Source organism: Leuciscus leuciscus, assembly GCF_965113295.1.
Source record: "Leuciscus leuciscus genome assembly, chromosome: 4".
Taxonomy (NCBI): domain Eukaryota; kingdom Metazoa; phylum Chordata; class Actinopteri; order Cypriniformes; family Leuciscidae; genus Leuciscus; species Leuciscus leuciscus.
The window spans coordinates 38,561,324-38,622,242 of NC_138728.1; the positions used below are offsets into that span (position 1 = coordinate 38,561,324).

The 60,919-nt window shown below is 39.7% G+C and overlaps 2 protein-coding genes across 10 annotated transcripts; both read right to left on the minus strand.

The window, feature by feature from the left end:
* Nucleotides 1–315: 315 nt before the first annotated feature.
* On the minus strand, nt 316–2,391 carry LOC309497389 (uncharacterized protein). The gene is made up of 2 exons (XM_082167654.1): nt 1,208–2,391; nt 316–590 (listed from the first exon to the last, which is right to left on the minus strand). Exons 1-2 carry the CDS (start codon nt 2,268–2,270, stop codon nt 547–549), a joined length of 1,107 nt encoding a protein of 368 aa, XP_082023780.1. The 5' UTR covers nt 2,271–2,391; the 3' UTR covers nt 316–546.
* A 12,815-nt stretch (nt 2,392–15,206) lies between these two features.
* LOC309497451 (uncharacterized protein) lies at nt 15,207–33,649 on the minus strand. 9 transcript variants are annotated; one of them, XM_082167750.1, is made up of 11 exons: nt 33,547–33,642; nt 32,733–32,848; nt 27,082–27,147; nt 26,890–26,970; nt 25,571–25,624; nt 24,749–24,814; nt 24,557–24,637; nt 22,861–22,914; nt 21,453–21,551; nt 17,876–17,919; nt 15,207–15,272 (listed from the first exon to the last, which is right to left on the minus strand). In XM_082167750.1, the coding sequence occupies exons 2-9, from the start codon at nt 32,766–32,768 to the stop codon at nt 21,537–21,539; spliced, it is 453 nt and encodes a 150-aa protein (XP_082023876.1). In that variant the 5' UTR covers nt 32,769–32,848; nt 33,547–33,642; the 3' UTR covers nt 15,207–15,272; nt 17,876–17,919; nt 21,453–21,536. The 9 variants fall into 9 exon arrangements, with proteins under 9 accessions (XP_082023876.1, XP_082023874.1, XP_082023875.1 ...); XM_082167748.1 differs by having other exon boundaries at nt 15,228–15,272; nt 17,841–17,919; nt 33,547–33,641; XM_082167749.1 differs by lacking the exon at nt 15,207–15,272 and adding an exon at nt 16,123–17,108.
* Nucleotides 33,650–60,919: the final 27,270 nt, after the last annotated feature.

Consider the following 60,919-nt stretch of genomic DNA (forward strand, 5'->3'; position numbering starts at 1 on the left):
AATGATGATTCTAGCTGGATGGTGAAGTCGTGCTGTAGAGACGGATTGGCAGGGAGGACGAGAAGCTCAGTCTTTGCCAGGTTGAGCTGCAGGTGATGTTCCTTCATCCATGTGGAGATGTCCGCCAGACAGCTTGAGACCCGTGCAGCTACTGTGGGATCATCTGGTTGAAATGAGAGGAAGAGCTGCGTGTCATCAGCATAGCAGTGGTAGGAAAAACCGTGTGCCTGTATGATGTGTCCCAGTGATGTGGTGTAGATGGAGAAGAGGAGGGGACCAAGAACTGAACCCTGGGGAACCCCTTTGGTCAGCTGATGTGCCCTGGATACCTCGCCTCTCCATGCGACCTTGAAGGACCTACCTGTGAGATAGGACTCAAACCAGTGGAGTGAAGTTCCTGTGATGCCCAGTGATGAGAGGGTGGACAGAAGGATCTGATGATTCACAGTGTCGAGGGCAGCAGACAGATCCAGGAGAATGAGGACTGAAGATTTGGAAGCAGCTTTTGCGATCCGTAGGGCTTCTGTGACTGACAGTAATGCAGTCTCAGTTGAATGCCCTTTCTTGAAGCCGGATTGGTTGACATCCAGCTGGTTGTTTTGAGACAAGAAGGATGTTACTTGGTTGAAAACAGCTCTTTCAAGTGTCTTCGCAATGAATGGTAGGAGAGAGATAGGTCTGTAATTCTCTACAAATGATGTGTTTAGTGTTGGTTTTTTGAGCAGTGGGGTAACCCGAGCCTGCTTGAATGTTGTAGGGAAAGTGCCAGTATGGAGGGAAGAGTTGATGATGTGTGTGAGTGATGGTAGAATTGTGAGAGAGATGGCTTGTAGAAGGTGTGAGGGGATGGGGTCAAGTGGGCAGGTGGTAGGGTGACTGGAGAGGAGAAGTGTAGATACTTCTTCCTCGGTTAGCAAAGAAAAGGAGGACAGAGGGATATTGGCTGTGGAGGGGGTCGGTCTGGGTTCCTGTGTGTGTGGAGCTGAGAACTGACCGTTGATAGCTGTTGTTTTGTTGGTGAAGAAGTTCGCAAAATCGTCAGCAGTTAAGGAGGGTGCGGGTGGTGGTGGAGGTGGACAGAGGAGAGTGTTGAATGTCTTGAAGAGGAATCGTGTGTTGGAGGAGCTGTTGATCTTGTTGTGGAAGTATGAAGATTTTGCTGCATGAACATCAACAGAAAAGGAAGAGAGGAGAGATTGATACATACTCAGGTCAGATGCGTCTTTTGATTTGTGCCATTTCCTCTCCGCTGCCCTGAGATCGGTCCGGTGTTCCCAAAGAACCTCAGATAACCAGGGATTAGAGGGAGTAGCGCGTGCTGGCCTGGAGGAGAGAGGGCAGATAATGTCTAGAGAAGAGGTTAGAGTGGAGCATAAGGTGTCCGTTGCGGTATTCACATCCAGAGATGCGAATTGTGAGGGTGGGGGAAGAGAGGATGACACGGCAGAGGAAAGATGGGAGGGGGAAAGTGAGCGCAGGTTTCGTCTGAAAGTGACTGGTGGTGGGGGTGGTGGTGCAGGGGTAGAGAGTAGTAGACTGAAAGTAATGAGGAAATGATCTGAGACATGGAGAGGTGTCACCAGGATGTTTTCTGTGGTGCAGTTGCGTGTGTAAACCAGGTCCAGTTGGTTGCCTGATTTGTGAGTACCTGTGGTGATGAGTCGTTTGAGATCGAAAGAGGCTAGGAGAGAGGTGAAGTCTGTTGCATGTGGCTTTTCGAGATGAATGTTGAAGTCACCGAAGACTAGAAGTGGGGTGCCGTCCTCAGGGAAAGTGGACAGCAGCACATCCAGCTCATCTACAAAGTTACCCAGCTGACCTGGGGGGCGATAAATGACTACAATATGGATTTTAATGGGAGTTGTAAGTGTAATAGCATGATATTCAAATGAGTTGTTGTTGCATAGTGAAGAGAGCGCGGAGTATTTGCAATTGTTAGAAACGAGAAGCCCTGTACCCCCACCTCTCCCAGACTGGCGAGGGGAGTGGGAGAAGGAGAAATTGCTAGAGAGAGCAGCAGGGGTTGCTGAGTCTTCTGGACGAATCCAGGTCTCAGTCAGCCCCAAGATACTAAGAGTAGAATAAGATGCAAAGGCTGGAATGAAGTCAGCTTTATTGACTGCTGACTGACAATTCCATAGACCCACCGAAAGAGAGAGAGGAGTATGTGCGGATGTGAAGATGGGACGCAGATTGGCAGTATTGCGCTGCCTATTGTGCGTGATGAAAGGACGTTGCCGAGAGATAACAGGAATGTATTGAAAGCACATGTTGATTAAGGTGAACAATAAGGTAAGTAGAGGGAAGAGAAAGGGAAGAGGAGATACTTAAGTGCCTTTCTGGTGTCCTTGCTCGGTGGAGTCGCGCAGGTAGAGTTGCTGGTCTTTTCCCGAGTCGGTCTTCACACGAGGAGGCTGTACACGAGTGCTGAATGCTTCCGCTGACGCTTCCGCGACAGCGCGCAAATTACACAGATATACCGATAATGCTTTCACCGCTTGAGTGAGTACAGCTGTTTCGGTCGGGCAATTAAACGTACAGTATGGGATTTTTTCTCCACTAGGGGTCGCTAACCTATTTACAATAACAAAGGCGTAGATTGATGACGCAACATTTGCTATGAATTATGGATTTTGTCGTCAACGTCAAGCCGACCGATCTAATAATGTATATGGATTACTGAATACATCGATGCTTTTATCATGACTGTGATATGAAGCAGTTCGGGATTGCTAAGAGACAGCTATCAGCTCCAAATGCGATGCGAGTCCCGCGGATATAAAAGGAATATGGACATTTCATTCTACCGAACTACACGCAGAATTACTACTCACAGGTCAGTTTATTAGACAAATTAAACTTGTGAGGTAACGCAGCGCTGTTTCACTTGGTCTAACATTACACTATCACTCTAAACTGCATTTGAATGTGTTGAAATGTATGTGTTAACGTTAGTTTGTCTGTATGAGACTAGCAGTAAGCTAGATCAACATTAGAATAACATACAGATCATATTCTAACATTTTATCATTGTTGAACTATATAACCTTGATTAGTTTTATGTAAATGTACTCACCTGTTTAATAAAGTACATGTAGAAGCGGTCGAAGTCTCGGACGTGGAGCTCTCGTTTATATAACGTTACTGTCTATGGGAGCTCTCGACATCTCGAAAACACCGCGCTGATATTGATTCTCGGTTTAGTTCTCCTTTTTTATTCAAAGTCTGCTTGCCATGGTCCATAATGTTTGAACGAAACAACAACAGCGTGCAAATAGACATTGCGAACTACACAGTTGTCCGCGTCAGTTTGGTTACTATCAGAGGGCTCTGGTTCATAGCTCTGGTTGCCATGGCAGCACGAGCGGAAACCAGAGACAACACGGATATGACGGCATTGACGGCGACAAAACGGAAATAAAGACACGGTCCGTGTCTTCGAATTAAAATATTAATTTCTCTGGATTTAGAAGTTAATTGGAACTGTCGGGATAATGTAAATACACAACTTTAAAAAATATATAACATAGATATAGTGATTTTTTATATTTTTAAATAAAAAAAAATACATATTGTGCCTTTAAGTGAATAACGCGAAAATGTGCCAATTCCAAACTGCTAGGAGCAAAGGCTTAAGTGCAAATGTAACAATAATTTTAATTTTCACTCGCGGCTGTTGTTAATTGTGCCAACGCGTCTAACTAAAATACAGAATTATGTGAAGTTAAAAATACAAAATAACAAGACAATCGAAGATAGGCTTACCTTGACTAAAATACAACACTGAAATAACAGGAGAACAGAGTATTCTGGCAAAAACACTTGCGCGTTCTTGCTGTGCCTCTAGTATGCTTGTCGCTGGTCCTCATTAATGACATACAATAGTCATACAAGTCCTCATTAACCAAATAATGTCCTCATAAACCATGAGTAAACACACACAAGTGTTGTAAAACAATAGTTACTCCTGAGTCACATACAATAGTCATATGAGTCCACATTAACCAAATAATGTCCTCATAAACCATGAGTAAACACACACAAGTGTTTTAACACAATAGTTACTGCTGAGTCACGTTATTGCTCCTTTCTCTTTGTTTCTGTCTTATAGTTTGTCCATGTCGCTCCAGCCATGACAGGAAGTAAAGTCACGTCTCCTGAAGAGGTTCGTTAATACTTTTGTCAATGAAGTTTCACACACGCTATAACATGATCTAAAGTAAAATTTTCTTATTGCTACTAAATGTGATATAGCAGTACACTATTGTTAAAAACACTTGTGTGTGTTAATCGTACCATTTGTACACCATGAGTAAACACACACAAGTGTTGTAAACCAATAGTTACTGCTGAGTCACATACAATAGTCATATGAGTCCTCATTAACCAAATAATGTCCTCATAAACCATGACTAAACACACACAAGTGTAAAACAATAGTTACTGCTGAGTCACATACAATAGTCATATGAGTCCTCATTAACCAAATAATGTCCTCATAAACCATGAGTAAACACACACAAGTGTAAAACAATAGTTACTGCTGAGTCACACACAATAGTCATACGAGTCCTCATTAACCAAATAATGTCCTCATAAACCATGAGTAAACACACAAGTGTAAAAGAATAGTTACTGCTGAGTCACATACAATAGTCATATGAGTCCTCATTAACCAAATAATGTCTTCATAAACCATGAGTAAACACACACACACGTGTAAAACAATAGTTACTGTTGAGTCACATACAATAGTCATATGAGTCCTCATTAACCAAATAATGTCCTCATAAACCATGAGTAAACACACACAAGTATTGTAAAACAGTAGTTACTGCTGAGTCACATACAATAGTCATATGAGTCCTCATTAACCAAATAATGTCCTCATAAACCATGAGTAAACACACACAAGTATTGTAAAACAGTAGTTACTGCTGAGTCACATACAATAGTCATATGAGTCCTCATTAACCAAATCATGTCCTCATAATTGCCCTCAGTGCCTGAAATCATGTAAATGATATACTGCTTGGGAGCTAGAGAAATGAGTGTCAAAAAAGAGAATTCTGGTTCATCTCAGTTGTTCCCAAAGACAATTTGTTGCACGTTTATTTACCAGTGTGAAAATTAGCTTATGCCTAATATCCATATCCACTCTGTCTTTCATGGAATAATTTTTTTTATTATTTTTTATTATATATATTTTTTTCACTCCAGGAAATCATGGTTAGATCCCAGCAGGAAGCTAGAAGGCCAGGCAGTGACAATGATGGTAAGAAAATTCCTTCTTTTTTCGATTTGCCCATGTATATTAAACCTTTTGAAAAAGTGTTCTCAATGCCGCTGACACACAGAGAGCAGACTGTGTAGAATTGAATTGAATTGTGCAGCTCTATGACGAGGCATATCTTGCTCTCGGCTTCAGTCACACAGGACACGACAGTTGTCTCATCGCGTCACACCAGTTAGAGGCTGTCTACACTGGACGAAACCAAGTGACCATTGCAAAAATGTGTCAGGACGTCATAAATATCTAATAGACATAGATTTGTCACGTCGCACAGCTTATCTGTTGACGGAATCACTGATTATAAAGGGTTTTACTGTATTTTGGTGTTGCATCTGGTGTACACAGTGTCGTGTTAATGTTGTTGTTGAAGAGGAAGGCCTACATGTGTCCTATGCCTTAAAGGGATAGTTCGGCCAAAAATGATATTAAACCCATGATTTACTCACCCTCATGCCGTTCGAGATGCATATGTCAATAATTTTTCAGACAAACACATTTTCAGTTATTTTAGAAAATGTCTTAGATCTTTCAGTGATTATAATGAGAAGTTATGGGGTCCACCTCTGTATTCCTCCTTCAAGTCCCAAAAATATGCACGCATCCTTCACAAAAGTAATCCATCGGGCTGCAGGGGGATAAACGAAGGCCTTCCGAGGGTAATCCGTGCGGTTTTGTCGGAAAAATATACATATTTAAAACTTTCTAAAGGAAAAAGCTGGCTTCCGGTAGCGGGAGATGCGCGATCAAGGGAGATGCATCCTGGAGTATGACGTAGGACGTGACTTGCGTAAAGTGACTTGCGCTTTGCTTTTGATACTTTTGTTTCAGATCGTTAAACGTCATCAATGTACCATAGCCCTTTGCCACATAACAAATTGATGTCAACACAATATCGATTTTTAAACCCGAAGCTGAAAATAGCGCAAAAAAGCTGAAAATGAACCAGTTTTCCCAAACAATTAAAATGAATGGATGCTAACTTTGTCTACTGTGATGTGCAAAGTAGTCTGGGGTTTCATGACCCTTTAATTCAGTTCAGTAGCTAAGTTTCCATCCAATTGTTAATCAAATTAATTATTTAATTATGAGGTGCCTCAAGATTACCATCCCTACAATCTTCATAGGTCTATATTGTAAAAAGACCTTTAAAGGGATAGTTTACCCAAAAATGAACATTTTGTCATTAATTACTCACCCTCATGTTCCAGACCCAAAAGACCTTAAATCATCTTTGGAACAAAAATTAAGATATTTATGATGAAATCCAAAAGCTCCCTGACCCCTCCTTAGACAGGGTCTATTAGTAGAGTCAGTACTACCACTATTAAGACACAGAAACATAATAAAGACATTGTTAAAATGGTTCATGTAAAATCAGTGGTTCAACTGTAATTTTATGATGTTATGAGAATACATTTTGTCCACAAAAAAAACGAATGACTTAATAATGACTTCAACAACTCTTCTGCCGTGAGTTACCATCAGAGGTGGACAAAGTACACAACGTCCTTACTTGAGTAAAAGTACAGATCCCACTAGTCAAATATTACTCCGTTACAAGTAAAAGTTGTACCGATTTTTACTTGAGTAAAAGTACAGAAGTACTTGTTTTTAAAAGTGCTTAAGTATCAAAAGTAAAAAGTAAATGTCAATGCATTGTTATATTATTGTTGTATGTAGTGTTGTCACGGTACCAAAATTTCAGTATTCGGTACCAATACCAGTGAAAATCCACGGTTCTCGGTACCAATTTCGGTACCAAAGCTTAATTTAGATTAAATTTACATAATTATATTAAAGTGTATATCACAAAGATGGAAACTGTAGTATTAAAAACACTTTACAATAAGATTCCATTTGTTAGATAACATTAGATAAAATGACCTAACAAAAAAAACAATAGTTATACTGTCGCAATTATTCTCCTTTAGGGGTTAATTTAAAAATACATTTTTAAAATCAAAAGTTAACATTATTTGTGTTAACATTATTTAATGCACAATGAATGAAGTGAACAAACATGACCAATCAAGTGTTTTGTATTAAATAACATTCACAAACATTAATTAATGTTGTAAAAATATATTGTTCACTCAATGTGTTATGTTAGATAACGCATTAAGTGATGTTAATGAATGGTATCTTATTGTAGCATTACCAAACTATACAGGAGATAAAATATGTTTTATTTGACTTGACTATACTTTTATTTAATCCAAAACTGTATTAATATTTAACTTTAAAAGGGCTTTTTAAACCTGCTAAGAGTTATCCAGCCAAGAATAAGACTAGAACTGCTTTTCTGACGGACTGATATTAATGACGGCTTTTTATTTCTCATCTCCATAAATATATCTAGTAGTAAAGCTAATGCAAGGGCTAGAAATCAATTAATAGGCCTATGTCACACTTCCTCGTCGTCATGGAGAGCGCAGTTCGCACAAGCGTTTGTACTCCCGTGGCGTCTGTCGTTGCTATACATCCATGAACGCACATGGAAAAGCGAGCGCTAATAATAAGTTAGTGTTTGCCAAATCAATGACAAAATTAGCATTTAGAAGACCAAACACAATGTTGAAAATGAAAATCAGGTTGATGTCAGAATCCAACGTCACATTGACGTTATTCTCCAACGTTGGACAGAAGTTGTATTTTGGTTGAAAATGAGAATTGGGTTGACGTCAGAACTGCATTTTTGGTCAAAAATGAGTTATTATCATTTTCATGACATTCAAGGCATCCTTTGTTATGTGACAAAACATCTTATCTCAAATGTGTGTCGTTTTGGAGAAAGATTGTTGTAGGATCTGTAGTTATTGCAGTTACTGCCTTTTTCCTTGGTATGGTGCTACGTTTATGGTAAGTAATACAATGCATAGAGATTAAAGAAAGAACAAAAACTTAAAGTATTGTTAAGCCATTCAGCCATTCATCTTACAACTGTAGTATTGCCCAGTGGTTTATTGCATGTATGCATACTATTTCTATGTAGACAAAGCATTATAAAACAATAATTTGCCTATCTTTTACAGAGCCTTTGGTAAGGAGGAAACCGTGCCCAAAGGACACATCTGAAGGACTAAACACTGACAGAAAAGTCTCTGAAAACAATGGTATGGTCAATTTGGGTTTTAATTTTAATTGAATTCATGTAATGCATATAGATTAAAGAAAGAACAAAAATATAACACTTATTTCCTAGTTCTCAACACTGTTTAATAGGTTTAATTTCACATTTGAAGTAGCAATATGGGCATACAATCCCATTTAAATTTGTGTTGGCTTACCTGTTCTTAAATACAAACACAGTCATGCTCAATTTGAGAAAACATTACTTAAAGGATTAGTTGCCTGATAATTTTTCTCACCCCGATGTCATCCAAGATATCCATGTCTTTCTTTCTTTAGTGAAAAAGAAATCAAATTATTTTTTTAAGGAAAACATTTCAGTATTTTTCTACACAGAATGGACTTTAATGGCAACCAACTATCCCAATGTTCAAAGAAGGTTCAAATGTCCATCTCAATGCAGCTTCAGAGTCTCTACACAATCCCATTCGAGAAATAAGGGTCTTATCTAGCGAAACGATTGGGCATTTTCTAAGAAAAGAAAAAAAACTATATACTTTAAGCACAATTGTTCGTGTTGCGCTGGTCTGCAACGCACCAGAAATTAAAACAAAGATGTCGGATGATTTTGAAGTGGGAGGAGAAAATGATATGGAATTTTTCGCCATTCCCTGCTTTTTTGAACCGGAGTACACAGATAAATAACTTGGATGATGTGACAGGTGACGTTTCCAAGGTGATGATGTGATTTCCAGCATTGCAGACCAGCGCAACACAAATAATTGTGCTTAAAAATTATATATATGTTCTTTTTTTTATGACAGATCGTTTCGCTAGATAGGACCCTTATTTCTCGACTGGGATTGTGTTGAGACTCTGGAGCTGCATTGAGATGGACATTTGAACCTTCTTTGAACATTGGGATAGTTGGTTGCCATTAAAGTCCATTCTGTGTACAAAAATACTGAAATGTTTTCCTCAAACTTAATTTATTTTCCACTGAAGAAAGAAAGACATGGATATCTTGGATGACATTGGGGTAAGTAAATTATCAGGAAATTTTCATTTTGAGGTGAACTAATCCTTTAAACATATATTTATATCAGTTAAGCCAGGGAACAAGTTCTGTTTAAAAGGCACATGACTTAAAAATGGTTGTTAGTAATGCTAAGAATGTATCATCTTGTTTGTTTTTAGTCTTAAGCAGAAGAAAAAAGCGAACACCCAAAAGACCATGGACCAATGCTGAAGTGAATGCAGTAATAAGACACTTCAGATCTCACATCAGTAAAGGTCACTTGGCGTCAATGAGGGAATGTTAGGTCTGCAAAAGGTGCGAGCATCCAGTGCTACAAAACAGGACAGTTCAAAACATCAGAGACTTTGTTAGAAACCGAGGGCTTACCTTTAAGCGGATGGAGTTTAATTAATGACAAAATTGACACTGAGTGACAATGAGTCACAATCTTCTGAAAGCAATGTTGTTGTTTTTAGAAGTAACGTTTTGTAATTCCTGTCACTAAGTGAAAATGTTCTGAATGTAAAGTTATTGTTTTTAGAAGTAATAGTTTTTTTAATTCCTGTCACTGAGTGACAATGTTCTGAATATAATAGTGCTGTCAAAATCAAAATAAGTTGGATGTGACAAAGGGCTGTGGAGAAGGGGAAAGGATGGTGGATGCAGGCAGATGGGAATGTGGAGGCACAGATGGATGTTTCCAGATGTTGCTGACCCAGAGCGCAACCAGGACGATAGCCCACAGCGGACTGAATGGAGGGAACAGCCATGATGGTGATTTAAGGGGCATCATCCTTGTGACGATCGGCGAACAGGCAGACGCTGGAAGAAACTCTCGTGCAGACGTAAAGCCGAGGAAGCAATGAAGTGCCGATGACCGACCGACCGACGGAGCCCCAGTGACGACCCCCAAGAAGGAAGCTGGGATCCTGAGGGCTGAAGACGAGCCATTTTGACTGAGGGCGGAGGTGACAACTGAGTGAAGGCGGAGCTAGCCAGAGCCGAAGGGGTGGAGGGTCGGAGGGCAGTGGACAGCTTGCTAATCCGCAGCAGAGGCGTGCCAAGGTCCAAGGGACCCAGGCGAGGTTGAATGGCCAAAGGTCAACGCTAGAGTCGAGGGAGGAAGGAGTGCAGGGGAGCCAGGGTGATGGGTCGAGGTGAATCTGAGCACTCCAAGGCTGGAGGTGGAGCCACGGGCTCAGACCACAGGCTCAGATCTTGCAGGTCCAAGCTGGAACCTTGCCACTGAGTTACCAATGGAAGACGATGAAGACTGGGTGATGAGCACTTCAGTGGCTGATGACTGATGATGGGCATAGAGAGATCAATAGAATTCAATAAAAAAACAAAGTGCTACCAACAGCAGTCAGGAGAGGTGGTGGGACAGGGAGACTAGGTGGGGTTAGCATGACTGAAGAAGATAACTGACATAGAGGTAAGTGAACTGCTCTCCACTGATACCACCCAGTCTTCATTGTCTCCCATTGGTAACTCAGTGGCAAGGTTCCAGCTTGGACCTGCAAGGTCTGAGCCCAGCACTCCAAGGCTGGAGGTGGAGCCACGGGCTCAGACCTTGCAGGTCCAAGCTGGAACCTTGCCACTGAGTTACCAATGGAAGACAATGAAGACTGGGTGGTAATCTGAGCACTTCAGTGGCTGATGACTGAGGATGGGCATAGAGAGATCAATAGAATACAATAAAAAAAACAAAGTGCTACCAACAGCAGTCAGGAGAGGTGGTGGGAGAGGGAGACTAGGTGGGGTTAGCATGACTGAAGAAGATGACATAGAGGTAAGTGAACTGCTCTCCACTGATACAACCCAGTCTTCATCGTCTTCCATTGGTAACTCAGTGACAAGGTCCCAGCTTGGACCTGCAAGGTCTGAGCCTGTGGCTCCACCTCCAGCCTTGGAGTGCTGGGCTCAGACCTTGCAGGTCCAAGCTGGAACCTTGCCACTAGGGTTGGGTATTGGTTGGGTTTTATCCGATACCAGTACCTACTCTGTATTTTTCAAACGGTTCCGGTGCTTAAACGGTTCTTAAACCGGTACTTAAGAAAACGAAACTGCACACACTTTATCAAAAAAATAATATCTGTGTGTTTTCTGAATTTTTTTTTCTGATTTCTGATTAAATTAAAAATTGTGCTGATGTAGCCGAAAACACTTAAGTTAAGATAAAAATGTTGTCTTCTAATATTATTTATATATATTATATATATATTATATATCAACTATATTACAGATTATTAGTGATCGACCGATATATCGGTCAGCCGATATATCGGTCAGCCGATATATCGGGCCGATATTTTGCGGGTTTGACGTGTATCGGCATCGGCCGATACGCGGCTGCTGCGTTCGCCGATAGTTTTTTCCCGGCATTATTTACAGACAGGCGTCCGCAGGCAGCTTTGCGTTGCTGGAGACGCTGCACGTGCAGCCCATGCACTGCCCCTCCCACACTAGCTGAGTGCTGGAAGCCTCTTCAAAACAACTTTCAAAGCATCTTTTAACTGTTTGACTTAGCTGAAATATTGCCATACACTTTGAAAGTGGAAACACGTTGCTCTATATGTGTGTGCAACTATAGCTAAGCAAGTTTGAGGGTCCAAATGGAAAACGTGAATGCCGAATATATGCTTGTCATTGTATTTAGGGAGCTGCAAATTGCTAAGTTTGAGGCTATCCATATGCATACGGCAGCTGTTACAAACACTGGTCATAGGATTAAATAATGCAGACGTTGGTTCGTGATTCCGTGATATTTGTGGGAGTTTTATTCAGCGAGGTGGTCGAACTCAGTCAGAACACTCCCTGAGGTAAAAGAATCGACGCGGTTGCGACACGCATGCGATGCAGCGCGCTCGTTTGTCCCGGCGCTCATATGCCGTGGTGAGATGAAAAGTTGAAAACATTTAAACTTTTCAGAATGCCGCAAGCGCACGCAGGTTATGTGACAAAAAAACAACTGACCTTTCCATGACAACATCGAAAGCTCGGCCGAACAGCTGATCAAAGCTGGACAGGGCAGGTTTTTATTTTTCATCTCCATAAATATATGTGACGTTAGTCGTAAAGGGCTTGAAATAAATTAATCCTTACTTCCTCGTCATCATGAGTAGAGTGCAGTTCATAGTTGCATAGCAACGACAGACGCCACGGGAGTGCAAGCGCTTGTAGAAAGGAGAAAGCGTCGCGGCTGTGCTTACCACACGTTTTTAGACGCGATATGTGAACAGTCCCTAATTCATAATAAACTGAGAATCTATTTGGTTTAAAATCGTTTTTGTTTTGTTTAAAATGGTGATCACAATTACATATATCAGACAACTACACAGAATAACATGTTCCAGTCTATTTATATAAAAAAAAATTGAATCATTAATTCAAACACGTTTAAAACGAATTAATTCAGTCTCATTCATAAATACCTGTTTAATTAATGGATGATTCACCGTTTTTTAATGAATCTCTTGAGTCTTCTTGAATAAATGATTAAATGGGAAAAAAATTAACAGTCGATTTTTGCCACCTACTAGAGTAATGTAATCAACACAATGTTTATGTGAAGAGAGAGTCTCCTTTCACTTTTCGCCATTTTATTGGTTATTGCTTAAAATTGGCAAGAATAAAAGGAAGACATTTATTTATTCTTCAAGTATTTGCCCTTTTCTTTGCCCACAATTTGGGTGATATGAATGTAAGATAATTGCAGAAGTGACACTGATCTGTGTTTTTGTTTATTCTTTTTAAAGAAATGGCAACAAATCCAGTGTGGCAGCATTTTACGCAGCCTACTGTAAATTGAGTGAGCAAAAGCAGTATCGGCTCCAAATATCGGCCCAAGAAAATCGGCAGCCCGTATCGGTCATCGGCTAAGGCTGATGAAAAAAAAATCGGTATCGGCACTAAAAAATCCATATCGGTCGATCCCTACATATTATATATTATAGACTTTTACAAAACAGAGAAATATCTGACACTGAGCAGAAATATTTAACACACAAAGTATAGCCTCATATAAATATACTTGATATAGGCTACTTCATACTTGATATGCAAGATTTGCAGATGGCATTAAAATACTAGACTTACCCGAAGAGGAACACTGCAGCTGAACTTGAACTTTAGTCAAGAATGTCAGAGGTTTTGGGTTCTAATCCGCATGCGTAGTTTTTTTAAACCGATAATGCTCATCAGTGGTTGTATATCAAGCAGGGACACTTTGTGTGCATTATATGTTGTGATTTCACCAGAACGAATAGATATGAGGCGCCGTCTAGGGCTTAAATCGAACTTCATTCACGCACACATAAAACGCTTGCATACACATATACTAGTCACACATACATGTATACTGCTGAATGCTCCAACTATATGAAATGCACAACGTCACATCTAAAGTCGCTCACGCACACACACACACACAAACCGCGCACATACTCATCTGAGACGCGAGCACACACACACACACATAAACTCGCGCACATACTCATCTGAGACGCGAGCACACACACACACACACAAACTCGCGCACATACTCATCTGAGACGCGAGCACACACACACACACACACACATAAACTCGCGCACATACTCATCTGAGACGCGAGCACACACACAAACTCGCGCACATGCTCATCTGAGACGCGAGCACACACACACACACACACACACACACACAAACTCGCGCACATACTCATCTGAGACGCGAGCACGCACACACAAACTCTCCAAGCACATAACGTTACTCCTATAGACGGCGCCTCATAAATAGATCGATCTCTGCAACGTATTGAAGCGCGCGTCCGAGACGAGTGCGGTGTGCGTGAGCCACAAGAGAAAATAATTTTCAGCGCTAGATCGTCTCTTATTTAACAAACGAACGAAATGAATGCTCTGCTGGTTAACTGGAGATGTTTTGTTATTGGATCATTCGTGGCGCGAGATGTTTTATAGGGGGCGGTGAAAAAAGTCAGGCACCGAAATCAGGCACCGAAAGTTTCGTTCTTATTCGGTCTGGTTACTACCGTTTACGTCGGAACCGGTTCCCTATTGGAACCGGGTTTCGGTACCCAACCCTACTTGCCACTGAGTTACCAATGAAAAATGCGGAACAGTTAGTTCATGCGTTCATGACCTCAAGGCTAGATTTTTGTAATGCTCTACTGGGTGGTTGCCCTGCAGGCTTAATAAACAAACTACAGCTAGTTCAAAACACAGCAGCTCGAGTTCTTACCAGAACCAGGAAGTATGACCATATTAGCCCGGTTCTGTCAACACTGCACTGGCTCCCTATTAAACATCGTATCCATTTTAAAATATTGCTGATTATTTACAAAGCACTAAATGCTTTAGCTCCAACAGTGCTTGAGCGAGCTCTTAACGCATTATAGTCCTTCACGTCTATTGCGTTCTCAAAATTCCGGCCAGTTGATAATACCTAGAATATCAAAATCGACTGCTGGCGGTAGATCCTTCTCCTATTTAGCACCAAAACTCTGGAACAGTCTTCCTACCATTGTCCGGGAAGCAGACACACTCTGTCAGTTCAAAGCTAGACTAAAGACACATCTCTTTGACCTAGCATTCACATAACACATTATAGACTTCTATAATTCAATGTTAGGCTGCATAGATCAGGTCATCCGGAACCGGGAACACTTCCCATAAATCCTGATGTACTCGTTACATCATAAGAAGAATGGCATCTACGCTAATTTTACTGTTTTTGTTCATCCCGAGGTTTTCCCGCAGCCTGCCGGATCCAGATCTGATGAAGGACCAGCGCCTGGACACACTCACACACACTTGTTTTTGTGGTATAGAAGGACACTGATGCCCAAACAAGTTTGGTGGTGGTATATGGGGACACCCCTTTCCCAATGCCCTACAGTGATGATACAAATATCAAAAAATTTGTTTTAATCTGCAGATCACAAATCTGACTTCAAATGTTCTATACACACAACAGAACAGAAAATATGACCATATGATATTTTGGTGGTACACAAGGACATTCCCACCCATCCTAAAATGTTCCCGCCTATGACATAATTGTGATTTTTGGGGCCCGACTTGATTATGAGGACACTCTTTTTACAATACACTAAATATGTCATTTCAGTGGATTACAGGGACCAATGTGTTTTACTGGTACATGACCACACACACACACAAACCTGACAACACAGTGTATTACCAAGACTAAGGTGATTTAAGAGGACTGGATCTTAAACACAATACACAACTGCATAATCCAACATTATAAGGACGAGTGTGTTTAATGGTACATGCCCACACACACACACAAACCTGACAACACGGTGTATTACCAAGACTAAGGTGATTAAAGAGTACCGGATCTCCAATACAATACACAAAACAACTTGTAACATTACAGGGACAGAAGTGTTTTATAAGTGCTTTAATTATGAATTCAATAATATCATCATAAACATTGAGTTTTTTTCAGTTTTACCATGTAATACAATCATGTCATGCCATTTTAAGGGGAAAGTGACATCCACAAACTTAAAAACATGGTCAATAAAACTTGCACAACTGTGTGATCTTTCAGAAAGCATACAGTATCATTACTGTTTTGACATATTAAAATGACAAACAGATGAACCATTCAAAACTTCGAAAAGATTGACAAAACAGCCCTTGGAAACAGGCACAATTTAAAGATGTCATTAAACAGGCTTTGAAATGTATAAAATGAACTCATTCAATATATGCTGCAACATGTAGAGAAACCGACTTACAAGGGACGGTTTACCTAAAAAGACAATTCTGTTATTTCCAGAAAATGTAAACAGAATTGTCAAGTTTCAAAGCAGAATTACAGAGATAACAGGAAAAGTATTCAACAAAGTTAGTTTGGGCTGTACATCAGCTCTAGAAGAGTATAGTGTCATTAGAATACAACCATCATTGTAAGTACAAAAGCTCTCATGTGTTTAGAGAATACTAAAGCATGTATTCTTCAGTACAGAGAATGAGAGAGAGGCAGAAATTGAAAACCCACGGAAAGGATCCTCAGCGGTCTTACACTGCTGGCATTCAGTCAGTGTGGCCAGTTTTCCTTTGGTTATACACTCACCGAAAGGATTATTAGGAACACCTGTTCAATTTCTCATTAATGCAATTATCTAATCAACCAATCACATGGCAGTTGCTTCAATGCATTTAGGGGTGTGGTCCTGGTCAAGACAATCTCCTGAACTCCAAACTGAATGTCAGAATGGGAAAGAAAGGTGATTTAAGCAATTTTGAGCATGGCATGGTTGTTGGTGCCAGACGGGCCGGTCTGAGTATTTCACAATCTGCTCAGTTACTGGGATTTTCACGCACAACCATTTCTAGGGGTTTACAAAGAATGGTGTGAAAAGGGAAAAACATCCAGTATGCGGCAGTCCTGTGGGCGAAAATGCCTTGTTGATGCTAGAGGTCAGAGGAGAATGGGCCGACTGATTCAAGCTGATAGAAGAGCAACTTTGACTGAAATAACCACTCGTTACAACCGAGGTATGCAGCAAAGCATTTGTGAAGCCACAACACGCACAACCTTGAGGCGGATGGGCTACAACAGCAGAAGACCCCACCGGGTACCACTCATCTCCACTACAAATAGGAAAAGAGGCTACAATTTGCACAAGCTCACCAAAATTGGACAGTTGAAGGCTGGAAAAATGTTGCCTGGTCTGATGAGTCTCGATTTCTGTTGAGAAATTCAGATGGTAGAGTCAGAATTTGGCATAAACAGAATGAGAACATGGATCCATCATGCCTTGTTACCACTGTGCAGGCTGGTGGTGGTGGTATAATGGTGTGGGGGATGTTTTCTTGGCACACTTTAGGCCCCTTAGTGCCAATTGGGCATCGTGGTTTCTGACCATGTCCATCCCTTTATGACCACCATGTACCCATCCTCTGATGGCTACTTCCAGCAGGATAATGCACCATGTCACAAAGCTCGAATCATTTCAAATTGGTTTCTTGAACATGACAATGAGTTCACTGTACTAAAATGGCCCCCACAGTCACCAGATCTCAACCCAATAGAGCATCTTTGGGATGTGGTGGAACGGGAGCTTCGTGCCCTGGATGTGCATCCCACAAATCTCCATCAACTGCAAGATGCTATCCTATCAATATGGGACAACATTTCTAAAGAACGCTTTCAGCACCTTGTTGAATCAATGCCACGTAGAATTAAGGCAGTTCTGAAGGCAAAAGGGGGTCAAACACAGTATTACTATGGTGTTCCTAATAATCCTTTAGGTGAGTGTATGTGCCTTAAAATGTTAAATTGCAGCTGTAACTTCAGCATTTGACCAGCACACTTTTTGTCCTTTCCACAAGGTTTTCTATTCCTGCCTCACGTTCATTCTCTGTACAGAAGAATACATGCTTTAGTAAACTCTAACTATATGAGAGCTCATGTACTTACAATGGTGGTCATATTCTGATTTAAACCTCAGGTACCTTGAGGAACTTCAGTGGTTTCTCGATGGGCATCTTCTGAACACCTGTAGGAAATCAGTTATAGACAGATCAGAAACTCAGATGTAACTCAAACCTGCATCTAGAACTTAAAACTGGTTATACATCTGATATCTAAAAATTACATTTCAAATGACATTCAAAACATTATTCTGGAGATGGAATGTTGTGTTAAACATCTCCTTTTTAAAGTTTTTGACCAACATGAACATGATAAACTTATTGGTTTGGTACTGATTCCATTAATTTTGTTCTAGAAAAATTGTTATTTATAATAATATCTGATTATTGATAACTGATTTTTACAATTAATGGCAAAAGGAATGTTTAGAAATGTAATCTGATATTATCTACTGACACACTATAGCAGGGTTCACCAATCTCGGTCCTGGAGGGCCGCTGTCCTGCAGAGTTTAGCTCCAACCAGCTCCAACACACCTGGTTGAAAGTTTCTAGTATGCCTAGTGAGACCTTGATTATCTGGTTCAGGTGTGTTTAATTGGGGTTGGAGCTAAACACTGCAGGACAGCGGCCCTCCAGGACTGAGATTGGTGAACCCTGCACTATAGTATGATATATATATACATACACTATGAACAAAATTCTAAACGCTTTTGTTTTTGACCCCATTTTTCATGAGCTGAACTAAAAGTTAAGACTTTTTCTATGTACACAAAAGGCCTATTTCTCTCAAATATTGTTCACAAATCTGTCTAAATCTGGGTGTCGGGGGTCTGGAAACAAGTCATTATCTGGTGTGACCATCATTTGCCTCACGCAGTACAACACATCTCCTTCGCATAGAGTTGATCAGGTTGTTGATTGTGGCCTGTGGAATGTTGGTCCACTCCTCTTCAATGGCTGTGTGAAGTTGCTGGATATTGGCAGGACCTGGAACACGCTGTCGTATACGCCGATTCAGAGCATCCCAAACATGCTCAATGGGTGACATGTCCGGTGAGTATGGTGGCCATGCAAGAACTGGGATGTTTTCAGCTTCCAGGAATTGTGTACAGATCTTTGCAGAATGGGGCCGTGCATTATCATGCTGCAACATGAGGTGATGGTCGTGGATGAATGGCACAACAATGGGCCTTAGGATCTCATCAATAAAATGCACCTGCGTTCGTTGTCCATAACATACGCCTGCACATACCATAACCCCACCATGGGCCACACGATCCACAATGTTGACATCAGCAAACCTGTCTGCCATCTGCCCTGTACAGTGAAAACCGGATTCATCCGTGAAGAGAACACCTCTCCAAAGTGCCAGACGCCATCGAATGTGAGCATTTGCCCACGCAGGTCGTTTACAACGACCAACTGCAGGTCGAGACCCCGATGAGGACGATGAGCATGCAGATGAGCTTCCCTGAGACGGTTTTTGACAGTTTGTGCAGAAATTCTTTGGTTATGCAAACCGATTGTTGCAGCAGCTGTCCGGGTGGCTGGCCTCAGACGGTGTTGGAGGTGAAGATGCTGGATGTGGAAGTCCTGGGCTGGTGTGGTTACACGTGGTCTGCAGTTGTGAGGCCGGTTGGATGTACTGCCAAATTCTCTGAAAAGCCTTTGGAGACGGCTTATGGAAGAGAAATGAACATTCAATTCACGGGCAACAGCAGGTGGACATTCCTGCTGTCAGCATGCCAATTGCACGCTCCCTCAAAACTTGCGACATCTGTGGCATTGTGCTGTGTGATAAAACTGCACATTTTAGAGTGGCCTTTTATTGTGGCCAGCCTAAGGCACACCTGTGCAATAATCATGCTGTCTAATCAGTATCTTGATATGCCACACCTGTGAGGTGGATGGATTAACTCGGCAAAGGAGAAGTGCTCACTAACACAGATTTAGACAGATTTTTGAACAATATTTGAGAGAAATAGGCATTTTGGGTACATAGAAGAAGTCTTAGAACTTTGAGTTAGATCTATAATTTTGTTCAGTGTATATAACTGGCTTAAAACCATTTTTCTTTGGTGAAAATACTAACGTAAAATTGCACCACAATATATATTGGTTTAAAATAATAATAAACATGTTCATAAACACAAACTTGTTATGCTGGGTACACACCAAAAGATAATCAGGCTGATTTTGGGCCGATTTCCCCCTTCTGACAATCCTAGCTGTGTCCCGATTATCTTGATGGTTATAGATTATCTTATCAGATTTTCCCTTGGTGTGAGGTGTGTTAAGAGTGTCCGAACCTGATCGGAAGAACGTCGGAGCCGCCCTGATCGCGAATCGCAAATATTCAACATGTTGAATATTTACGATCAGAAATCCTGAAATGTGGGGGGAAGCCCAAGGACAAACGCGCGCATGCTCTGGAGATTATCACGTGAAAGGAAACAATATCCAATCAGAAAGCGAGATGAAGGAAGACGGAAGCATAACAAACGCAGTCATGGCGCAGCACAAAGTGAAATTGATGTGGACAGCAGAGATGGAGGATCAGCTTTTGTTGATTTGTGGCACAAATGTTTACACAACGTGTTGTGTAAAACTTTTCCAAACACTATCATTGCAATTTCTTCCTGCATATCGTCCGCCATGCTTATTTTGAGGTCTCTAGAGTGTTAACAGTCGAGACTCTGATTGCATGGTCTTTAGGGTTGGGTATCTAGAACCGGTTCCAAAATGCCAAAAACCGGGGATTCGATAAGACGTGCGCACTTCAATTCCGCTTATCGATTCCTTACTTTGGTGATGCTCACATGCGCGAGGTGAATGGCAGTGAGCATTTGTTTACAGTTGTATTGATCTGCCAGGACCTGCCTGCCGCACATGCGCTGTACGTTATATTTACGATGGCGGAGCGCAGCAGATGTTCAAAAGTTTGGTTAAGCTTTTCAAAAAAAGATGAAAATACAGCGAATTGTATCACATGCAAGAAAGACATTTCATGCAAGGGAGGAAGCACCTCCAATATGATGAAACATTTGCTGCAACACAGGGTCAATTTGAAGGAATGCAGCGCATTTGATTCGGTGCGATCTCTCAACAGCAGTACCACAGGTTTCCACACACCAGATAAAGCTACTAGCAGCAGCAATAGCAGTCTCTCACACTCAGGTACAAAACTAGAGCCGCATAATTCTGGATAAAATGAGAACCAGTTTTGTTTAAAATAGAGATCATGAATAAATACATCAGACAATTAATACGAGTCGAGTCTATAATTCCTTAAAGTGTTATATATATACACAGTATATTGTAAATTAAGATGCATTGTCACAGTTTTACTGGTAATAGCCTAAATGTAACAAGAATAAAAGGTAGAAAAAAGTATTTGCTCTCTTTTTTCTCTCCAATAAATATTGGAATCGAAACCAAGAATCGTTAAGAACCGGATTCGATAAGCAGAATCGTTAAAATTTAAACGATACCCAACCCTCACGGTCTTTTCACATCATGGCACACCACACACTATAGGAGCAAAACGGTTAAATCTAGGGTTTTTTGTCCTCATGTTTGTGGTCTATCACATTTTGAAAATCTTATAAGATGTAAAAAATCTTTTGGTGTGTACCCAGCATTAGTTGACACATACCAACATTACTGGAGACGCCTGCAGCTCCAGCAGGAACATCACCTTCAGAACCGCTTTCATCAGGATCACTGGCATCAGAGTCCGTCATACTGATCTCATCTTAAAGAAAAAGAGACATTTAAAACAAGAACATCTTCAGTTTAACCTGTATTCAGAAGTCATTTATGAAACATGACAAATGGCACCCTTTAATAATAATAATCATATTAATAACAACTATAATACTTCACTAAGATCACTATTATTAGAATTATCGCCTAGACAGTGATATACTAATACTGTCAATGAAAAATTAATATTTTATAATGAGTATATTATTTTACAATAAGAGGTTATAATACTTTCTTAATTTCTTCACTTAAGCTGTTATACTGGCAGAAACCTGCAGTTTAAGTGAAAACAGGTTTATAAACGCATCTTATTGCAAAATTGTATTACCACAAAAAATGTGGATATAATGCGAATGTGAAAATAGAGAGTAACTGGTGCTGGTTGCGTTCCCAAATGCATGTTAAACTTATGGCACATGCAGAGATGGAGTTCACTGCATTCATTCCCTGTGAAACGAGGCATGGAAAAAGCCAGATCATGAGCTGATCGAGCGAGCAAAGTGTGCTCTTCAGTGTGAAACACGCAGCACAACAGACTACAGACTTACTTTCTTATCGTCTTTTGCGATTTGATAAGGGCATTAAGCCATGTTGTGCTTTTGATTTTAATATGTTTGAGAGATGCTTTGCCAAAGCAATTGCACAAAAAACAAAGACAATTTATGTTATTATGAGGCGTAAAAATATTTTCGGTTCTTTTGGTTCAAACTGTGGAGGGACAGATTAGACTGTGGTGGGTTACTAGAGTAAAGGTAATTAATGGTAACACTATGAATTTTACTCCTCCCAAAAATGCCAAATAATAAACAGGTGAGAGCGTATTTTAGGCTATATGACACGTTATAGTGAGATATGACAGCGCTTCTGCAACACGCATCACTGCAGATGAGTAGCTGAGGATCTCTTCAGCATGCTGATGCACAAAATACAAACTAAAAATAAATTAAAGTAAGTCGCAGATGCTCAACACACAGTCATCTTCATTAAAAGTAGTGAGAATAAATGATTTTACCAGTGCTGATGCTACTCTCTCTCCTATTGATCTTAAAATTAGCTGATACAAAAAATGCTGCTCATAGCGGTAGCTTTCGATGACGTGAACACCGTTAAATCTGATATAGCGCGGGAAATGAAGATCGGATTTATGTCTGTTTTGTGCAGACACATTTATGTGGCCAAGTGTAAATGGAATTGTTTTGACAATGAAATGACCAGGTGTAAAACAGCCCCAAAGATGATGTGAAAAAGTTCTTACTAGACTAGCATTTCCTAAAATGATGCAATGCTCTTTTTATTACCATCTCAACACAGTCTTGATCCTCCAATGATGATTGTTCCTTCTCAGGGCTCACCTGAAAGCAAGGCAAAGAAAGAAAAAATAAACATCTATTAGATACAAAGGATTCAGAGATTCTCCAAATGAAGCAGCACAGATACTTGACTCCATTAACACTGACTGATCACTGTCATAAAACATAAAATTAAAACAATTTCACATTATCAATGATATACTTGAGCAAAAGAAGGCTGATGACGCCAAACTAATTCAGGTATGATGGGACATTTCAAACAGTGACTTAAGATTTAAAACACTGTGACATAAGTTGTAATCAAGTATAAAGTTAAAACCCTATAAATATATGGTCATAACCAATCAGGGATGCATGAAAATAATGCTCATTATTAATGTTATCATTGTCAATCCGATAAGAAAATTAGGCCGCTATATTAACACTAATAAATAATGGATTACTTCCTTCAGCTTCAGATGTGCGCTGTTCACCATGATGGTTTTGAAATGTTTGAATCACAAATCTGTGAAATCAGCGCATTGTTACAGGGAGAGTTCGCTTGTGGAATTGTAAGTTGTAATATTTTTTATTTTTGTTATATATCTGATTTATCTCATATAGGATGCATTTGGCTGAGTTAATGAGTGCTGCAGTAAACACTTCACTGTAGGCCTACCGGTGGTCAGCAAAACATTAATTATGATTGGGACTGTCATATATACATAACACTATAATGAGCAAACTATTGCATTAAAAACGTCGTGAATTCTTTGGGTTTAGTTGCTGTGTTTCAGCGTGTAGTCCTGGGAGGAGCGCATCCACAACAGGAGTTTCACTATGTAATAGTTGATTACTATTAATAATAGCTCAAGTTAATCTGTGCATGATTTTGTGCAAGTATAAGTTGTAATATTGTGTTTATTTTGTATAAATATCTAATTTATCATATATAGGTTGTGTTCCGCTGAGCTAAAACCATCTAACAAAGCCTCAGTTTAGGGGTGTTCCTTCAGCTCTTTAGGCCATTTCATTTTAAGTTTAATGTTGTCTAATAACTTGTTTGCATTTTAATTTCATTTGATTTATTATTATTATTATTAAGGCAATAGATGTTTTGGTAAAACTTCACAATACATATGTTATTGCATTAACTAACATGAACTAACAGAGAGAAAAACTTTTGTTAATGTGAGTTAATAAAATATGTGAGTTCATGTTCGTTCACAGTGTATTAAATTAACAGATACAACACTGGATCCTAAAATGTCTTGGAAAATGTTGAGATTAACGTTAAGTAAGATAAACATTAAGTAAATCCTGTAGAAGTATTGTTCATTCATTGTTAGTACATGTTAACTAATACTAACAAGATGAAACCTTTTTATAAAGTATTGCCATTTTTTTATAAAGAAAGTTGGAAATATGAATGTAAAATTCATTTTAGAAGCTAAGAAACCTTACACTGGTTCAAACTAGGCCACTGTACTGTATATGTTTGATTTATGTTGAAGTGTTTGGGACATTGGCTTTAAATGGTGTGCATTTCGTTTTTGTAATCAGGCTTTCAAAGTATATCAAATTTTGGATTTAGATTCATCGGCTAATATATCAGATATCGGCTTTCGAATATAAAGAATGATCAGTTATCGGCCCAAATGTTCATATCGCTGTATCCCTAATTTGATTTCCAAAAAAACAATACCTTCTGTACATCTCTGACTTCTGACTGGGACGGGGACGGACTCTTCATTTCGAGAGTGGAGGGTTCAACCTCACAGAGAGTCTACAAAACATCACATTAGACATGAAACAGTGGTGTAAATATGTGAACACTAGATCTCACAGATGTCTCTGCTTCGTTTGCTCGTTCTCTTCCAGCACAACTCTCACTTACTTTGTCTAGTCCCACAGTAAGAGCAGCACAATCACTGCCTGATGACCACTGGCTCTTATGGCTCATCTGAGAATATGAAATTAAGCGTTACATACAGAAACACTTCACCTAAGAGTTTAAAAAAAAGCATTATAAATGGAATATAAAGGATAATGTACAGTCAGTCAGTAATTAATAAAAAATAAACTGACAGGATAATAAGGGTCCTGATACACAGCTACCTATCAATAAATATTTGCACATGAAATACTGATTTGAGATAATATACAAGTTTTCAAATCAATATTTCAATATTTAAATGCTACCACAAGGTAATGTTCACGGCTTTTATGCATCACATTACATGTGTTTTCATTCCAGTGTGTCAGGTTGTGTGTAGCTTTACACCAGTTTTATGAGGACACCGTTTTATGAGGACATCATAAGAGCATGTTCCTGATGTTTGACTTGACTGAAGAATCTCAGTGTGTTGTGTGAGTTTAACAGAATCCTGGTCTATGAGGACACTAGATTTATGAGGACATCATAAGAACATGATCCTGATGTTTGACTTTGACTGAGTGTGTTGTGTAAGTTTAACAGAATACTGGTCTATGAGGACACTAGTTTTACTGGGACACTGGTAACTAGATACATTTGGACGGCACCGAGTTCAAGTGTGTGTATGTATGAGAGTGATACGAGACATTGTGCCTGTGCTAGATGTACAGTAAGTGATCGTGACTCACTTCTTACACACACAATCATAATTCAGGGACTGATAACAGTGGCAAATAATCTGTTTCTGAGGAAACAGAGTTATTACATTAACTTATTGGATACCTTTAGAGTTGCTGTATCTTGTTCAGGTTTCATCTGATTCTTCAGAGTTATCATCTGAAAAAAAAGTAGTAAAAATATATAAAAAAGACAAAGAAATACTAATTTTAGTATCACTTATTGAAAGCCAAACAGAGGTTGCTATTTTTTTACCAACTTCTTCAATGATTATATTTAATCTGACAAGCACAAATAGTTTTCGCTATTGGTATTAGCCACAATGAGCTGTGAATTATGGGTTATCAGTATCGATCCTAATATTCCATATGTGTGTCCCGGTAAAACTAGTGTCCTCATAGACCAGGATTCTGTCAAACTTACACAACACACTGAGATTCTCCTGTCAAGTTAAACATCAGGAACATGCTCTTATAATGATGTCCTCATAAAACAGGTGTAAGACACACACACACACACACTGTAATGAACATGCATGTAATGTGATGCATTAAAGCCATGAACATTAACTTGTAGGGCTGCACAATGTATTGCTTTATCATTCATACCCATCTGTGGTAGTGACATTGCAGTATAGGCCTCTGTGAAGTCAGGCTATATAAAGACTCTGCCGTGTTATTTTACAGTTGATTACTCAAGTTCTGTACCTAAATGCTGTTAGACTTACCTGGAATATATGAGGCATTGTTTATTTCACATCTTTGTTAATTTTTATCTCTGCTTGCAATTTATTATTTTCTATGCAGATGCAAACCCCTACAAAATCACACCAATCATTCTAGAATGATTAATTATTTCCACATAGAGCTATTCAATTCATTTAGTGAAATTGCTTTTCATATTGAAAAACTTTTGTTAATGTGAGTTAATAAAATATGCGAATTCATGTTCGTTCACAGTGTATTAAATTAACAGATACAACACTGGATCCTAAAATGTCTTGGAAAATGTTGAGATTAACGTTAAGTAAGATAAACATTAAGTAAATCCTGTAGAAGTATTGTTCATTCATTGTTAGTACATGTTAACTAATACTAACAAGATGAAACCTTTTTATAAAGTATTGCCATTTTTTTATAAAGAAAGTTGGAAATATGAATGTAAAATTCATTTTAAAAGTTAAGAAATCTTACATTAGGCCACTGTACTGTATATGTTTGATTTATGTTGAAGTGTTTGGGACATTGGCTTTAAATGATGTGCGTTTCGTTTTTGTAATCAGGCTTTCAAAGTATATCAAATTTTGGATTTAGATTCATCGGCTAATATATCAGATATCGGCTTTCGAATATAAAGAATGATCAGTTATCGGCCCAAATGTTCATATCGCTGTATCCCTAATTTGATTTCCAAAAAAACAATACCTTCTGTACATCTCTGACTTCTGACTGGGACGGGGACGGACTCTTCATTTCGAGAGTGGAGGGTTCAACCTCACAGAGAGTCTACAAAACATCACATTAGACATGAAACAGTGGTGTAAATATGTGAACACTAGATCTCACAGATGTCTCTGCTTCGTTTGCTCGTTCTCTTCCAGCACAACTCTCACTTACTTTGTCTAGTCCCACAGTAAGAGCAGAACAATCACTGCCTGATGACCACTGGCTCTTATGGCTCATCTGAGAATATGAAATTAAGCGTTACATACAGAAACACTTCACCTAAGAGTTTAAAAAAAAGCATTATAAATGGAATATAAAGGATAATGTACAGTCAGCCAGTAATTAATACAAAATAAACTGACAGGATAATAAGGGTCCTGATACACAGCTACCTATCAATAAATATTTGCACATGAAATACTGATTTGAGATAATATACAAGATTACAAAATAGTTAAAGTTTTCAAACCAATATTTCAATATTTAAATGCTACCACAAGGTAATGTTCACGGCTTTTATGCATCACATTACAAGTGTTTTCATTCCAGTGTGTCAGGTTGTGTGTAGCAGAGTTTCCGCTAGAAAAAAATGGTGCCGGTCAAAGTGACCGGCAGAGATTTCGTTTTCCGGACATTTTGATGATATGCCAGTCAAATATTGCCTCTTAATTAGTCAAGTTGAGGAAAACTGGAGGCAGGCTATGTAACTTAAAAAAATGACATAATCAGGCCGTATAGAACGCAACATGTTTATTAGCCTAACTTTCAAATAGACGAAAAAAAAAACATGAACGTCCGATTGGCGTCAATCAACGCCAATTTTTTTTACTATGGTTTCACATTCATAGTTTAACAAACCAATCCCCCTTCCCCACATAAAATATCTGAATATCTCGCGGTGTAAATAGCCGCATTTCCATTACAGATTTGCGCAAATGTTTTGCGCTATTATCTAAATATCGATAAAAAACTATTGAGAAATGACGGCGTTTCCATTAACCAATGTTATATGCGACTAGTGTTGTCAAAAGACCCGGTACTTCGGTACCAAGTCGGTACTAATTTTTTTTTAACGTCACGGTACCAGGTTTTCTCAAACCCGGTACTTGATGCGCGTGCATGCCCGAAGCGCGTGCAGTTGCGTCCTCTTCATAAAAGCGCTGATGGCGATCGGCGGTGCTGCTGCTGATGTGGTGCTGATGTTTTTGCGCGTGCAGATATGTTATTTCTTATACTGTCTATGGTTATTTGAAATGGCGCGCGGCAAGTGCGCTCATAATAGAAGCGGCGCGCTCGCTTTTCCATGTGCGTTCATGGATGTATAGCAACGACAGACGCCACGGGAGTACAAACGCTTGTGCGAACTGCGCTCTCCATGACGACGAGGAAGTGTGACATAGGCCTATTAATTGATTTCTAGCCCTTGCATTAGCTTTACTAGCCTACTAGATATATTTATGGAGATGAGAAATAAAAAGCCGTCATTAATATCAGTCCGTCAGAAAAGCAGTTCTAGTCTTATTCTTGGCTGGATAACTCTTAGCAGGTTTAAAAAGCCCTTTTAAAGTTAAATATGAATACAGTTTTGGATTAAATAAAAGTATAGTCAAGTCAAATAAAACATATTTGATCTCCTGTATAGTTTGGTAATGCTACAATAAGATACCATTCATTAACATCACTTAATGCGTTATCTAACATAACACATTGAGTGAACAATATATTTTTACAACATTAATTAACGTTTGTGAATGTTATTTAATACAAAACACTTGATTGGTCATGTTTGTTCACTTCATTCATTGTGCATTAAATAATGTTAACAGAAATAATTTAAACTTTTGATTTTAAAAATGTATTTTTAAATGAACCCCTAAAGGAGAATAATTGCGACAGTATTGTTTTTTTTGTTAGGTCATTTTATCTAATGTTATCTAACAAATGGAATCTTATTGTAAAGTGTTTTTAATACTACAGTTTCCATCTTTGTGATATACACTTTAATATAATTATGTAAATTTAATCTAAATTAAGCTTTGGTACCGAAATTGGTACCGAGAACCGTGGATTTTCACTGGTATCGGTACCGAATACTGAAATTTTGGTACCGTGACAACACTATATGCGACTAAACGTCCTTTTTTCTCTCACGATAAGTCATTTAAAAAATCACGGCAACAGACGTTGGTTTATATAATATCACAGCCACCGCATTAGACATTATTATTATGATTAATGGAAGGAGACGTGGCGTGTTATCCAAGCATTAATGGCAGGGAAAGACCCTTATACTGCGAACGACACATAAGGAGTTTCTGGGTGTTTCGCCCTCATTTCTGCTCCGAGGTTTTGATTGTGGCATTTATATGAGATTTAGAATCCAGTATTCCTATAGGCTAATTATTGTTTCTTTTATGAATTTAATAAAGAACTCTGTCTCGTATTCTGTCCAAACGATCCATGTAGGCTACTTTTGTCCATTCCTTTTTCCTTTTTTAACCCGTAATTGAAAAACGAAAAATGAACGGTTGTTGTCTTTTTAAAACGCAAAGTTGAACACCAAAAGTTTAATTTGAACTGGCTACACAAACTGCGGCGCAAAAAAGTAAATACCGACGCATTTTCAGATTTTTGTTTATGACTTTTTGCCCCAACATTTAAAATATTCACAAATTAATATGGAAAACATGTCGATTTTACTGGTTTTCAAAGGCCAAATTAGAACCTGGAATTGATGTTTTTCCCGCAGTGCTGAATGAGAAGAGCCATTAATATTATGAATAAACTATTGTTTTCTAAGTGTCGGCTAAAATCACATCTCCATCTCCGCTGTTAAGCAGATGCGCTTTTAGAGAGAAATGCATCTTTCATACGGATTAGGTACATAATCAGAAGGTATTAACTTTCGATTCGAATTTGTTCGTTTTAAAGTGGACATTTCAAGCTTTAGCCTACATAGGCTATATTTTGTTTCAGTTCTCGCGCTCCAGTTTACGGAGATCATGAAAGTGCGTCTGATTGTTTTATTTTATTTTACAAAAGCACAACGTTTTCTTGTTATTGTGAGTTTACACAAATAAAAGTAGTTGAGAATAATGTATTATTATTTTCTGTATGACCAGAAATGATAGAGTATTTTAAGTTGTTTCCACTGTTAATAGGAAAATGCAAGTGTTCGCGCTCGCGCCTCCGTGCCATGCAGTGCGCGCTCCACACTCAGCTTTGTTCCTTTTTTGCATAAAAGCGTCTTCTAAATTAGTGTTGCACGGTGTACCGATACTTCAAAAGTATCGCGATACTCGGAAATGAAAAACGTCACGATACCTACATTTATCAGTATCGATACTTAAAAAAAAAAAAAAAAAAACGCCCTCCCTATGGACGTCTGTGTTTTTTTCCTGACGCACGCAGCAAAGAACCTGCCGCTGTCAGTGTCATGTGACAAAACACTACAGCGAGATGGCTGCATGTGCGAGGACAAGTGGTCCACGACTCGTAGAAAAAGATGACCCGAGGAGTGACATATGGAAGTACGTTGCCTACCTTTCCCTGTTGCACGGTGCACCGATACGTCAAAAGTAAATCGGAAATTAAAAACGTCACGATTCCTTAATTTATTAGTATCGATACTTCTAAGAATGACCGCGTTCCAGATTTGTAAGGCCGGCGACACACTGGCTGCGTGTCGTGTCCGTTTTTATTTCGGCTCCCATGTTAACTGCCTGCGTGACACACGCGTTTGGGCGCAGCTCGAGACGCGCGGAAAACGCGTGCATGCTAGAAATAGAACCGACGCCTATTTTTCACGCGACACGCAAGTGTGTTGGAAGCGTTTCCAGGCAAAATAGAATAGGAAAAGATGTTTCTATGTCATTTTGACACGAATACATATTAATAAATGACATTTTGATGTTTGAAAGTTGACATAAATACAATATAAATGTAATTTAAAAAAATATTATCGATTTTCAAATATTGCACCTCTCAATACAGAACGAATTATTCTGTAGCCTATTTTGCCGTCAACACTGCCATTGTCTTTGCTGCTATATATTTGTTTAACATGAAGTATAGGCCTTCCACAACTCTCTCCCCACATGTCAAATATATCACCAATGAGGCTTATCATATGTTACCAATATTAAACATTGTTTAATATAATCGCTGTTCATATTTTTATTCAAAGTTCAGAATCAAGATAAAGCTCTTATGTTTCTTATGATAAATGAGATAATGCTGCTAAATTTATTTTAAAAAATTACCTTGAATGTCATTGCTCTAATTTATTTTTTATATTTCATATTTTGTTCAAATGTTTAATATATCTGCTGTTCATATGGTCATATTAGTGTGTTATATGATTAGTATGTTGTCCCGGTTTTAAAATAAAGCACAGCAATGATATTTGAGAGTGTTTCTCCCTTTTCAGGAAAAGTATCGAAAAAGTATCGAAATCGCAATACTTGACTTGGTATCGGTATCGAAACAATAATTTTGGTATCGTGACAACACTATTCTAAATATAGCTTATTAAATGTTATAATATAATAAAATAATCTAAAAGTATTATTATTTGCGTAGCTATACATGGACCTCAAACACACCGCGTCTTCTAAGTCAGGTGACTGCAAATGCGCAAAAACTGTTTCCATTGCAGTTTTGCGAAATATTCCTTTTTCGAATTGCCTGAAAAACCTCCTCATGCGAGCGTAAAAACGTTCTTGCGATAAACGGGAGTTTTTGCGAAATTAACGTGTTTCCATTGTGCGTATTTTTAATTCGCAATTTAAATTTGAAGGGTAGCCTAATGGAAACGCGGCTAGTGTCTCTCCGCAACTTGCAATGCGCATAAGCTGCGTAACCTTGTTCTCCGCAAGGCGACTTCGCTGCTTCGTCTTGATCCGATTCTGCTTTTTCTCCGGTGGTGGTGGAGCTGTCTGGACATCTGAGGCTTCAGGCGTTCCTGATTCACCATCGTCCGTCGCGTCTGGCCTCTGAAAAAAGCTTTTACGGCTAGTCTGCCTGGGCCTGGCCATATTTGAAACGTCTCACTCATTCGTTCGTTGTTTAGGTCTATATTACAGCCGTTTTAGGCGTGCGCTTTATTTGAAATGCAGCATGCGATGTTGTTTAATAACTTTCAAACGGTAGAGCCAGTTCCTTTATAACATAGCCAAAGGTTGGTGTATTTTTGTTTTATACATTTTAGGCTTATTCTCAAATTCAGATTGTGTTAGGGGGGCGGGATTATTAGGTCATTTTAATCTGACAATTTGACCGGAGAGATTTCATTTTGTCGGACATTTCATTTTTTTTCCGGCCAATGTCCGGCAATTACCGGACAACGGAAACCCTGGTGTGTAGCTTTACACCAGTTTTATGAGGACACCGTTTTATGAGGACATCATAAGAGCATGATCCTGATGTTTGACTTGACTGAAGAATCTCAGTGTGTTGTGTAAGTTTAACAGAATCCTGGTCTATGAGGACACTAGATTTATGAGGACATCATAAGAACATGATCCTGATGTTTGACTTTGACTGAGTGTGTTGTGTAAGTTTAACAGAATACTGGTCTATGAGGACACTAGTTTTACTGGGACACTGGTAACTAGATACATTTGGACGGCACTGAGTTCAAGTGTGTGTATGTATGAGAGTGATACGAGACATTGCGCCTGTGCTAGATGTACAGTAAGTGATCGTGACTCACTTCTTACACACACAATCATAATTCAGGGACTGATAACAGTGGCAAATAATCTGTTTCTGAGGAACACTGGTCGCATGGCACTGCTTAAGCATGGAAACCCTGAACTCACCTTTATAATGATTGCTGAATCTGCCCTGGAGCTCATCTTTGTCTGTAAATGGCATGTCCTCTTCCAGATCTTGATCTTCTCCTTCACTGACTCACTTCAGCCATCATCCCATGTGTCTGCGCGCATAGAAAAACACTCTCATTAATCACGACCTTTGCATTTCATTTGACATATTATTCAAAAAGCTTGTTTTAAATAAATTGATCAATTATGGTAAACAGCATTCAAGTTATTTTAATACTTTATTATTATATGATATTTAAGGAATATGTTAATTGATAATAACTATTCATTCATAGATTTCATTCACAATTGATACATTATAGGCAATAATAGTGACAGTATTAATAAGACTGAATCAGACTGACAGTTCTAATAATATTCAGAGTATATTTTATTATAGTCAGGAGTAATATGAGCACATATTTGTGTCTTAATGTGTTTAAAGCAAGCATAACTGTAGTAATATTAACAGTAGCATATCAGGATACTGTACTGGGTTGAAATAGCCTCCCCTTCACATACTGTAGTCATGACAACGCGTTATTATGATGGCTAGACTATTTTATGGGATCAGAAAAGGTAGCAGTTACAAATATAGTGCAATCGAAAACGAGTTTAAAATGACAAGCATCGCTGATTCCCTCATGTCAGTCTGTAAACAGAATCACTATAGGTCCGCTAGCACCGTTAGCATCACGCGCTAGCTGCTTTCTAACTGTAAAACGAGCAGCGAAGAGCATACAGAACATGCACAAACAAGCCAACCGGACCCACATGCTATTAGAGAAGCAATTAAACAACATTAACTTACCTTTTGGATAACAGTTGCCTTCATCAGGTCCACAGATGTCTTCTCAGGTGCAGAGTTTGTCCAGTCCAAACAGGAAATGACGTGCGACGAATGACTACACCTCTGATTACGTTGTACTTATCATAATATAAACGGGATTTTATTTATTTATTTATTTATCATATATTTAATGCACAATTAATAAATTACAGGCAAAAATACTTAAATAATTAGTATTTTGCATTAAGTTGCTACACATTTTAAAGCTGATTGAAACACCACTAACCACTCGGTGAGTTGCACAGTTTTGAAAACGAACGTTAAGGGTTCATGTTTGTGCATGGCCATTGACTCCCATTCTAAAGCGGTCATGGGCAATTCTAAAATAGTCAAAAAGTCGCGACAGGAACCATTGTCAAAATTTCTTTATCCACCACTCTTGTTCTTCCAAAACGAACTACAAAATAGACTCAGTGTTAAATACCGGAATTGTCCTTTAAGTAGCAGCTACCGTCAGATGAAATCCTGCAGGTGTCGGCGCTTTCTCCGTCCATGCAATAAATGCACATCCATGAATGAGCGCGGATTTTCTAGCGCATTTACTTGAACTTCATAGGCAATATATCTACGGTTTAACCCATTTGAGAGGCGGCCAAAATCAGAATTTAAAATGGACTGAATAAGCTCTCTACGAACTTGAGCGATGTGAAAGTGGAAAGTGAGTCGCTCGAGACTGAGTCGCCAGCTGAGGAAAGTGAGTCGCTCGCTGAGGAAAGTGAGTCGCTCGCTGTGTGAGGAGGGTGAGTCGCTCGCTGAGGAAAGTGAGTTGCTCGCTGTGTGAGGAGGGTGAGTCGCTCGCTGAGGAAAGTGAGTCGCTCGCTGTGTGAGGAGGGTGAGTCGCTCGCTGAGGAAAGTGAGTCGCTCGCTGAGGAAAGTGAGTCGCTCGCTGAGGAAAGTGAGTCGCTCGCTGTGTGAGGAGGGTGAGTCGCTCGCTGAGGAAAGTGAGTTGCTCGCTGAGGAAAGTGAGTCGCTCGCTGTGTGAGGAGGGTGAGTCGCTCGCTGAGGAAAGTGAGTTGCTCGCTGAGGAAAGTGAGTCGCTCGCTGTGTGAGGAGGGTGAGTCGCTCGCTGAGGAAAGTGAGTCGCTCGCTGAGGAAAGTGAGTCGCTCGCTGTGTGAGGAGGGTGAGTCGCTCGCTGAGGAAAGTGAGTCGCTCGCTGAGGAAAGTGAGTCGCTCGCTGTGTGAGGAGGGTGAGTCGCTCGCTGTGTGAGGAGAGTACGTAACGTTATACAGATCCACCGCTGGCATATCAGTGGGAAAGTGAGTAGCTAGGGGCTATAGTATAGTGACTTCCCACGACAAATCATTAGTCCTATTTTTGGACCTTCCGGCCCGCCATACACTACGTCCATATTGTTTTACAGTCTATGGTTCAAACAGCACGGGACACACACAGCACTGCGCTCTGTCAAAACTCCAGAGAGAGAGAGAGGCCCCGCCCCGGCCTTCTCGGAGAGTGGTTACGTCACGATTAAGCCGAATAGTTCCAGAGGTTGCTAAGCAACGTGCCAGCCAACAACAAACAGACAGCCAACAACAAACAGACAGCATCGTCTTACTGAAACACAGTTTACATTATTTACACACTTGAACGTGATACAAACAATAGGAAACACATTGAACACACATTCAATTACACTGAACGATCGATCGTCGATATGTTACCTGAGAGAAGCGGCCGCTGCAGCGTGACAGACGCGGCTATGGCTATGAACACGACAGGTAACGTAACATTAATACAAATCAAAAGACAAGTTACCATTTAATGATACAGGCTTTATTACAGACGTTACATAATCTTATCTTATCCCTCTGATGGTCTTCGTTTGTGTTGACACTCGTTGAAATTAGCTAGGACATTGTCGGTCAGTGTTTCTGTGAAAACAAGCAGCATTTTTCGGGGTTAAGACCTTTAAGCACAAAAACATCAAAAGTTATAAAGTTTTATTTAGCAAGCATGTAACCACTGATATCATAGATGGAAAAGACCATGTTCTAGCGTGATTTACCATGATATACCACATTCTAACATGATTTACCATAGTTTATCATGGTTTACCATAATTGACCCTGTTCTAGCATGATTTACCATGATATACCACATTCTAGCATGATTTACCATAGTTTATCATGATTGACCATGGTCTAGCGTGATTTACCATGATATAGGCTACCACATTCTAACATGATTTACCATAGTTTACCATGATTTACCATGTTCTAGCGTGATTTACCATGATATACCACATTCTAACATGATTTACCATAGTTTGTCATGATTTACCCTGTTCTAGCGTGATTTACCATGATATACCACATTCTAGCATGATTTACCATAGTTTGTCATGATTTACCATGATATACCACATTCTAGCATGATTTACCATAGTTTGTCATGATTTACCATGTTTCTAGCGTGATTTACCATGATATACCACATTCTAACATGATTTACCATAGTTTGTCATGATTTATCATGATTTACCCTGTTCTAGCGTGATTTACCATGATATACCACATTCTAGCATGATTTACCATAGTTTGTCATGATTTACCATGTTTCTAGCGTGATTTACCATGATATACCACATTCTAGCATGATTTACCATAGTTTGTCATGATTTATCATGATTTACCCTGTTCTAGCATGATTTACCATGATATACCACATTCTAGCATGATTTACCACAGTTTGTCATGATTTACCATGTTTCTAGCGTGATTTACACAAACATACACAAACAAATACAAATATGTTTTCAATGTTTTTGGGATATGTTATTGTAAAATTTGTACCAACCAATAGTAAAAGCAGTAGCCTATACCAACTATTGCACCATGCTGTCACTAAACTCAATAAAATAGTGTTTAGTTTGGCTACCAAATGTTCTGACAATCACAAACATGAACTTAAATGCAAAACCTACTAATTATTAGCTGTGTCAATGTCAGCCTGTTTCCTGATTTTATGTGTAAACCTCACACTGGTTGGTTCCTCGCCTGATCTACACAGGTGTGTTTAGTCATAAGCAGTTCAGTCTCTCATGCTGTTGTGTGTTTTCCAGGAGCCTTTGACTCTCTTTATAAAGTGGGAAAGAAACTGGCATCGAAACCCCATGGCACTGTCCATGAAGGAATCCGGAAATCAGACGGCACTCAAGTATGTTGCTCTTCTGGATATAGCAAACTCTTTGCCTCTTGTTTCCTTCTGTCTCTCGAGTCCTGACAAAAACATCAGTGTTTATAGTTTTGACCAAAACATTTTTTAAAAAAGATTGTAGATTATCATGTAAACAACAAAGATGAGTCAGTTCACTTACGTTTACAAATATTTTCTTTATTTTTTAGGTGATCATCAAACTTGTTGAGGAGCGGCAGTTTGATTTCGACGTAAGTTGACACGATTTTATTCTTTATGAAAATTTCTATTACTAGTGCAAAATGCCTGTGCAAAATTAGTTTTTGTGTGTGTTTTTAGTAATTGTTGGTTTGGTGTGTTTGAGTGCTCATTGTTACAATTACACAGCAAAAGTTCAGTGACATATTTATTTGTGCATGGTAGAAAGCAAATACTGATACTGACATAATGACATACAATAAATGTGGAAAATTGAACTACACGATTCAGGGAGCAGGATACACAGTGAACTCCGAGCTACTTAAGCTCCACTGCTTTCTTCGACCCTCTCTGTCTCTGGTCCTGGGCTGTGCTCCCTCAGTGTGTGTGTGAGAGGGGGAGTGGCCAGCTGTGCTCACTCAGTGTGTGTGTGAGAGGGGGAGTGGCCAGCTGTGCTCACTCATTAGCCGCGTTTCCACTGTCGGGCCAGTGCGAGCCAGGGCTATAAACGGGCCGTGCCGGGCTAATAGCACCGGGCCTGCGTTTCCACTGTCGGGCCAGAAGCTCCACTGCGCTTCACTAAAACACGCCCGTAACACGCCTCTCTGGAACAACGTCACACTAACTCATTCACCAACAAATGGAAGTTTTATCAGAAAACTAATCAGAAATCATTGGAAACAGCGTTGAAAACAAACATGATAAAAGCGGCCGTTTGCTGGCATTTTTGTGGTTTACTTGAATATTTAAAACCCAAGTATCGATGTTTTACCACAGGTTTACAATAAAAAGTGATACATTGATCATAATGAATTAATTTATGTCAAAATTGCACATTAGTCACTCAGAAATAAATTTCCGTTAGGTCTATTTCACAAAAGAAAGAGGACACACTTACTACTTCAGTCGCGTCTGTTACTGTTTATCTGGTAGTTACAGGACATATTTACATCACATTTAGAAAGAATGATAATTTCTACAAATATATGCCACCAAAAATACGACCTGAGGAGCTTTAGCACTCTCTCGACTCCCATACAGATATTTTCAGTCAGAGAAACAGAGGAAGCTCCCGAAAAAAAAGTTGCTTTATTTTATGATAGTCCGGTATAAAGAGACGAGACGTAGGCTACTGGCAGTCAGATAAAATAAAAACATGACTGTGATAGCCTTTATGATTGGTTTGATTTCTTCAAGCTTTCACTATGTTTTTTTACAATGCGTATCTTCAAGCGTTTACTATGTTTACTATGGTAATGGTTAGCGCGCATAGTCTTTTGCATCACAAACACAAGGCATTCAAACATGAACGCGAGTTAAGTTATTTTAAAAGTCTTTAATGCTGACAGAATCATCCGGCGCTGCCGTCTCCCGACTCAGGTGAACTCCGCCTCTGTTAGTAACCACTCCTCTAGCCCGAGCTGGCCCGCTCTGGCCCAAGGTATTGAGATCCTGGCCGTTGGCCCCGAGGAAGCCCCAATCAATGAGATGAGAGGGGAGTGGCCAGCTGTGCTCACTCAGTGTGTGTGTGAGAGGGGGAGTGGCCAGCGGCTAGAGCGGCAAAAGCCAGTGTGTGCTTCTTTTACCGATATATATATTTACTTATATCTTTTGCATTTCTAATCCAAACAACGTCAAACTTGGCACTGCACTTACTCGTGCCCGTAGCGAGACACCTGTCAAGTTTGAAATCCATCCATTTCGCTCACTCTTTAGTCTGGAGGTTTGAGGTTAGGAGTCAACTAACCTTTTGTCAATCTCTTCTTTCAGGTTGGGGAATCCAAACCTTATTGTCGAGAGGCAACTATAATGCGGATGGTGGAACATAGCGACCATGTTGTGAAGTTACATGATTGGTTTGGCATGGAAGATCACGACATCCTAATCATGGAACATCCAGGTGTCAGCGTAACCTTGTGTGATTTCGTCAAAGAAAACAGAGGTCGTCTGACTGAAGCAGAAGCAAAAGACATCATGCAGAATCTCATCGCTGCGTTTCAGCACTGCAGGGAACAGGGTGTTTGTTACGAACACATCAGCCTGAGAAAAGTACTCATCGACCCATTCACCAGGGAGATCAAGTTAGCCGGCTTTCACAGAGGACTGGCCATCAGAGAACCAAGTGAGCTTGCTTTTTGAGCACAAGTCACTGATTTATTATGCACAGGATATGGAAATAAGTTTTTTTTACTGAAAACTTACTCCTTACAATAGGCGATTGTGAATCAAAAGCAGAGAGGAGAGTTCACGCTTTAATGGGAACAAATGAAGTCTTATACAGAGCGCTGAATGGGATGGTCGAAAGAGAAGGTCTTCGGAAAGTTCTTCGGAAAAATACAGACTTGTCCAAAGGTGAGACCAAAAACAAGAACGAAATGGAAAACGCATTGCTTGAAAACATGTAAAGCTCTTAAACAAGTGACAGTAAAATTACCTTGATGACAAATAAGCAAAGTTTAAAACACAGCGGATTGACAGTGAATGTTTAGCCATTAATAAATGTTCATGGGCATCAAGAGAATGCCATAGTAACAGCAACATTACCTCACATAAACTACATATCTCAAAATCAAGCAGGACTAATCATCTCTCTTCTGAAAACTTTTACAGAATGCCTGGATCTACTTCAGAACCTTCGTGACAGAGAGTCAAGGATCTACTTAATGAACATTCTAGATCATGACTGGTTTAAAGAAACACCAGAGCCAGAAGCGATGGAGTCCGAGCCGACAGAAGGTGAGTCTGGATGGGCCAGTTAAAATAAGCCCAAAAAACGGGTTCCCCTTCATTTCCATTTCAGCACTTTTCTGCGCACTGAGGACAGCGACTCAGTAGCCTACCTGAACTGATGCGCAATTAGCATCGCTAAAAAAAAAAAATTGCTTAGAGGAATTTTTTTTGTTGCTTTTTTTAATACAATTACAATTTCATTTCATTTATTGTTCAATAAAATTATAGGCCTATTATTTTTAGTTTATTAACAGCAACAACACTCGGGGAGACAGTTATCCTGGAGGTAAATATCCTGATCGCTAATGGGTAATTTAGATCTTCATCATTACCTCAGGGCTAAACATAAAATTCTGCAGGAAACACTCCTAGCGAGAAACGATCAACCTCCCGCGCTGTCATTTATAAGGCTAGTGAGGTATTGATCTTGGCAGCAGATGCTCTTTGTGTTGGAAGAAGGATCTGTAAAAGCTTTGAGAAAAACAAATATGGGAAACTTAATGTTCTGCAACCGTCACGTTGATTAAAATGATAAAGTGGCGGATTTAAATATGGGTAAACTGAAACCTCTTGGTCCAGTTTCAAAAGTCTGAAGAAGCTTCCTTTTGTAGACGTATTCCAGCTTTAACAGACAGTGCCAAAGTGTTTGCGAAATTTATTGTTATAATTGATTTTAAACCGCATTAAAGTGCAGAACTTTGGCATAATATGCCAATATTGGCATATAATGTCTAGTTTGTGTCCACCGTGGTACATAAGAAGTAAAGAAACTTCCAATCAATCTAAAGCATCATGGAACCGTTTTAAGGTCGAAGGACGAAAACTGTAATGATAATGATAACTATAAAGTTTTATAATTATCCTAGGTAAGTCCACACCACAAATATGACAGAGGAACAATATAATTGGAATCACTTTCAGAATTATGTTTTTTCTGCTAATGAATGATAAACACATTGACCCGCCAATCAGAATCTATTCTCTTTATAAAGAGCTTGATTTAAAGAGGCAGAAGACATAATGTTACTGGTGTTGAGGCTAATATAGTTTTTGTTATAGTTATCGTTCTTGGTGTAAACGGAGCTTAAATCTATTAAATGTTCCAAAATGTGTGTCCTTTCAGTCTAAAGCTTGACTTATTTAATAGTTTGAGATCATTATTCTGGAATATCACTGCCGTTTCTCATCCAGTCCATCTCTCGACAGACACGGAATGGCGAGCCACGCACATCTGGACTAACATCATCAACGACCTTCAGACGCAGGTGGAGGTGAAGAGGAGACGCCACAATCTGAAAATCTACCATGACTGCTTTCTGGGGTCCGAGGCCGTGGACGTGGTCCTGGCTCACATCATTCAGAGCAAAGTCTGTGGGGATGCCGAAGTGCCCCGTTCCAAAGCGGTTCGCCTCTGCCAGGCCTTCATGGAGGCCAAGGTCTTTGAAGCGGTGAACACTAAAATGTTCAGGAAAGAAAAGAGGCAAGCGAAGTTTGAGGACAGCACCTGTAGTCTATACAGGTTCTAAACAGGCCAACTCCCAGCACATCAAGCTCGGAGAACATTGAGAGCATACAGAGGAACACTTACAGCCCACCCAGGCAGAATTTTCACCGGAGGAAAGGCGATATATGCGCCTGCCACTGCGTTATATGCACCGGCCACTCGACCAGTCACGGATATATGCGCCGGCCACTCGACCAGTCACGGATATATGCGCCTGCCACTGCGTTATAGGCGCCGGCCACTCGACCAGTCACGGATATATGCGCCTGCCACTGCGTTATATGCGCCGGCCACTCGACCAGTCACGGATATATGCGCCGGCCACTCGACCAGTCACGGATATATGCGCCGGCCACTCGACCAGTCACGGATATATGCGCCGGCCACTCAAACTTACACAATATGTAAGGTTTAAAAAAGCAAACAAATGCAGCGCGAGTCTCGTGGCTCTCTTAGCATCGCGCCGGCCACTACCAGCCACACGATCTCTCACTGTTTACATCTATCAGACACTCCTATTGATACACAAAAGCACACATACAGTGCAATACATATCTTATTTACCTATTTCTCATCTTATCGGTGTTTTTATTTGCTCTTTTTACCCGTATGGGAGCGCGCTCGTGGCTAAGCGAAGCGTCGCACCAGCCACACGATCTCTCGCTGTTTATGGCCACTACCAGCCACACGATCTCTCACTGTTTACATCTTTCAGACACTCCTAATGATACACGAGAGCACAAAGACAGTGCAATACAGATCTTATTTACCTATTTCTCAACTAAATCTTATTTTTTATTCGCTCTTTTTACCCGTATATGGGAGTGCATGCTCGTGGCTCTATAGCATCGCGCCGGCCACTACCAGCCACACGATCTCACTGTTTACATCTATCAGACACTCCTATTGATACACAAAAGCACACATACAGTGCAAAACATATCTTATTTACCTATTTCTCATCTTATCGGTTTTTTTATTTGCTCTTTTGACCCGTATGGGAGCGGCAGTGGCAGGCGCATATATCCGTGACTGGTCGAGTGGGCGGCGCATATAACGCAGTGGCAGGCGCATATATCCGTGACTGGTCGAGTGGCCGGCGCATATTTAGAGTGTCCCAGTCATGAGTCACACCCTATGGCGTTATTTTTTAGTCAAAAGTTATGAGCGTGTAAGACATGCTCACGAGCACATTATGTTATTTCACATGCGCAAAAATGAACCTTCAGCTGGCATGATAAAAGTACTCGCGCACAAATTCAACAACCGAGAGGTGTACAGGTAGCTGCAAGCGAGCGCCTGGCATACTCTCATAGGTTAACTCTGCTTGTACAGTGGAATCCTGCTCGCGCGCAGCGGACTTCTGCTCGCGGAGTGCTGTTTTGCTCGCGCAGTGGATTTCTGCTCGCTCAGCTGATTTCTGCTCGCTTGAGTCTACATGACTTTTGACAATTTGGGGGCGGAAACCAAGGAGGGCACTGACCCTCTTATGATTGGTCACTTTCATCATGGAAAATCTTGGGAAATCCTAACCCCGCCCACCTTCTGACGCAGCGCGCGTCACTCAGCTCGCTCTGCTACTCCAGCTATCTCGGTGTATATTTTAGACAACGAAATATGTGATAAAACACCATACTAACTATTTTCGTTTTCATTTAAAGAAATCTTAAACATGATAGCCACACAAATGTGGTTCAGGCAACGCGTATTGATTATATTCACTGCACATAACGTTTGCCTTTTTATAAAAAAAACCAAAATATAAAACACAAACCTGCCTCTTTTCGTTTTAAATATAATATAAAACCATTAAACATTTTAATATGGTCCAGGCAATATGTGCATTTGTACCAAACAACAGATTTTGCAGTAAACAACTATTTTTTACACACAATTATTACAATTTAAAATGACAAAACTCAACCCAGTCTCTTTTTGTTAAATTTCAGTTTTTATCAATAATAGCCATAATATTTTTTTTAAAGCGCTGACTTTGTATGTTTGACTGAATTGTTTGCTTTATTTGTATAGCTTCTTATATAAGAAGCTATACAAATAAAGCAAACAATTCAGTCAAACATACAAAGTCAGCGCTCTAATCTAACCATACAACGGTAAAGATAAATAGCTTATATGTATAGCTTTATTTGTATAGCTTCTTATACCTTTTACTTATACTTTTATAATGGCTAATATTGATAAAAACTGAAATTTAACAAAAAGAGACTGGGTTGAGTTTTGTCATTTTAAATTGTAATAATTGTATGTAAACATTTTAAAAACTGTAATGTTGTTTACTGCAAAATCTGTTGTTTGGTACAAATGCACATATTGCCTGGACCATATTAAAATGTTTAATGGTTTTATATTATATTTAAAACGAAAAGAGGCAGGTTTGTGTTTTATATTTTGTTTTTTTGTTATAAATAGGCAAACGTTATGTGCAGTGAATATAATCAATACGCGTTGCCTGAACCACATTTGTGTGGCTATCATGTTTAAGATTTCTTTAAATGAAAACGAAAATAGTAACTATGGTGTTTTATCACATATTTCGTTGTCTAAAATATACACCGAGATAGCTGGAGTAGCAGAGCGAGCTGAGTGACGCGCGCTGCGTCAGAAGGTGGGCGGGGTTAGGATTTCCCAAGATTTTCCATGATGAAAGTGACCAATCATAAGAGGGTCAGTGCCCTCCTTGGTTTCCCCCCCCAAATTGTCAAAAGTCATGTAGACTCGAGCGAGCAGAAATCAGCTGAGCGAGCAGAAATCCACTGCGCGAGCAAAACAGCACTCCGCGAGCAGAAGTCCGCTGCGCGCGAGCAGGATTCCACTGTACAAGCAGAGTTAACCTATGAGAGTATGCCAGGCGCTCGCTCGCAGCTACCTGTACACCTCTCGGTTGTTGAATTTGTGCGCGAGTACTTTTATCATGCCAGCTGAAGGTTCATTTTTGCGCATGTGAAATAACATAATGTGCTCGTGAGCATGTGTTACACGCTCATAACTTTTGACTAAACAATAACGCCATAGGGTGTGACTCATGACTGGGACACTCTAAATATGCGCCGGCCACTCGACCAGTCACGGATATATGCGCCTGCCACTGCGTTATATGCGCCGGCCACTCGACCAGTCACGGATATATGCGCCTGCCACTGCCGCTCCCATACGGGTCAAAAGAGCAAATAAAAAAACCGATAAGATGAGAAATAGGTAAATAAGATATGTATTGCACTGTATGTGTGCTTTTGTGTATCAATAGGAGTGTCTGATAGATGTAAACAGTGAGAGATCGTGTGGCTGGTAGTGGCCGGCGCGATGCTATAGAGCCACGAGCATGCACTCCCATATACGGGTAAAAAGAGCGAATAAAAAATAAGATTTAGTTGAGAAATAGGTAAATAAGATCTGTATTGCACTGTCTTTGTGCTCTCGTGTATCATTAGGAGTGTCTGAAAGATGTAAACAGTGAGAGATTGTGTGGCTGGTAGTGGCCGGCGCGATGCTATAGAGCCAAGAGCGCGCGCTCCCATACGGGTAAAAAGAGCGAAAAGAATATAAGATTTAGATGAGAAATAGGTAAATAAGATATGTATTGCACTGTATGTGTGCTTTTGTGTATCAATAGGAGTGCCTGATAGATGTAAACAGTGAGAGATCGTGTGGCTGGTAGTGGCCGGCGCGATACTAAGAGAGCCACGAGACTCGCGCTGCATTTGTTTTTTTGTTTTTTAAACCTTACATATTGTGTAAGTTCGAGTGGCCGGCGCATATATCCGTGACTGGTCGAGTGGCCGGCGCATATATCCGGTCGAGTGGCCGGCGCATATATCCGTGACTGGTCGAGTGGCCGGCGCATATAACGCAGTGGCAGGCGCATATATCCGTGACTGGTCGAGTGGCTGGCGCATATATCCGTGACTGGTCGAGTGGCCGGCGCATATAACGCAGTAGCAGGCGCATATATCCGTGACTGGTCGAGTGGCAGCTCCCCCTGCAACGCAAAGATTTTACCCCTACAGCTATTTTCTTTAATCTTCATAAATCGCAACGGAGCAACTGTGTCTAAAGTGCTGGAAAAGAGAAAGTTAAAAGTTTCTGTCGCAATATCTAGTTCTTCTAAGCTATCCGGGATGCTGTGATGATGAAACTGATTAGGAAGATTATTAATAAAGCAATCTTTAGTGGCAGAAGTGATACGTCTAACATATTTGTAACACGGAGTCGGCTTTGCAGCCTTGGATAAATGAAGTTTACACAAGACTAGATAATGATCTGAGATGTCATCGCTCTGCTGCAGAATTTCAACGGCATCAACATCTATTCCGTATGATAATATTAGATCTAGAGTATGATTACGACAATGAGTGGGTCCTGACACGTGTTGTCTCCAATAGAGTTAAGAATGTCTTTAAATGCCAATCCCAATGCATCTTTTTCATTATCCACATGTGTATTAAAATCACCAACAATTAGTACTTTATCTGCAGCCAGTACTAACTCTGATAGAAAGTCAGCAAATTCTTTGATAAAGTCTGTATGGTGCCCTGGTGGCCTGTATACAGTAGCCAGCACAAATCTCAAACGTGATTTATCATTTACACTAGATGTTGCTACATTAAGCACCAACACTTCAAAATAATTATATTTAACTAGACTTCTTAGTAATTCTGAAAATATTACTATAAATTACACCAACACCTCCTCCTTTGCCTTTCAGACGAGGTTCATGTTTATTACAGTTATCTTGCGGGGTGGACTCATTTAAAGTAATGTAATCATTTGGTTTTAGCCAGGTTTCTGTCAAACACAGCACATCTAGATTATAGTCTGTAATCATATCATTAACAATAAGTGCTTTTGAAGTAAGGGATCTAATATTCAGCAACCCGAGCTTTATCATTTGCTGATTTGTATTATATCCGTTTTTTATTTGATGAACATCAATTACATTTTTACCCTTAGATGGGTTTGGAAGTTTAATGTCCTAATTCGGGGAACAGAGACAGTCTCTATATGATGATAGCTAGGTGAAAGAGGCTCTGTGTGATGGGATTTATCTGACAGTGACGTGAGACGGCTAGCAGACGGTCGGTTTAGCCAGTCTGTCTGCTTCCTGACCTGAGCCCCAGATTGTCATGTTTGAGCTCTAAGACTATGTGCCATATTACTAGAGAGAAGAGCAGCACCATCCCAGGATGATAGAATTGTGAAACCGTGATATTGTTACTGTGAAGTAAAATTGAGATTTTGGTCATATCACCCATCCATATTCTTTGCTAGATAGCAGAAAAGGTTCCCACAGTTTTTCATACAGTATGGATTTTTTAATAGTGTTCACCACAAGTAATATTGTGTCCGCTCAATTGTGCTCTTTCTTGCAAGAAAATGATATCTATGAAAAATTTCAGTCAGGATTCCCCTAGTGAAAAAAAAGTATGCTATGTATACTTGCAGCCAGACTGATTGTCAGTATACTTCAAGTGTGTTAATAATTAGTTAACTTGAAGTGTGCTATTTTGGATACATTTTTTTTGTACTAAGTGTATTTTAGTTATAATTAAATTATACTAAAGTATAACTTTAATTGTATTTAGTGTACTTTTTGATGCTAAATTGAGACAATTTTAAGTGTACTTAGTACACTTTAAGTACATGCGTATTTTCATGCTTGATTAGTGATATTAAAGCGTACTTTTTTGTATTACAAGTACATTACAAATTAATTAAGAGTGTCTTCCAAACAAACAAGAAATATACCATATATTATTTTTGAGTAAAAATATACTTTCTTCCCCAAAGCTGAATGCACTTGTCAGGGTCATTACAATAAATATGTGACTTGAATCAACAGTGTTAATAAATGGTTGTTGAGTATTCTCATGAAACAAGATAGAGTAGAGGCTTCAACCCGGAAACAGTATTAAGGTGCAGTAAAATTATCTGTTGTTCTGTGAATGTTCACTGGTGAATTCCAGTCATTTCAATAAGAATCCACATGATCAGCAATTTCGTTTGTGGTCAAATGTCACTATGGGACCAAGTTGGTCACTGGAATTCGCTAGATTTGACCAACAGAAAGCAGCTTGAAAGTGACTCCAATTCATACATTACGCCGCTACACTGCTGACAATGGTCAATGGACTTTTTTGCCCGTGTAATTTCACAAAATTAATCAATAATAAAATCCTCACAAGGGACATGTTACAGGAATCATACTTAGAGTTAGAAAAGTGAAAAGGTAAAGGAGATTCGTTTTCCGTTTATTTTTCCTCTTTTCTGGTGGATGGTCCAGGCACTTCAGTGATTTTCAGGTCTACAGGAGGATTTTTATTCTTGTTCAATCTTGTATTTCAGCTTACTGAGATCCCTGCAAAGTACAAAATTTACAGTTAGTAAGGTTATTAAAGTGATAGTTGTGAAATTTAAATAATCTCCTCAGTCTTGTGACGTTCCAAACCTGTTTGACTTTCTGTCTGTGGAACCCAAAAGCAAATCTCAGGCATAATGCAACCCCAGTCACCGTTCGCTTTCACTGCATGAAACACAAGCAGAACAAAATTGTGTAAATCATTCATTAAACCATTCTTATGTACACTTGTCTAGTTCAATTCAATGCAACAATTTATGTAAAAATGGTTAAGCTCCAAAAATGTCCCAGAAAAGATCCTAAAAATAATCAATGAGTTCACAACTCATGTGTTATGGGTTGTGTTGTAAGTCTTCTGAAGCCATATAATAGCTTTTTCCTTTTTTTTTTTTTTTGTCGAAAAAGACTAAACTTGAAGTTGTAATTCAGAGTTAAAATGTCTTACATTCAAATGCAAATGATAAAGATATAAGAAAAAATGCATAGCATTATTGGCACCAAACCTGTGATTAACATAGCGCAAGGTTGTGGGTTCGATCCCAGGGGATTGCACATACCTATGTATAAATGTATAGGATAATGCAATGTAAGTTGCTTTGGATAAAAGCGTCTGCCAAATGCATAAATGTAAATGTAAAGCTGATTATTCACAACATAATATTTATTGACCAGTAAATGGCTTTAAAATGGTATTCGAGAGAATTAGGACACCTGTAGTAACGTTAAGTTAGGCTAACGTTAAACAAAAACAGACCAAACTATAGACTCGACGCCCGTGAAGAGACGACTCGACGCCTGTGTATATTTCTGAAATGCACTTTCTGTAAAGCTGCTTTGAGACAATGTATTGTGAAAAGCGCTATACAAATAAATTTGAATTGAATTGAATTAATTGACTACATTATAACCAGAAATAAGTATATAAATGGCTGCTAAAGAAAGAGAGAGAGACAGAGAGGGAGAGAGAGAGAGAGGGTAGAGAGAGAAAGAAAGAGAGAGGGGGCAGAGAGAGAAAGAAAGACAGAAAGAGAGAGAGAGAGAGAGAGAGAAAGAAAGAGACAGAGAGTGCAGAGAGAGAGAGAGAGCAGAAAGAGAGAGAGTGCAGAAAGAGAGACAGAGAGAGAGTGCAGACAGAGAGAGTGCAGAAAGAGAGACAGAAAGAGAGAGAGACAGAGAGGGAGAGAGAGAGAGAGGGTAGAGAGAGAAAGAAAGAGAGAGGGGGCAGAGAGAGAAAGAAAGACAGAAAGAGAGAGAGAGAGAGAGAGAGAAAGAAAGAGACAGAGAGTGCAGAGAGAGAGAGAGAGCAGAAAGAGAGAGAGAGAGAGAGTGCAGAAAGAGAGAGAGAGCAGAAAGAGAGAGAGAGAGAGAGTGCAGAAAGAGAGACAGAGAGAGAGTGCAGAAAGAGAGAGAGAGTGCAGACAGAGAGAGAGTGCAGAAAGAGAGAGAGAGGGCAGAAAGAGAGAGAGACAGAGAGGGAGATTTTGATTTTTGAAAAAACTTTAATTACAATTTTTAACAATATCTCTTCACAATAAATTTAACAATATCTCTTCACAATAAACATACCACAGAGGATATTAATACCTTATGAACTCAGAAAGAAAAACACAAATCACCTTCACAAACTGTACACAAAGCACCATGACTGCACCATATCAATTCAAAAGTTGAAAGATCACTCATAGTCTTATAAAACCGAAAATCAATCAAAACTCTAGATTTGACCAAAGTTAAAAAACACACGTTTACATCATCGCTACACTCTTGTTCCACTCTGTTTTTCCTGCTAATATAAATAGCCATTTTTGCTTGCCCTAAAATGAAATTCAACAATTGACAGGTGAAACGTTTTTTCTGAGAGTACATAAAACCCAAAATGAAAGTCTCAATACAAAAAGTTTCATCAAACCTACAAAACAGTTCTCTCAATCTCATAAACAAAGGTTCTAATCTAAAACAATGCATAAAAGCATGAAAAACAGTCTCCCTTTGAGTACAGAAAGGGCAAGCAGAATTAACTTCAGGATTCAACTTCGAAATAAAAGAATTGACAGCAATGGCACCATGGAGAATTCTCCATTGTATATCACCAAACCTTTTAGACAATGGTGGCTTATTTAATGATCTCCATTCAGGTTTTACATCATTTCTCAGTTTAAAAACAGAACGCCATGGTGTATCGGTTCTCTTTTCTAACATTTTCTTATTTAAAACCAAAACACAGGCTCTATACAGTTTTTTCCCTTCACTAGACAAGAAATCTAAAAACAAAGATTCACCTGATTTCAGCAAAAAACCTGTACCCTCTTCAAGATTGGGTTGAATAATCAAACATGGAAAGGGATCATCAACATCAGGGGTACAAACCCCTGTAAAAAAGTCTCTTAACAAATGTTCTTCTTCACCTGTAAAACAGGCTTTAAAGCTGCCGTCGGCAAGTCTGGCAGATTGGGTCGATTAGCCAAAATGTTGAATGTTTACAACTCTCATGCCCCTCCCCACTACCAGCGAGCACCCTCCCATCGAGGTCGTGCTCGTCAGTGCGTCACTGTGCGTGTGTACCTGATTTTCTGTGAAGGCGTCCGTCTCTTCAGCATCTATCAACACCATGGACTCGGAGGTAGGCTGCCCTGGCTAATCTATCCATAGATAGCAATAACCGAAGAATTGGAAGCTTGTTAGTAGATTTTCTCTCCGCCATCACGCTTCATGCAATCTCCAGGCGAACTTCAGGCGTGGCGTGTGCATGTGATATTAACGTGCGCGAGTGAGGGGGGATCTGTGACGTGTGCACGACCTGTGATTGACAGTCAGATCTCACACCCCCCTGCGCTGATTGGACCTGATGAAGCGGGAGCGCTGGATTTTTGCAAAACAAATAACACGCTCCAGGTGGAGTTAGAAGCTCGGTTTTTTTTCTAAAACCACCTTATTTGTGTTGTTCTGTCGGATTATAGTGTCGATTACACTGAATATGATCAAAAAAAATTTGCCGACGGCAGCTTTAAGTTTGACCAGAAAACGAGTTAGTAAACAAACAGATCTGATTCCTAAATGTTCGGATACGGCATCCACATTCTCAAATTGAGGCCCGGTTAATGTCAACAAATGTCCCAACGTAAAGACCTTGGATTGCAGGAAAAAGGTGCTAAACCCCGGCAAATAGCAGTGAGTAGCAATGTCCAAACGGGCCCCAAGTATCAGTGGCTCCTGCAAAAGCCAGTGGAGAGAATATGAGTTTTCAGTCTTATAAACACGAAAAAAGCTCCACACCTTGAAAAGATTTCGATAGAAGGCAGGCAGTTCCGATAAATCCAGTTTAGTTGGATCCATTAAAAAGAGGGATTTGTCTAGTCCGAACCCCCCAATAGTGTGCAAAATAGTACAACTCGCAGCACGCCAACTGAAATCTGTAGAACCATCAAGTAACCTTTTTAAAAACTGTAACCGAAAGGCAGCCATTCTACTTTGTAAGTGAATCAAACCTTGCCCACCTTCATCTTTGGGGAGGTATAAAAAACTCTGTGGGACCCAGTGTAATTTGTCCCAAAAAAAGTTCACAAGAGCAGCTTGAGCTTCCGCTAAAAACTGTGGTGAAGGGTCTACACATGACAACTTATGCCAAAGTGAAGATGCCACTAAATTGTTGACAATGAGAGTTCGCCCCCTATAGGACATATTCGGTAATAACCATTTCCATTTTTCCAAGCGCCCTTTAATTTTTTCCATCAACCCCTCCCAATTTTTTTGTAACTCACTGTCATCCCCTAGATAAACTCCTAGATATTTTATACCTCCATTTCCCCAAACCATCCCATCAGGAAGGCAAGGTTTACCATCAGCCCATTGTCCTAATAATAAAGCATAACTTTTTTTCCAATTAACCTTTGCAGAGGACAACAGTCTAAATTCTTCAATTAAATTAAGTAAAATCTGCACATCACTTTGTCTGTTGATCATCACCACAATATCATCGGCATAGGCTGACAAACAAATCTTTTTATTACAAACTGGTAAAAACAAACCACTTAATTGACTTCTTATCTGTTGAAGCAATGGCTCAATAGCCAAGGAATACAACATTCCAGACAAGGAGCAACCTTGTCTGATACCCCTGAGAACCTGAAAGGGAGCACATAAGCCACCATTTATTTTCAGCGTACTCTCAACGTCACAATAGAGTACCCTAATCATGTCTATAAAGCTTTTGCTAAAACCAAAAGCTGTTAAAGCACTCCACAAATATGAGTGTTCTACTCGGTCAAACGCCTTCTCCTGATCCAACGATATCAAGCCACAGTCCAAATTTAACAATTTAGAGACATGAAAAATATCCCGAATTAAAGAAATATTATCAAATATAGATCTACCAGGGACACAGTACGTCTGGTCCGGATGGATAACCTGACCCAACACTCCAGCCAATCTGTTACCCAATGCCTTAGAAAGAATTTTATAATCACTGCAGAGAAGCGAGACAGGGCGCCAGTTCTTAATATCTGTAAGGTCCCCCTTTTTTGGAATAAGAGTGATCACCGCTCTTCGGCAACTCAATGGCAACCCGCCCTTCGACAAGCTGTCCTTCAGTACCTCCAGCAGATCTACACCCATTTCCAACCAAAAAGCCTTATAGAAGTCCACCGGGAGGCCATCCACTCCTGGGGCCCTCCCAGACTTCATGCTTTGCAGGGCCTTATAGAGCTCCTCCAGGGTCAACACCCATTCAAGCTCATCATTGGCCTCCTCTGACACCTTTGGTAGGCTGTCAAGGAAAACGTTGTCAACACAACACTCTGACTTAAGCTCGCTCCTATACAGATTTTGATAAAAAATGAACTGCTCTTCCCCGAATACCAGCCGGATCTGTCAATAACACTCCATCTTCGGAGCGCAAACCATGAATAAAACGTTTCTGACCATTCTTTTTTTCCAGATTGAAAAAGTATTGGGATGGTGCATCCATCTGATCAATGCTTTGGAAGCGTGAGCGGACCAGAGCCCCCTGTACTTTATGCCCCAGTAGATCAGCCAACTGAGCTTTCTTCCTTGAACAGGCTTCTAAATAATGCATCTCACCAGTAGATTGTGCCAGATTTTGAAAATCAATTATCTCTCCCTCCAAAAGCTCTAAAGAACGAGTCAACTCCTTAGTAACGTTGTGAGTATACTGTTGGGTAAACTGCCTTATTTGTATCTTACCAACATCCCACCACTGTTGCAATGAATAAAAAGAAGACTTCTTTGTTCTGTGAACTTCCCAAAAGTACTTAAACGACTCCTTAAAAAAGTTATCACTTAACAAATTAGTATTAAAATGCCAGTATGCGCTTTTTGGTTTTATTGAGCTCAAAATAAGCTTACAATGCACCATACTGTGATCTGAAAAACTTACTGGTGTTATATAACATTTATTGAAAATACTAAGATGGTGATTAAAACTGTAAAATCTGTCCAGCCTAGCTAATGACATAACATTCTCACGTGTGTGAACCCAAATGTACTGTCTCTCATTACCATTTAAAGATCTCCAAGTATCACATAAATCATACTTTTTAATAATATGAATTAACCGTTTACGCGAAGCCAAATGAGGCTCAATGTGATTCCGATCTAGATTATGCTCAGTACAATTGAAATCACCACCAAGGAACAAGAAGTCTTCAGAACAACAGTTTTGTAAAGTTGAACATAGTATGTCTAAAAAAAACATTCTTTCAACTGGTGCAGTTGGAACATATACACAAATAAAAATAAACACATAACTTTCAACAACAGCTCTAACTTTTAAAAGCCTACCTTTTATTATCTCATCAACATCATAAGATATGGGACTAAAATTCTTTGCAAATAAAATGGCAACTCCCCCACTTATTGAAGTGTTATGACTTAACACAGGGATGCCATCAAACTCCCTCGCCCAGTCAGCAGCATTTTTTAAGTCGCTATGAGTTTCTTGTAATAAAACAACATCAATATTTTTTTGCTTAATTACTTCATATATTGTAGCTCTTTTTCTAGAATCTCTTGCCCCATTAACATTCAAAATAGCTACATGAACTTCACTCATAAATAGTAATACGGAAAAGAAAAACCACCCAAAAAGCCAAAGAACATCGACCATTCTATTTTTAAAATTAACTAACATCGTTGTTTAAAGCAGTATTGAGACTCCTCACAATTTTCTTGAGTCGATAAACTTCTTTATTAGTAAAGCAACTCTCTGCCATTAGGCTTTTTGCCTTTTCAGCGAACTGTTCAACATCAGGAAAATATTCCTGCACGCGCACACCTCTTTTATTTTTTGTTGATCTAAGGAATAACTTAATATCATCAAGTTCATAATCCCGACCACTAAACTCCCCCTGAGAAAGTGTCATACTAGAGTCAGAAGACCCACCATCACTTTCTGTATCGTGATCCATGCTTTCTTGCACTTCACTCTTTTTACTTATTTTGGCATCAAACATTTTATCAATTATCTTCCTTTTATTGGAAGGTATTTAAAAAAAATGTTCTTTCTCCACACAATCCGTTACACATTCGTCTTGCAAAATCACTGAATTACTCTCACTTTCTATTTGCTCAACACGTTTATCTTCAGAAACCGGTGCCACGCTCGGTAAATCCTCAACGCTAGCCTCTAAAAGTGTTTTGGTGGGCACCGCGTCCGACTCCGAGTGCTCACAGCGCAGTGAAGTCGACGCAACAACACTCTCACCGGGAGCATCCTCAGCCGCCACCGCCCCAACTATATCAGTGTCAGCAACACCATCCGCGCCACCATCGCCTTCAGTACTCCCATTCACTGCGTTTACTTCCTTTTCTGCAACTTTGTCAGGACAATTACGAATTAAATGTCCAGATTTACCGCAACCAAAACACTTTGATTTCGCGGTAGTGACAAAAATAACATAATCAAAGTTGTCAATTCGAAAATTGAGTGTCATGTCTAACTCTACATCGTCCTGAATAATCATATAAGCGAAACGCCTGAACGAAACAATGTGTTTCAACAACGGTGATCCGCTATTAATCGGGATCTTCTTGATCGGAGATACCAATTTTCCATAACGAGATAAAGACTGTGTCAAAATTTCATCGCTTACGAACGGTGGGACATTTGACAAAGTGACTCTCTTAGCGGGCAATGAAAGAGGAAGAACAGAGACAAAATCACCACCAATGACTATTCCGTGTTCGACTACTTCATTGACTTTATCGACGCTATTGAGAAACACCACAACAGCACTATTCATTCTGGAGGCGGATAGCACGTTCTCATGCCCCACAACCTCACCAATAGCAAGACAACATTCCTCCACACTCACCGCGGCGGCTACTTTGACCGCATTACGCCGCGTGAGTGAACTCAAAACCTGCACGCGTGGGGCCGACATGCTTCCCAAAAAAGTGGATAGCAAGCGGCCCAACAAAGAAAAAAAAAAGTAATAAATAGGAAAGACCAGAAAAAACAAATAGAAAAAGCCAGCTTCACTCACAAGCTCTCCAGTCACGCTCACACTCCGTCAACTCGCACCCAGACACACCGGAAGTGAGAGAGAGAGAGAGAGAGAGAGAGAGAGAGAGAGAGAGAGTGCAGACAGAGAGAGAGAGCAGAAAGAGAGAGAGTGCAGAAAGAGAGAGTGCAGAAAGAGAGAGACAGAGAGAGAGTGCAGAGAGAGAGAGAGAGAGAGTGCAGACAGAGAGAGAGTGCAGAAAGAGAGTGTAGAAAGAGAGAGTGCAGAGAGAGAGAGAGAGGGCAGAAAGAGAGAGAGAGAGAGAGAGAGTGCAGAAAGAGAGAGAGTGCAGAAAGAGAGAGTGCAGAAAGAGAGAGACAGAGAGAGAGTGCAGAGAGAGAGAGAGAGGGCAGAAAGAGAGAGAGAGAGAGTGCAGAAAGAGAGAGAGTGCAGAAAGAGAGAGTGCAGAAAGAGAGAGACAGAGTGCAGAGAGAGAGAGAGAGAGTGCAGACAGAGAGAGAGTGCAGAAAGAGAGTGTAGAAAGAGAGAGAGTGCAGAAAGAGAGAGAGAGGGCAGAAAGAGAGAGAGAGAGAGAGTGCAGAAAGAGAGAGAGAGAGAGTACAGAAAGAGAGAGAGAGAGACAGAGACGGAGGGCAGAAAGAGAGAGAGAGAGAGAGAGAGGGCAGAGATGAGGTTAGTCAGTATAGGCCTGTGTAGTTTCCTCATTCGCTGTGACCTAGGCCTATCCCGGCACTGGACGGCCAATTTCACATGTATTTTTGTGTATTCTCAAAATACTAAATACTGTATTTGTATTTAAATATTTTTTTTCACACAGTATTTTGTATTTGTATTTTAAATACATTTCCATGTTTTTTTCTTCTTCTTTTTTTTAAATACATTTTTGCTGACTTTCTATCAGAGTTAGTTCTGGCTGCAGATAAAGCCCTAATTGTTGGTGATTTTAATACACACATAGATAATGAAAAAGATGCATTGGGATTGGCATTTAAAGACATTCTGGACTCTACTGGAGTTAGACAACACGTGTCACGACCGAATCTTTGTCATAATCATAAATAACAAAAAAAATCTTTTTTTAAATGTATTATAACAAATTATTTAAGAAAATATATATTATTAAGATTTTCAACCTTGTAGGTTCTTTTTTCCTGTGTAAAAAATCTCATATTATGTATGCAAACCCATGATATATATATATACACACACATCATAACATCAGTAACTCGACAGCTCTAGAACGTGTTTCCTCAGTGTGTGTAATGTCTGCACAGAGGAGACGGGCAGCTGTGAGAAGATTCACCTTTGGAGAAAACTGTTGATTTTATACTCGAAAAATGTATGTATCATTAATATTACAAATTAATATTACCCCAGAATGAATTGCATTGCTATCCCACCCCAAAACATACAATAATAACGACGATAAATGCTGACAAATACTTAATTATATTACTTTTTACTGAAAATGATATAATTCAATAAAACAAACAAAATGTAACGTATGTCATATGACATTGCTATGCATGAATACACTCTAGATGTGTATATACTGAACATATCTACATTTTCATTCAAAAAATTAATTAATGCATTAATTAAATAATTATATTTTATTTACTGACAACAATGAGAAATATTAATAAATTAGTAAAAGAATGAATGAAAGTCACCATCAAACAACAAACAAATGCATATACAAGTCAACACATGAAACAAAGCTTTATTCAAACTACAATCATGTATGTCGGCCACAGGCGCTGAACCACACATACCAACTTACCAATTCACTAAATTACTGTAATGTACAGCTGATATAAAAAACTGGATGACTAGCAACTTCCTACTACTAAATTCTGAAAAAACTGAGATTCTAATTACTGGACAAAAAACTTCCTCAAGTAATAATCCAGAATACTGTCTAACACTTGATGGCTGCTCTGTCCAGTCCTCGTCGTCGGTTAGGAACCTGTGTGTGTGTGTGTGTGTGTGTGTGTGTGTGTGTGTGTGTGTGTGTGTGTGTGTGTGTGTGTGTGTGTGTGTGTTTTGGAAATCAAATTGCATAGTATAGTAATAACATAATATAATGTATATTAATATTACAATGATATTAATATAACATCTTACGCTATACAATTACAATATGACATCTTACATATAAACATTATAGGCCTGACAAAAGAAGTGGCTTAAATCGACATTAAAATATAGCCTACTTTTGGATTTTAATTGGACAAATTTAATTGGACAAAAATAACAGATAAATAAGTACTTATACCATGGTCTGGGTAAATACTCGATTCTGACGGGCTGCAGGGTATCCATTAAAAAGTGATAGAGGACACCTAGTAAAGGAGTTCTGGTGAAACTGACTGTTTACCATTCGAAATTAATAAATAAATGCGCTGGCTACATCAGCTGTGAGTAACCATAGCAACAGGCAGTAAACTTGAAGGGTTCTAAGAGCTGAGTGGACTATAAATATCTCCGGTTGCTAAATAAACCGTCAGGCGCAACCAGGGAAACCAAGTTATTGTTTGTAAAAACTTTAGATTTCGATTGTAAAACTAATTAAAATATAAACTAATGTTTTAAAAATTTGTTATTTGGCAAGTGACCATGGTATAAGCGGGTTAGTGCCCTTCGAGGTGTCCATTGTCATGTATTAATGGACTTCGGCAGAGGCAAAAGGTAACTTTTTGCAACACCATGTTTGCAACACCTCCGCTGCGCGTCGAACGGTTCACGCCTCGCCGTCGTCCATTAATACCTGACAATGGACACCTCGAAGAGCATTAACCCTTACATGTAGGCTACATCTCAGCACAATCTTCCAAAATTATTAAAAGTGATTCAAATAGGCACAGATGCACACATACATGCATAAACGCACATTTACAAATTTTTTTCCATCTATCTTCTTTGTTTCCTTCTATCTACATCAAACTAAATAATAACCCATCCAAAACAAACTTAGTATATAAGCCAAGGAACCATACTGTAAGTATACAATATACTGTCCCCTCGAGTCATTTTCGTATCCATTCAATATATTAATTTTAAATAGTCTCTTAAAATTGCTCATTGTTCTGCATGATTTCATCTCTTCACGTAAAACATTTGACCATATAATATTCCAATTTATAAAGAATTGTGAGCTAGGTGTTAAATCATGTAGTTTTGGCTAATAAATCATGGTCAAAAAGAAAAACATTTGAACAGAAACGTTTTTCTTTATTTCACATTAGGTTATGTAGGATAGGACATGTTGTAGATGGCTTCCGCCCAGGATGAAAGGGATCACATTCATCTTCAAGCGTATCTGTAAATAAACAAAGGAATAACGTTAACCGGGATTGACATTGAGATGTTTTTTTTTTTCATTGCATGTATAATTTCATGATAATTTCCCCATCCCCCGCTAATATAGATACCACATTACCCATACTTCATTATTTAATGAAGTAGATAAATTATTTAAAGTTTGTGGATAAATGTTACTTCATATGTAGGTTATTCACTTGCCACATACCGAATTATTTTCAATTCCTCAAAACGTTGTTGAAAAATGTTGTCTCGTTGCTTTTATGGACTCTCTATGGGCTTCTCCCTTGACTTTATGCCTCCACGTCCCCCCGATTGCCTCATAGACAGTAAAAGATTGCCTGCGAGCTTCTCCTCCTGTCTATACGGTAATTTCTCTACTGTGCGACAGAGAGTCGCGTGGTTATGACGCAATCGTTAGCCTATTTTTACAAAAACTGCTTCTACGGGGCCATAACGTAAGATACAAGGTATTGGAGCCTTTTATACATTTTCGTGTTTCTTTAGAAATAAATAATGGACTAATGGAGTCTTTAAACGCCTCAGATGTGAAGTTATTCGCTGTCAAAGTGACGCCAAAATGAATGGGAATCAATGGAATGCTAACAGCAGGTGATGGACTGCTAATCAATGGCGGCAAAACAGTATTCAATTTGCCATACAACCCTCTACCGCTTTATTAAAAAGAGAGAGAGGCTATGTCCAGGAGAGGAGATGAGGACAGGTTACTGGACCCTGAGGAGGATCTTCTCAGTCCAACAGGATGATAGCCTGGCAGAATACCTAAAAAGAGCAGCTGATCTTTTCTATGGTCTCAGCACTAAAGAGGTAAGCATGCGGAAGGTATTAAAGCAGAGTGTAGGGTTAAAGGGAGGGCTGGTATGGAGAATTATATAAGAATATTGAAACTGAAATAATAAGATAAGAGAAATGACCATTCTACCTCCATTTTCATTTACCATCCATTTCGCAGGTTCGTCGATTGGCCTTCCAACTGGCTGTCTACTACAAGTGCTCCTACCCTGAAACCTGGAATGAGTGCTCCCTGGCTGGCCGGGATTGGTTTATGGGGTTCATGAAAAGACAGCCCAGTCTGTCCATACGGTGTCTTCAACCATCACAATGTATCCTTGTTTTACGACAATCTTGCCAATGTTCTTGACAAAAACAAATTTGAAGGAAAGGACATCTGGAATATGGATGAGACCGGGGTCACAACTGTCCAAGAACCAGAAAATGTTGTTGCCGGGCGCGGTGTCAGACAGGTGGGGGCAATAACCTCCAGGGAGAAAGGAACACTGGTAACAGTTGCATGTGCAGGCAGTGCATTAGGGAACATGATTCCACCCATGTTCATATTCCCGCGGGTTAACTTCAAGGACCACTTCATCCGCGATGGCCCGCCTGGATGCATTGGAGCCGCCAATAAATCAGGGCGGATGATGGAGGACCATTTCCTTCAGTTCCTTAAACATTTCCACCATCACACAAGGTCCTCATTGGATGTCAAAGTCCTCTTGATCCTTGATAATCATTCCTCCCATCTTTCTAAAAGAGTAATAGATTTCTGTAGAGAAAATGGCATTGTCATGCTATCGTTTCCACCCCATTGCTCCCACAAATTACAGCCACTGGATCGTACCGTTTATGGCCCCCTAAAATGTCATGTCAACACATTTTGCTATACCTGGATGAGAAGTCACCCAGGCCTGACGATGTCCATCTATGACATTCCTGGAATTGTTAGGTTGGCCCTCCCATTGGCTGGAACACCAGGCAATGTGCAGAATGGCTTTAGCAGCACTGGAATTTGGCCTTATAACCGTGATAAATTCAAAGACAGTGACTTTGCACCATCTTTGGTGACAGACTGGACGCCACCACCAGTTCTTCCAGAGCAAGCTGGGACATCTGCTCCTTTGGAAGTTTCTCCAGTGCACGCTGGGACTTCTGCTTCTTCTGCAGTTCCTCCAGTGCAATCTGGGACTTCTGCCTCTACTACAGTTCCTCCAGTGCAAGCTGAGTTCTCACCTGAGACTGTTAGACAGCACCCCAGAGCAGGACCACGGAAGATAACGAAAGCAAACGGTAGAAAAAAAATGCAAATCAGCCATCTTGACACCCCCCCGAAAAGGAGGCTTTGGAGAGGGAGAAAGCCATAAGTTAAGAGAAAGCCAACAAAAATGAAGAGAAAACTGACATAAACACACTGGAAACAAGCCAACAAACCAAAACCGAGAAGAAAAAGCATACAGAGAAGGACAGTGACTCTGAGAAATAAGATTTTTGCATTGTCTGTTTGGAGAGCTACTTCAGACCGAGAGAGGTGTGGCTTCAATGTTGGCAGTGCAAGGCATGGGCTTTGTACCATTTTACATCAATTTCAAATTTACATATTCATATGATTCAGATTAGTCAATGATATTTTTTAAGACTTTACAGTTCTTCTGTACATGTCCATCCATGCAGGCCTGTGCAATATTTGACTTGTATAATAGTGATTCATATGTGATTTCTTATTTTTCCTCCCTTTTTCTTTTATGTTAACACATGTATGTAAAAATCTTGCCAGTTCATTGCATCCATTGCG

Bases quoted from the DNA above. Each gene is read 5' to 3' on its own strand.
- LOC309497389 (XM_082167654.1), bottom strand. From the start codon at position 2,270: ATGTGCTTTCAATACATTCCTGTTATCTCTCGGCAACGTCCTTTCATC. The intron at 591-1,207 runs GTATGTATCAAT...CAAAACAACCAG, and splicing joins AAAAGACGCATCTGACCTGA to CTGGATGTCAACCAATCCGG.
- LOC309497451 (XM_082167744.1), bottom strand. From the start codon at position 32,768: ATGAGCTCCAGGGCAGATTCAGCAATCATTATAAAG. The intron at 25,625-26,889 runs GTATTGTTTTTT...CTTTTTTTTCAG, and splicing joins AAGTCAGAGATGTACAGAAG to ATGATAACTCTGAAGAATCA. The intron at 24,638-24,748 runs GTAAGTGAGAGT...GATGTTTTGTAG, and splicing joins TTACTGTGGGACTAGACAAA to ACTCTCTGTGAGGTTGAACC.